At 33.8% G+C, this 72,089-nt stretch overlaps 3 protein-coding genes, 2 long non-coding RNA genes and 1 pseudogene across 7 annotated transcripts; 1 reads left to right on the top strand and 5 right to left on the bottom strand.

Annotated features, from left to right (window-relative positions):
• Nucleotides 1–27,580: 27,580 nt before the first annotated feature.
• LOC144553294 (uncharacterized) lies at nt 27,581–29,751 on the bottom strand. Its single transcript, XR_013511346.1, has 2 exons — nt 29,453–29,751; nt 27,581–27,827 (listed from the first exon to the last, which is right to left on the bottom strand). It is a non-coding gene; the product is annotated as an uncharacterized LOC144553294 (long non-coding RNA).
• Nucleotides 29,752–40,619: 10,868 nt separating this feature from the next.
• Nucleotides 40,620–42,074, bottom strand: LOC144553210 (uncharacterized). The gene is made up of 3 exons (XM_078301309.1): nt 41,428–42,074; nt 40,984–41,355; nt 40,620–40,908 (listed from the first exon to the last, which is right to left on the bottom strand). Exons 1-3 carry the CDS (start codon nt 42,072–42,074, stop codon nt 40,620–40,622), a joined length of 1,308 nt encoding a protein of 435 aa, XP_078157435.1.
• LOC144553209 (uncharacterized) lies at nt 41,746–45,177 on the bottom strand. Its single transcript, XM_078301308.1, has 3 exons — nt 44,954–45,177; nt 42,713–43,094; nt 41,746–42,629 (listed from the first exon to the last, which is right to left on the bottom strand). The coding sequence occupies exons 1-3, from the start codon at nt 45,175–45,177 to the stop codon at nt 42,231–42,233; spliced, it is 1,005 nt and encodes a 334-aa protein (XP_078157434.1). The 3' UTR covers nt 41,746–42,230.
• Nucleotides 45,178–48,098: 2,921 nt separating this feature from the next.
• Nucleotides 48,099–53,041, bottom strand: LOC144552933 (cysteine-rich receptor-like protein kinase 8). 2 transcript variants are annotated; one of them, XM_078300977.1, is made up of 7 exons: nt 52,157–53,041; nt 50,508–50,630; nt 50,053–50,183; nt 49,614–49,824; nt 49,276–49,513; nt 48,937–49,084; nt 48,099–48,615 (listed from the first exon to the last, which is right to left on the bottom strand). In XM_078300977.1, exons 1-7 carry the CDS (start codon nt 52,974–52,976, stop codon nt 48,283–48,285), a joined length of 2,004 nt encoding a protein of 667 aa, XP_078157103.1. In that variant the 5' UTR covers nt 52,977–53,041; the 3' UTR covers nt 48,099–48,282. The 2 variants fall into 2 exon arrangements, with proteins under 2 accessions (XP_078157103.1, XP_078157104.1); XM_078300978.1 differs by lacking the exon at nt 52,157–53,041 and adding an exon at nt 50,784–51,642 and having other exon boundaries at nt 48,101–48,615.
• A 7,063-nt stretch (nt 53,042–60,104) lies between these two features.
• LOC144552405 (uncharacterized) lies at nt 60,105–60,414 on the top strand. Its single transcript, XR_013511120.1, has 2 exons — nt 60,105–60,317; nt 60,365–60,414. It is a non-coding gene; the product is annotated as an uncharacterized LOC144552405 (long non-coding RNA).
• Nucleotides 60,415–61,714: 1,300 nt separating this feature from the next.
• LOC144552932 (cysteine-rich receptor-like protein kinase 6) lies at nt 61,715–70,564 on the bottom strand (annotated as a pseudogene). The gene is made up of 9 exons (XR_013511272.1): nt 70,184–70,564; nt 66,005–66,325; nt 65,392–65,572; nt 64,574–64,705; nt 64,323–64,456; nt 63,743–63,953; nt 63,273–63,510; nt 62,600–62,750; nt 61,715–62,055 (listed from the first exon to the last, which is right to left on the bottom strand). The product of XR_013511272.1 is annotated as a cysteine-rich receptor-like protein kinase 6 (transcript).
• Between the last annotated feature and the right edge of the window lie 1,525 nt (nt 70,565–72,089).

The following is a 72,089-nucleotide window of genomic DNA, read 5'->3' as shown; positions in this document are numbered from 1 at the left end:
AAAAAAAAAAAAAAAAAAAAAGGCGAACAGCTGGCCCCTAAACTCCCTGAACAGGTTGAACTACATTGGTGAGGATCATGCATTACGTCTATATTTTTCTTTGTTCCAATCAAATTCGTCATATGAGCATATTAATTTATCGTCTGGTTATATATAAAATCTAACTCAACTATTAGAACGGTTTTAATTGAAATAGGCCGTTTTGGTTTTGTTTTATCTCAGCCGAAATTTAGGTCATCATTCTGGGCTGCAGGCAAGCACAACCATAACGGTCGGAGATTGACATTTGTTTTGGGTCTTGTTTTTTAGTTGTGGCTTAAACTGAGAAATAAGTAGTTTATTTCTCAGGAGTTAAGTATGGATATATAAATTATGGTGAAATAAATTAGAGTAAGAAATGACTTGAGGAAGAAATTAACTTATTTAGAGATGAATCTTATTCTACATTATTGTTGTTATTATTATTATTATTATTATTATTATCATCATCATCATCATCATCATCATCATCATCATCATCATCATCATCATCATCATCATCATCATCATCATCATCTCTGGTATTATTATTATTTTCATTTGAAGTTGTCTATTGCTACTGAAATTGTTCCAGAGTAGTGTATTTATACTCGGGTGGGTACGGGTACGTCTCGGGTACGGGTATACTCGAGTACAAGGGTATACGGGTACGGGTATGGCGGGTATAATTTTCAAAAACCATACCCTACCCGTCCTATACCCTTACCCGTGTACCCTTGACGGGTAAGGCGGGTACGGGTATTTTTTTTTTTTTTTTTGGTTTTTTTGCTGGTTATTTTTTTGCTGTTTTTTTTTGCTGGTTTTTTTTTTCTGGTTTTTTTGTTTTTGTTTTTTTGTTGGTTTTTTTCTATTTTTTCTGGTTTTTTTTGTTGGTTTGGGGGGGGGGGGGGAAATCAAATTTTTTGAATTTTGAAATGGGATGAACAGTGGTCGGGTATACGGGTACGGGTACTCGAGTAGTCGGGTACGGGTAAACTCGGGTAGGGTATGGTCGGGTATTGATCCAAAATAACGGGTCCGGTCCGGTTTTTGCCCGTACCCGAGTACCCGACCCATACCCGGGCTCAGGAATGGGTACCCCGGGCGGCGGGTACGGGCGGGTATGGTCGGGTATACCCGACCCGGGTTTTATTCAAACTCTATTCCAGAGATATTATTTGAAATAACATTAAGAATGCTTTATGAAGACAGAGTCAGACATAGAATTTAAGATGCTAATTTAGTTGAGATTATTCGGGGAGCCGTCTTATGGATCATCTGGCTTGACCGAAACAGAATTTTATTTAACGCAGGTCATATTTACACTGTACAGGTTTTAGGAGCCAAGATTATAATTTTTGGGCTAGAAATCAAAAATCTAATCTTACATCTCAACTTAATCTAATCTTACCTTCTGATTTGAAGGACCTGATAGGTTCCACTATGGTTCCCATGGAGGTTATCCAGGATTCAACCCATATGCATGGACCAGGGATAGCTTTAGTAGCTGATGCGACCAACTTCAATTTATAGGCGTACAGGGTTTTTTGTGACTATTGGCGTGTTCATGGTTTTTTTTTTGGTGTTATAATCTGTTCTGTTTTCTTGTTGACTACTTGTTTTGGTTATGCTATGTTGTAATAGGTTTCTATATATTGTCTTGTTTTGTTGGTATATTGGCACCAGCCGATTGATACTAGTTGGATATTGTATGATTTTTTATTATATGAAAATCGGTGGCTAAGCCACTTCTTTCAAAAAAAAAAAAGAATTTAAAGTTACTTACAATGTAATCTACATTATCGATTTCCGCTCTAGTTTGGTATATTGTGTTCTAAATTATGTAGTGTTACTTTTTAAAAAAAAAAAAATTATGTACTTCTAATTTCTTAATATAGTACCGCTACTTTGTAATTTTAATTCAGTTGTACTATTATTTCTAAATATGTAATATTAATTTTATATTATGTAATATTATTACTTGTATATAATATTTTTATCATAGCAATAAAGGTCAAAATCACATACATATTTTTGACAAGAAAAAAAAATACAGCAACAATAAGTATAATTAATAAATATTTTATTATTGTATAAGAAAGAATAACAAATGAAAAATATTTAGGAAAGAAAAATGTTAGAGCTTTAACTAAAAATTACTATAAATAAACTTACAATAATAGCAGTAAATAAGAATCTGAAATATATTTTAATTAACAAAAAATATTTTATACAATACTTAAAAGTTACAAATAAGAAAAACAATAGAAAAAAATAACATTAGTACATTTCAATGATACACTAAGTTTTGATAAAAGTTGCAAAAGTTGGGGATATTTACTTAAGAGTGAGTCTATGGTACTATGCATATTACGATTTGGCACCGTATTACGGCTCTATATTCGAGTTTTCAAATTCTAACGGTCGATCCGAACCGTTCATCTTGTTGTCCATATTAATATGTGTTTGGAGACCAAATTTTACATTTTTTAAATTTTTTTTACTATTTTTTTAGATTTATTGAAACTCACTATTTTTGGATGGTCCAGAATTTTCAGATCAAGTGATTTTCTAAATATCTAAAAAAAATAGTAAAAAAATTTCAAAAAATGTAAAATTTGGTCTCCAAACACATGTTAATATGGAGAACAAGATGAACGGTTCAGATCGACCGTTAGGATTTGAAAACTTGAATATAGAGCCGTAGCACGGTAACAACCCGTGATATGCATAGTACCATAGACTCACTCTTTACTTAATATAAAAAATTAGAAGCGATACCACAAAGTGCAAAATGAAAATAATTCGGTAATATAAATAAAATGGGAAATTTATATAAATGTTTTACAAAATTTAGAAAATAAAGGAAGCAATCAAATAAACAAACTTTCAGCAAAATAAATTCATGAAATGGGAAAAAAATAATTGTAATATTTTCTAAAGCTGTATGATAAAACGAACAAACTCTGTATCTTAAAAATAATAAATAAAATTCCCTTCAAAAAACTATGCACTATCTAGCTTTTAAGTCAGACTTTTTGTTTGTTTGAAAAATGCTGTGTGCGTGTATTTAAATGATGTCCAAAAAATGGTACCCATATTTATAGAAACTAAAATGCTTAAAGTGCAAAAAAATTTTGGAATATTCATAATTAAAGTATTAAACACTAAATTGCTCAAATTCGGTATTTTTTTATGATCAATCTCAAAAAGAAATCAACAACTATTGAAATAGCTGTGAAATATATCTAATATTGGACTCATTTTATTCACCAAAATGAGATGGGCATTCTAAAATATTCACCTCAAACCAACATAAACACAAAGGAAAGTACATACATATTATGTATACAAATACTAGCTAATCTGATATAACCTTATGAAATTTATATTTTATATAGATTCAAGGGTCTCCGCAAGGGAAATTTTTTTTCATGGAAATTAATTAAAATTTAGAGAGAGAAATAAAAAGAGTACATGTGTTTTAATATGGATAGAAATATCGCTACATATTCTACCTATTCTAGCAATCAAAAGAGTTTAGATATGTACGAATTCCACCGGTCTAAACATATAATTTTTATTCCTCTTGTCTGTCTGCGGCAACATGAATTGTTACGGATCTAAACATTGAAAAAAATTTCATATTGGATTTTAAATAGGTAATAGTTTTACCGATCTAAACATTGAATTTTTTTTGTTATATTACAATATTGCTATAGTTTGTATCTTGGAGGTAATAGTTTGTTATATTAAAATATTGTTAAAGTTTGTTATATAAAAATTACCGATCTTTCTATTAATATTGAAACCCTGTACTTTTTCTGTTTCTCTCTCTACCTTTTCATTAGGAAGCGTCTAATTGTCCAGAGCCTTTTGTCCACCATTTGTCCACAGCTTTGACTTGCGCGAAAACTGTAAAATTACTTCTACATACTGTATAATTATACAATATATCACATAAAATATATTAGTTAATCACAAAACATCCAGCAACTATTTGAAGTGGTCCCATGATAGTTAGAAAAAGATTGCAACGAGAAAAGAAATATACTTTCAAACTGTACTTTCGGAAATTGTAATTATAGGAAGTTATTGGTAGTTAGAGTTAGTTATTAGCGTCTGCATTGGGTTGAATCTTGTATACTGTAAAATTGAATCTTGTATACAAGAAAATTTTCGATTGAATCTTGTATACTGTAAAATTGAATCTTGTATACTGTAAAATTGAATCTTATATACTGTAAAATTTTCAAATAATACTGTAAATTTTCAATTGAATCTTGTATACTGTAAAATTTCTAAATGTAAACCATAAAATAATACCATGTATACTGTAAGATAAAATGTAAAAAATACTACATTTCAGCTTAAACTACAACCTGCAAAAAATCATGTATATTGTAAAATTTCAAAATATAAACCATAAAATAATACCATGTATACTGTAAAATTTCTAAATCTATACATATATCCATCATCTGTTCAACAAAAATTTGTTCACCACACAAAAAATCTGTTCACCACAAACAAAATCTGTTCACTGGGTTAAATCTTGTATACAGTAAAATTGAATCTTGTATACTGTAAAACTACAAAATGAATACCGTAAAATAACCCAATTATGCTCCAGACTGTTCTTCTCTGAGCAAGTTAATGTCGTTGTCAAGGGCCCCTTCGTCCCTCTCTTCCTCTTGCTCCATTGTTGACCGAGTTAGCATCGATTCTTCATTGATTCTTCAGATTCGATCTTGCAATGGTGTTTTAGAGGCAGAAGTAAAGGTCGATGTGATGATTTGATGATCGGAAGAGAGATTTCGGAAAGAGCAGAAAGTATGTTTCTGTCGAGATCAGATCTGGATGCAAAAGAAACGGGGCAAAAGCTAGTGTGTAAACGGGGCGAGATCAAATCTGAATCCATAAGAATGGTGAGGGAAGAGAACGGGGAGAGATATTAGAAGAGAAAAGAGTCAGCGGAGAGATCGAAAATTTGTAAAAAGGAATTGCTGGTGAAGAAGGAAGGTTTGTTTAAGGAAATCGTTAGAAGAAGGTGGGGACCGACAGTTAGAACGGGAGTTGGATAAGATTGTGAACAGATGGTGGACAAAACCCAGTGGACAGAAACTTTTTCTTTTTTCATTAATTTCTTTGAAAAAAAAAATTTCCTCAGGAAGAATTTTCAGAATTATTCTTCATTTCAGAAACTGTAGTAAATTATGTTAGTCGCAAATCTAGCATGTTTTGTCTTGCACATACTTAATATTGAATTTCAACACAAAATACCACGGATAAATGTCCGTACTCGAATGACACCTCTTCATTTCCTCTGTTGAATTTTGATTGGACAGCTGAAAGTGTGTGCGTCCTGCATCTCTGAGATAACATTTTTTTAGTTACCACCTCTAATAAATCAAAATTAAATGAATACCACCCATTAATTTTGAATTCAGATTCCGCCACATTTGCAGATTGAATCTGCACTTAGATTCCGAACCTGTTCACGTACTAAGCCTGCAGACCGATTCGCTCGCATTCTGAATCTGCACACCGATGCATACGTGTGTGTATTGGATCAGTGCACTGACCCATTCGTACCCCTGATGTGAGCACTGATTTACGAAGCAATTTACCGTTTTCTACATTTGATGCATCACTGCTTGAATAAAAAAATGTTTATAGCATTTGTAAATTATGATCCTTATCCAGTTGACTGTCAGCCCACTTTCTCTTTTATCGAGAAACCCTATTTCTCTTTACGGTCTCCGCAGATCCGCTCTGTGTATAAAACACGGAACGGCCTCATCTAGCAACGCTGATTGGATGAATATTTGTTTGCTATTTGTAGAAGGGAAGGGGATGAACGAGAAAGTAGTCCACGTGGCTCCATGCGCAGCTCAAAGGATCATTTTAATTGCTTCGTAAATCAGTGCGCAGATTAGGGGTGCAAACGGGTCGGTGTCATATGCGAACGGGTCAGTACGCAGGCTCAAGTTATGAGCGAATCGGTCTGTAGGCTCAGTATGCGAATGGGTTCGGAATCTGTGCGCGAATTCAATCCGCGAATGTGACGGAATATGAATTCAGAATTAATGGGTGGTATTCATGTAATTCTAATTTATTAGGGTGGTAACTAAAAAAACGGTATGAGATATCTCACATTTTGCGTGACTTTCCATAAAATCCCAACTGTTCAATACCGTTATGCAACAATCTAATTTAAATTAATTGTTCCTCTTATGACTCGCTCGCTCATTAATGAACCGAGCTATTAACGAACTAGCTCGCTACTAGCTCTATCCAGAATTAACGAGTTCAAGCTGAGGCCTACCTTGCTCACCAGCTCGCGAGCTAGCTTGATTAGGCATCAATTTGTGAATTTGTCAAAATTTGTGTATATTTTATACTGTCTAGCTTGGTTCAAGTCGATTAAAAAAGTTTGTATAATTTATTTTCTTCTTAAAATAAGATCCAATCAGACTCAGAGAGCCAGCTCGTCAGCTCGCGAGCTAGTTTGAACTAGCTTGTTACGAGTTCAAGCTGAAGTTTTAGTTCAGATGCTCTAGATCCAGCTTACTCGACTGTAGCTTGATCCAAAATTAACAAGTTATGCTAGGGCCTAACTCGGACCCAGCTCGTTGACACCTCTACTCTTTATCGTTACGGTACCATGAGAATTATGTCCAAAAAATGTAAAATTTGGTCTCCAAGTAGATTATAATATAGATTAAACATCCAATGGTTTGGATTTGTTGTTTGGACATCACACGGCTAAATATAGCCCCGGCAGCACTTGGGTAGAACTGCTGCCAGCAGCAATTTAGCCGGACTCTATATATATATATAAGAATATCTTGCGGGGATTATCATATAAAAATAAGAATAATTATAATCATCCCCACACCTCTATTCCCCCATTTATCTCCACACTTCCATTAAAGAAAAATTGTATTATGATCGCCACTAATTACATGGTTCCCTTTTTTTCCAATTGCCACACTCGTCTTACGTTAACCTTCATAAGTATAAACTAGTATCGTACCCGTGCGTTGCAACGGAAACATATTATAAAATAAAGAGATTAAGAGTTTGATTGACAATTTAAATTTTCAAACTTTGATGCAAGTAAAGAGATTTGATAAATAATAAAAAATGGCTTGTAAAAGCCAAAAGGACAAAAAAAAATTAGTGAAAGTGAATTTGTATTAATAATTTAGTTGCTCAATTTTATGGCACTAATTATAGTTAATGTTACTAAAATATCTTCTCAATATACATTCTCCATATAATTAACAACTGAAACTAAGAACCTTACCATACTAATAAAAAAAAATTATCTTATCAAAATTGAAGAAGTAAAATTGTAAAAAGATTCACTATAGCTTAAATTGAGTAATATATTAAATTTGGAGATATCAAATGATAATAGAATATTTTTAAAAGATATCATCATTTGATATTCTTAAAAATAAATTAATCATCCATCATGATTCTTAAATAAGGAAATAAGGAATGAGACATAGATGAAGAAGAGAAATAAAAGAATGAATAAATTGATTTTCTTTTCAATTTTGCTCTATATTCAATTTTAATTGTAACATATTTTATGACAATATGTGCGGTGAGTATGTTTCTAACTAAATTTAGATTTCTACACGTAAAAAAGATACATTTAATCAAAAGAAGACAGATTATTTAATTGGAGGGGTGATATCGAATCCAAAATTTTGTCTTTCAATCATAGCCGTTGGTAGATCAGGACATCTACATGCATAATATAGGAATGGAGATACTAAAATATAAGAAATTAATACTTGTAAAATAAAATATTAATATTTGCATGCGTAACTTGATATGACCACCCTTTTTCAGTCCTCAATGGTCCTCACGTCAACCTTCATCAAATGAAGCAGTGGGGATCCTGCATCCCCGTATCAACCTTCCCTAATTGTCTCTGCGTTAACTTTTCTCTAACAAAAATAGTTGGCCACATATGTATAAATGAGTATAACTAGGGTGCTTTTAAGCTCACCAAAGTGTTTGGTGAGCTTAACTCTAAAACCCATCAAATCGATTTCAAATGATGAATCCGAACCGTTGAAACCCGCATACCTTACGTGTGATGCGTCTACATGTGAAATTTTTAAACATTCGAATTAATTTAGTCTAAAGTCAAGCGGTCAAAAAATGATCAAAAAATAAATGCACCAAAATTAATTTATTAACTTCTAATTTTGACCGATTGACTTTATACTAAACTAATTCGAATGTTTAAAAATTTCACATGTAGACGCATCACACGTAAGATAGGCGGGTTCCAACAGTTTGGATTCATAATTTGAAATCGATTTGATGGGTTTTGGAGTTAAGCTCACCAAACACTTTGGTGAGCTTAAGAACACCCTAGTTCTACTCTCTATAAATACTTGTAATACTTGATATTAATACCTTTATATGTCAGCTAGTGTCATATGTAAAAAAAATACTTGTAAGTATAGGTATAAATACTTGCATGACGAGGTATAAAATACTTGTGTGATGACGAGCCTGAAAGTATGTCATCATGTATCTCATTTGAAAGAGAGAGTTGAGTAGAAGACGTTTGTGGTTTTAGATTCACAAATTTCTCATAGATTGTCAGAAATGTGAACGAGATTGAATGAAGAAAAAAACTCACATCTAAAAATGTGTATGCCTCCTCCCCCCTCCCCCCTCCCATATAACTTGAGATTTGATTGAAGAGAATTATTTATGTAAAAATTATTCACTTTATAGGTATAAATACTTTCATGCATGGAGATTAATAATTTTAAAAAAAAAATAGTGCTGAAGTTTTTGTGTTCCAAGACAGTTATAAAAATTAAGTACGGAGATAAATGAAGAGATAGAGATGCGGAGACAATTATCAGGATCTTAAAAATAAATGAACTAGGAACTTAATTTTTAGTTTTACTTTCTTTGTTCACTTCTCCGTTTTAAAAGAACATATATAACACAGAGAGAGAAAAAAGAGAGAGGGGCAACAGAGTCTATATATATTTTTGTTTAATATATACTTCTTGTTGATAACTTTTTTCTTAATAATTTGCTTTGTTTATCTAGTTGAGAAAAATACTCGTAATAAAGATAGACTTTTAGTAAACGAAGAGAGGAGGGAGAATGCGTATCCTCCCAGGCATCTGACTCAAGCAAATTAAAACAGACGGTCCAAATTAATTAATTTCAGTCGGATCAAATTCAATTTGATATCTTTGACGATTATAGGAGATCGGTTTTGAAATTCATGCTAGGTTTAAAGAACCGTTCAATTGTAATTGTTTTTAATTAGGTAACCTATGGGGATGTGAATTCAGGGAGAATTTTTTGTCTATAGAAAATATTAAAAAGGAAGAAACAGAAAGAGTAACTCTATATTTTTATGAGTAGAAATATCAGTAGAAATTTTATCGATTTAAAAGTTTGCAAAAGTTTGAATCGGTAAAATACTTAACCGATCTAAACCATACTTTTTCATTTTTTTACTAAAATATAAATGTTTTTTTTTAAATAATTAAAATATCTTAGAATTTGAATACATTAAAAAGACTACATCTATTTTTCTAAAAACTTTTTATATTTTAACAAAGAAAATATAAAAAAAATGAATAACTTGTTGAATTATATCAATTCAAACTAATTTAAAGTTTAAACTCATAAAAATTAACATTTATTTTTTCTTCCTTTTTAATATTTTCTAAAGGCAAAAAATTCTCGAATTCGGGAGAATGACTCTAATCATCGCCTTTAATTTAAGAATGATTGACTTCGGCAAAGAATAAAATATAGTCTTTTTAATTTATTTTGAAAGCTTGGTAGGTGCTACCAAGTACCAACTACCAACTACCAAGTGGTTCGCATAAAGAATAAAATATAGTCAAGAGGCTGTACAATTAGTTCCGCACAACTTCTAGAAATTCGTAACACACACACACAGATATAGATATATATATATATAGGACTTGGCTACGGTGCTATGGGTAGCTAAGAGGCCTCCCGTGCTACGGCTCAATATTCGACTTTTCAAAATTCTAACGGTCGATTCGAACCGTTCATTTTGTTCTCCATATTAATATGTGCTTGGAGACCAAATTTTACATTTTTTGAAAATTTTTTACTATTTTTTTAGATTTATTGAAAATCGCTGTTTTTCAGACAAACCTGGACCATAAAAACAGCGATATTCAATAAATCTAAAAAAATAGTAAAAAATTTCCAAAAAATGTAAAATTTGGTCTCCAAACACATATTAATATGGAGAACAAGATGAATGGTTCGGATCGACCGTTATGATTTTAAAAAGTCGAATATTGAGCCGTAGCACGGGAGGCCTCTTAGCTACCCATAGCATATTAGCCAAATCCTATATATATATATATATATATATATATACATATGAATATGCTAGCATGTTATGCATAGCATAGAACCCCTCCATGCAACGGCTTGGATTTTGAGTTTTCAAAATCCTAATGGTCGATCCGAACCGTTCATCTTGTTCTCCATATTAATATGTGTTTGAAGGCCAAATTTTACATTTTTTGGAATTTTTTTACTATTTCTTTAGATTTATTGAAAATCACTGTTTTCAGCAAATCTGGACTATAAAAAAACAACGATTTTCAATAAATCTAAAGAAATAGTAAAAAAATTTCAAAAAATGTAAAATTTGGTCTCCAAACACATATTAATATGGAGAACAAGATGAACGGTTCAGATCGACCGTTAGGATTTTGAAAACTCGAAATCCAAGCCGTTAGGATTATGATATGCATAGCATGCTAGCATATTCCTATATATATATATATATATATATATATATATATAGAGTAAGGCTTGGGTGCTATGGATAGCATAGAAGCCTACGGTGCTACGGCTCAATATTCGAGTTTTTAAAATCCTAACGGTCGATCCGAACCGTTCATCTTGTTCTCCATATTAATATTTGTTTGGAGACCAAATTTTACATTTTTTTGAAATTTTTTACTATTTTTTTAGCTAGGTAGAAAATCACTCGATCTAAAAAATTCTGCACCATTCAGATATTTGATTTTCTACCTATCTAAAAAAATAGTAAAAAATTTCCAAAAAATGTAAAATTTGGTCTCCAAACACTTATTAATATGGAGAACAAGATGAACGGTTCGGATTGACCGTTAGGATTTTAAAAACTCTAATATTAAGCCGTAGCACCGTAGGCCGCTATGCTATCCATAGCACCCAAGCCTTACTCTATATATATATATATATATATATATATATATATATATATATATATATATATATAGATGGATTTGGGTGAGACGCAGAGCACCACGCGTTTGTACTTCACGCCATATTTTCATTTTGAAAGTCCAAACAACCGATCCGAACCGTTAGATGTGATCTCCATATTGAAATGTGCTTGGAGACCAAATTTTATATTTTTTGGAATTATTTTACTATTTATTAAGCCATTTTGAAAATCTGAAAATCCGGGTGAATAGTAAAAAACAGTAAAAATTTCTGGACCACCGGATCAGCGATTTTCAAAGTGGCTTAATAAATAGTCAAAAATTTTCAAAAAATGTAAAATTTGGTCTCCAAACACATTTCAATATGGAGATCGTGTTGAACGGTTCGGATCGGTTGTTTGGATTTTCAAAATGGCTAAAATGTACCATGGAGCACCAAACGCGTATACTCCGCGTCTCACCCAAGCCCATCTATATATATAGGGGGAATTTCACGTATACCCCTCAAAAACTTCAATATTACGTATTTCCCCCTCTAAATTTTAAAATTACATATTCCCCCCTCTAAACTCCAAAAACTCACATATTTACCCATTTTATTGTCTTTTATATTAAAACACATTCTAAATTTATAAAATACATATTTTACCCTTTTATTAAAAAAACATAATACGCTCATCTAACTCCAATTTGAATCTGAAGGTTCCGAATTGCTTTAAGATCCGTGCGCACTACATCAACACGAATCTTGAAGCGAACACACACGGATATTGAAGCAATGTACACAGATTTTAATGTGTTGCATGCGGATCAAAATTGCTTTGAGATCCGTGCAGACTAGATTAGCACAAATCTTGAAGCGAACACGCAATAATCTTATTGCGATGCGCTCGGATCGGACAGTATAGGAACCCTTCAGATTCAAATTTGAGTTTAATGGGGCATTTCACACTTTTAATGAAGGGTAAAGTAGGTATTTTATAAATTTAGAATTAATTTTAATATAAAAGACAATAAAATGGGTAAATATGTGAGTTTTTGAAGTTTAGAGGGGGAAATATGTAATTTTAAAATTTAGAGGGGGAAATACGTAATATTGAAGTTTTTGAGGGGTATACATGAAATTTCCCCATATATATAGAGAGAGAGAGATGGGCTATGGTGCATGGCAATGCATGGAGGGGTTTGTGCATTGGACCATAAATCTAAAATTCAAAATCCAAATGACCGATCCAAACCGTTCATCTTGTTCTCCATATTAATATGTACTTGGAGACCAAATTTTACATTTTTCTGAATTTTTTTTACTATTTATTAAGTATTTTACAAAATTGTTGATCCAAGAGTGGCTTAACAAAACAGTAAAATCAGCAGCCACCGTTGGATCAACAATTTTGTAAAATACTTAATAAATAGTAAAAAAATTCAGAAAAATGTAAAATTTGGTCTCCATGCACATATTAATATGGAGAACAAGATGAACGGTTTGGATCGGCCATTTGGATTTTGAATTTTAGATTTATGGTCCAATGCACAAACCCCTCCATGCATTGCAATGCACCATAGCCCATCTCTCTCTCTCTCTCTCTCTCTTTTCAAAGTCCGAATAGTCAATCCGAACCGTTAGATGCGATCTACATACTAATATGTGCTTGGAGACCAAATTTTACATTTTTTGGAATTTTTTTTACTATTTATTAAGCCACTTTGAAAATCGCTGATCCAATGGTCTAGAAAATGTAAAATCAGCGATTTTCAAAGTGGCTTAATAAATAGTAAAAAAATTTCAAAAAATGTAAAATTTGGTCTCCAAGCACATCTTAATATGTAGATCGCATCTAACGGTTCAGATTGACTATTCGGACTTTGAAAACAGAGAAAAAAAAATTGAAAGATAGAGTGCATTTGGATGCATTTGAACCCTCATATATATATATATATATATATATATATATATATATATATATATATATATATATATATATATATATATATATTGGCAAATGGCAACCAACCATATATCATTATTTTTAGAAAGCATCTACCATATATCATTATGAAGAATATAATATTTTTATTCTCATTAAATTTTTTTTTTTTTTTGAAAAAAAGGGATACCACCTAGTTTCATTGTGAAACGCGCATAAATGCACCAAGTTATTACAAAAGTATAGTCTAAAATATTAAACTATACACAGATAGGCTAAATTGGAAATAGAAACAACTAAGGAATATACAAAACCAATAATAGCTAAGAGTTATGCAAAACACATATTCAACTAAAGCAATTAAGAGGTATCACTTCGAACCACAATATTCATAGAACTAGAAACTTCATTAGGAGAATCATTGAGGAGACCAGCAGCTCCATCAATAGCATCATACTCGCCCTATCATGCAAATAGTCAGAGAGGTCTGACCCCTCTAAACCATGAAAAACGTCATTGTCTAAATCCCCCTTGGAGCTTCTCCTTTTCTGAGTGCTTGTATCCGAGAGTATAATCAGAGGACCTGCCTGATTCAAATAAGTTGTATCCGTAGGTAAAATGAGAGTTAATTTAAAGTATGAATCATTAAGTCTTGCCTTGCACCAATAAGAAGTTAAAGCTATAATAGCGGAACCTATAGAACTAATATTAGGAACTGGTACGTGTTGGAAACAGATCCTATTTCTGGTAAGCCACACCAACCATAAAGTGGCAGCACGAATTAATTATACAAGTAATGAATTCTTTAAAGGAATCCAGTTATCAAAAAGCCACAAATAAAAAATAGTACGACAATTGTAATGAAAGTTATTGTAACTCCCTATCCATGACTAAAGTAAAGAAATATAAGGGGGCAGGTCACAAAAAGATGGTCAACAGTCTCAGGTTCACCATAGAAATAACAATTAACACTACCTGCCATTCCCTTTTAGCTAAGTTATATTTAGTGAGTACTTTATCTTATCTAAGTAACCAAATATATATTTTTTTTATTTTTAGTGGAATTTTTGAATATCATAAAGTAGAATAAGATTTATTTGAAATATCAATAAAGGACACCACAAATAAATTAGTATGGTTATATATATATATACACACACATAGACACACACACACTTTAATATAAAGCCCGGAATATCTTTTCTCAATGCTTTATAATCATACAAGTTTACACTATTTTCAATCGATGTTGTAATTAATCAGGGTTTGTGTTAGTCTAATAGTTAAGCAAGGCTAGATTTTTATATAGACTAGTCTTCAAGAAATATACAATTCAAGAATATAAGCCACACGGTACAACCCAATTGAGTTGTAATTATGAAGATAGTCAACATAACCCATACCTGTAGAGTATGTCATGATCGATGGAGAATTAATGAAAAAAAAATGATTAAAGAAATACAAGACAAACTTAAGGATTCCCTCATCCAATTAAATAATATTTAGGAGAATTATTCAACCCTTACATTGTCTAAAACAATACTAAAACAAACGCGTATTTCCCTTGCTAGCATTGTCTTAGGAGAATAATCCAAATAATTAGTTTCATTACTCTTCTCATAAGCTCCTATAAACACTACAACAAATCGTATCTCTTCAAATCTAGTTGTTAACGCACTAATCTTCAATTTTCCTATATAAACACTAGATTCTCTATGATATCGTTTCTTATTCGAATAACTAAAATCAATTAGTCGTTAATTAGGAGCAAACGTTAATCAAGTGCAATACACAGGAACGAACTTTAAAAAAAAAATATATGTAGCACATATAAAATCAAATTCACCACAGCACTGAACTTGGTCAAACAATTTTTGATAAAACGTCCTCTGTTTAAAGAGTAGAACTAGGGTGCTCTTAAGCTTACCAAAGTTTTGGTGAGCTTAATTCTAAAACTCATCAAATCGATTCAAATGACGAATTCGAACCGTTGAAATCCGCCTACCTTACGTGTGATTTATCTACATGTGAAATTTTTAAACATTCGAATTAATTTAGTATAAAGTCAAGGGGTCAAAATTAGAAGGTTAATAAATTAATTTTAGTGTATTCATTTTTGAACGTTTTTTGACCGCTTGACTTTATACTAAATTAATTCGAATGTTTAAAAATTTTACATGTAGATGCATCACACGTAAGGTAGGCGGGTTTCAACGGTTCGGATTCATCATTTGAAATTGATTTGATGAGTTTTAGAGTTAAGCTCACCAAAACTTTGGTAAGCTTAAGAGCACCCTAGTTCTACTCCTGTTTAAATATTAATTTTCGTCGATCAATTTTGGTCAAATAATTTTTGGTCAAATATTAACCGAATTGACCAAATTAGAACATAAACATTTAATTATGGTCACATTCCAATTAATTTTAGTTCTAATCCTAAATTAAATTACCTAAACCCTAAATCTAAACCTAATTACTAAACTAAACTAAAAATTAAAAAAAAAAGAGAGAAGAAAAAAACTTACCCGAGCCCGAAGGGATTCGAAAACTTCAAATGAGACAAATGGGAGCTAGCGATGCGAGTGACCCCTTTTATATACCCCAGGGGCCGCAGATTGTCGATGCGGTTCACTAGGCCATAGAGTGGCTGTGCGGCCCCATGGATGGGGTCGCAGACTGTCTGTGAACCCTTCAAAAAGGGGGCCGCACAGCTAATTTGCAATCTGGGTAAATATCGAATTCTAGCCAAACGAGAGTGTTTTTGTTTTTTTTATTTTTCTTGGAATATGGTATAAATAAAAATTTCGAGGAAGAATGACGGTAATTATCGCCTTTAATTTAAGAATGAATGACTTCGGCAAAGAATAAAATATAGTCAAGAAATATACAATACTAGTCTTCAAGAAATATACAATACAAGAATATAAGCCGCACGTACAACCCAATATAATTGATTTGTAATTATGAAGATAGTCAATATAACCTATACCTGTAGAGTATGTCATGATGGAGAATTAATGAAAAAAAAAATGATTAAAGGAATACAAGACAAACTTAAGGATTCACTCATCCAATTAAATAATATTTAGGAGAATTATTCAACCCTTACATTGTCTAAAACAATACTAAAACAAACGCGTATTTCCCTTGCTAACATTGTCTAATTAGGAGCCGACATTTTTATTTTTACCCCATTAAAAAATTATTTTAATAATAATAACCAAAGTTTAGCAACAATTTTAAAAATATCCCACCCGTGGAAATTTTCCACGGGCTGGAATTTTAATTCCATTTTTTTTTTATAAAACAGAAATTTGTTTTTTTTTTTTGTATTGAAATATTAGAAATGTTGGATATATTTCTTTGAAAATAGATGGAATACAATATAATTTGATTTATTAGAAAGGCTGTAACAAATAACCCGGATCAATATTTTTCAGGTCGGATTTTTCGCGGCTGTAAGAAAAATTAATATATTTCTGTATGTGTTATTGGAAAAAAATAAAAATGCTTAGATTCTGAGTTATTGATCCCGGTTCAAAAGTCACTTCTATGTAATCTAGAAAATATTGTGATCCTTCTAGGACATTTAATTTATAAAAAGTTGTATCTATTTTGAGAATTCTTTTTAAATAATAATTATTAAATAACTTCAAGTCTTTATTTTTTTTCAAAAATAGATACAACTTTCCAAGTGGTTGGCATAAAGAATAAAATATAGTCAAGAGGCTGTACAATTATATTAGTTCCGCATAACTTCTAGAAATTCGTAACACACACTAGGGCTGGTAAAAAAATTCGAGGTTCGTGATTCGATTTGGGTTTGATTCGGGTTTGATTCGAGTTTAATTCGATTCGAAATGGGTTCGAATTGAAACGAACCAAACCAGGTTCGGTTCGGAATTAATTCAAACCAAACCCAAATCTAGTCTGGTTCGATCGAAATGGATTCGATCATTTTTATGGTTCGAATCTCATAATAACATCGGCCGTCCATTTACTTGATGAAATTAAAATCCAAGATAGAGAGTCATAATTTAACTTAGCCGACACTCCCTCGCTCTCAAATCTCAATAACCTAGTTCTCTCTGCACCTCTCCCTAACTCACTCCCCCTCTAGCTCTAAAATCTAGCTGATGCTCTTGGCGACTGGCTGTCTCTCCGGCCTAGATGACTGTCTCTCCTCTCTCTTCGGTCGTCTCTCATAGTTCATACCAGGAAAGCCGTCTCTGATGTATTTTTTCATGAATAATTTTTCAACTTAAAAACACTCATTTCATAGTTCATACCGGTAAAAGGAAGCCATGTGAATTGTCCCGCGAGAAAAAATTAATGTATAAACTACCGGTATAACTAGGATTGCTAAAAAATAATTTAGTTCGTGATTCGATTCGGGTTCGATTCGAAAAATGTGTAGTTCGAAATGGGTTCGGTTCGAAACGAATCAAACCAGGTTCGGTTCGAAATTAATTCAAACCAAACTCAAACCTAAGGTAAGTTCGGTTCGGTTCGTTGCCACCCCTAACACACACATAGAGAGAGATTTATTTATATATATTGGCAAATGGCAACCAACCATATATCATTATTTTAAGAAAGCATCTACCATATATCATAATGGTTGAAGAATATCATTTTTTATTCACATTAACTTTTTTTTTTTTTTGAAAAAGGGGATACCACCTTGTTTCATTACGAAACACACAAGTTATTATAAAATCATAGTCCGAAATATTAAACTACACAGATAGGCTAAACTGGAAATAGAAACAACTAAGGAATATACAAAACCAATAACAGCTAAGGGTTATGCAAAACACATATTCAACTAAAACAATTAAGATGTATCACTTCGAACCACAACACTCATAGAACTAGAAACTTCATTAGGAGAATCATTGAGGAGACCGACAGCTGCATCAATAACATTATACTCGCCCTATTTTTGTATAATTTTTGTATAATTTTTTAAATTTTTGTATAATTTACTACCAAATTTTTGTATAATTTTTTAAATTCTAGAGGTGTAACTCCAGCTATACCAGCCTTGATGTGGTGGACTTTACCAATTCTACCAAAAATAAGAGTATTCATGTGGTTGGTGACTCATAATTATATCCTCACTAAAGACAACTTGATTATTAGAGGTTGGGAAGGTCCTTTGAATTGTCAATTTTGTTCCCAAGATAAAACCATTGATCATTTGTTCTTGAATTGAACACTAGCTCAACAGGTGTGGTTTGGCTTGGCAAAAGCCAAGATTACATGCAGCAATAGCATACTCTAGATCATCTCATAACATTTGCATTATCAATGTCGTCCATCAAAAGACAAGGGTTCTTGTTAGTTGTTAGTGCAGTGTGTTTGACCCTTTGGAAACATAGAAATGAGAGATGTTTTGATAACTGTCATGTTAAAACAGCTAGATCCATTATTTTTCTAATCAAATATTTACTTTGTTATTGGGCAGAGATCACCTCCGAGGCAGTGCAATTGGAAGTGGGTGTTTGGATGCCAATTCTGGAGGATGTAATCCCTTTAAATCAGTTCATGCCTTTGGAGATGATGGTGTACCAACCACTTGAGTCTACTCAGCAGACATGAAAACACAGTGCCACTCAATTTTGAACTTAACTCTCCTTAGTCCCTTAAAGTGCGGCTTAGTAATAACTAATCTAAATTACTTTTGGTCACTAGACTCCTCTTTAGTTTGATATATGACTTGCTTGTTATGTTTCTTATGTTGCAATTGGCTAGTATCACTATATTGTTATTGTTTTGCTGTTATATTGCAAGGAATGGAGTACCCTTGTGGGTGCTTTGGTATTAAACTGATACTGTAATATATTTTCCTATTCAATGGACTGGGCCTTTGGCCTTTTTAAAAAAAAAAAATTATAAGAATTATTTTCCGAAAATATAATTATTTGATATTTAATGAAAATATATAGCCCGTCAAATAGAATCATACAAATGAAGAGATTGAACTTAACAATTAATTGCAGAAATAAACACATACAACGATTAATATAGTATAAGAATTAATTTTCCGAAAATACCATTATTTAATTAACAGGGGTCAAGTGCAACTAGTGACACAAATTGTATATTGGAGAACTTTTATCTGTGATACTAAAAGTCTAAATGTATGGGAAGACCCATGCATCTTTGTGCAGCCTCTCTTTGGGTTGATTTCACCGCACTTATATAACCATGAATTAATAATGTCTTTATTTTTTCTTTATTTTTCTCAAGCATAGATATTGTTTTGTTAATTTGGTGATATGAATGTATTTGTTCTTTTCACTTGTTGCAAACAATACTTGTATCGCATCAAACTCTGTAGTATTTTTTTTTTCTTTTTGCATATGTCGGACTTGAAAAATAACCTTAGCCCATTATAATCACATGCCGTTCCACCAGATTTGATAGATTTTTAAGAGCGAAGTACTGATTTTTTTTTTAAGATAAGAAAGACTGAAAGAGACAAAGCCTATATCTTATTTTTATTTCTTTTATAAAAATGAAAAGAAGATTTCTTAAACTGAAAAGGAAAAATAAGAAGCTCAAAAATACTTGAACTGAAAACAAGGTACAACAAAATAGAAGCGAAAAACTTTGACCAAATGAAAAACTGTTACAAGAAAGCAGAAAAGGTCGTAACACAAGTGAAAAGAAGAAGAAGAAAAACAACGGACTAAATGCAGTGACACGCGTAGAGTGACGCAAACTTAATTCTCGAGAATAATATACGCGGGACCTTTTAATACAAAAAATAAAAATAAAAATAAAACCAAAAGGATTTTAGGCCCAGAAAACGACCAAGCCCAAAAGGTGTTATCCGATTGTGTCAGTCCCTCCGTGCCCTGACTTCACATCCCTAAAATACATTATTGTAGCGCGCAGCATCTTGATTTTAAATCTCAAAATTGCCAGCTCTAATAAATCTATCTTTCCTTACTATGGGACAGTCTTAATTTTCTAAACTATCTGTTTGTTCCAAAAGAAAGGGTTGTCAACCAATCGAACTCGAGCGAGCTGCCTCAGTTTGAGTTTGATTCGCCATTTTATTGAATCAAATTGTTTTTTTTTTTTTTTGACAAGAAAAGTTGGAAGTCTAGCTTCCAATTTTCATTAATCATGACACAAGCTGTGTCTTTTTACATTTTTGAATAAAAGAGTAAAAGTAAAAGAAAAGACCAAAATAAAGAGTACAAATTAGCAGAAAAACAAAATAGAAACCTAAATAGAGTATTATATGGATTGCTGTTTTACTATCCTTGGGTACTTCCAGTGCCAGTGCCAGTGCCAGTATCTGCGGATGTTTATACTGCTCCCTAAAGATTCTTATACATCTCTCTCTTCATAGAACAAACCATGTTGTGACCTGTAATCTTGCCATCCTTTTTTGCAATTTATTCAGTATACAGCTCTTGTAATTTCCGCTCTCATAATCTGTTGTTGTTTATGGTCCCTCCAGATTGTAATATCTGTTGATTATTCTGATTGATGCTTTAGTATACTGGCATGTAGAGAAAAGATGTTTAACTGTTTCTTGATCTGCCTTATACAGAACACATCTGTTAGGCATATTCCAATCCCTCTTCATGAGATTATCCACTGTAAGAATTTTATTTTGTAGCATGAGCCAAATGAAGCTAGCTTGAGTTTGATTTGCTAATGATTCAAGCTAGCTTCTCTAAATCGAGCCAACTTCGATTAAAACAAAGAATCGGCCATATATATTTCAGTTGACTTGATTAGTTTATCAGTGATTGAGATTGTTTAGTTACCGTTTCGGATAATTATGTCCAACAACTTGACTAATTCTGAATTCCTTCCCGCAATTATGCTTTCACTTTAATTAATTTCAAATGTAGGGATAAAGATGAAGACACATGCATTCAATTAATTAGATATATCAGACTATAAAAGTATGTCTAAAGTCCTCACCGGGTGGAATTGTGTATTTAATCAAGTCAAATTAATTTAGGCTTGAAGAATTCAACACCTCTCAGCTAATATATTTACCTAATTAGTACTAAAGATGAGCAACAGAAAAATAATTGAAACAGACATGCGTTGCATTGCCTTTTTTTTTATAATGAAAAAGTGTACAGGGTGGAATTGGCGACTTCAATAAGTCAAAATGCTATCCAATGGAGTATATACTACAGTGGACAAGCAATAAGGGTCCGAAATCCGTTGGATTTAGTGGTAAATTTTACAAAAATTGTGCAGAATTTCTTATCCCGAATTTACACAAGGTATTCCAAGCAATTACTATACAGAATATTTCGCTAACTGCTCTCAACACTTCATACACTGTACTCATATCTAAGAAGAAGAATGATACCAGACTACATGAGTATAGCCGATTTTTTTATTAATATCCAAAAAATAAATAAAATTTTAAAAAATATTTAAATTCCGACTGAATTTCAAAAACTACCCAAACCGGTTATCCAATAACCGGATTTGGGACAAATTTCTGGTTAATGAATTCCCAGACTAAAAAATATATCCGGTTAACCATTAACCGGAAAGTTATATATTTAAAAAAAAAAAAAAAAACATATCCGGTTAATGGTTAACCGGAATATTTTCTATTTTTGAAAGTTGTATCTATTTTTGAAAAAAAAACAAAAACTTTAAGTTATTTAATTATTGTTATTAAAAAAAATTATTAAAACATATACAACTTTTTATAAATTAAATGTCCTAGAAGGATCACAATATTTTCTGGATTACATAGAAGTGACTTTTGAACCGGGATCAATAACTTAGAATCTAAGCATTTTTATTTTTTTCCCAATAACACATAAAGAAATATATTAATTTTTCTTACAGCCGCGAAAAATCCGGCCTGAAAAATATTGATCCGGATTATTTGTTGCAGTCTTTCTAATAAATCAAATTATATTGTATTTCATCTATTTTTAAATAAATATATTCAACATTTCTAATATTTTAATACAAAAAATTAAAAAATTTAAAATTTTCTGTTTTAAAAAAATAGAAGTTTCCGGTTAACCATTAACCGGATATGTTATTTTTTTTAAAAAAAAATATTAACTTTGCGGTTAATGGTTAACCGGATATATTGTTTTGAGTCCGGGAATCCATTAACCGGAAATTTGTCCCAAATCCGGTTATTGCATAACCGGTTTGGGTAGTTTTCGACATTCAGTCCGAATTTGGATATTTTTTAAAATTTTATTTATTTTTTGGATATTAATAAAAAAATCGGGACTAGTCAGCTTGATAAATGGAGTTCAGAGAAAAATTTTGCAAAAATTTTAAAGGATAAAATTATAAAATTTTAAAGGATAAAATTAAAATTTTAATTTTAATTTACATGTCTCAACTGATCGTACTCCAACAATTGCTCTATTTTATAAGCTAGATTCCAATAATGATGTACTCAATTGTGATAATAATATTACCACTTAATTTGAAATTATGCTTTGACAATGTCGGAAGAATAAGTTAATATTTTACTAGCTCAAAAAGATGAGTTGTGGTTTATGTCTGTATTTAAATTACCAGTTTGGGTCTGCAAGGTTAATAGACAGAATCAGGAAAAGTTTTCTATGGCAAGGGGTGTCTGCTGATACAAAGAAAATACACTTTACATAAAGATTTTTAACCATAGTAGGAAAAATCGGTATCGGTATCGGGATCGGTCCCGGCCGATACCGATACGGGATCGGAGTATCGGATCGGGATCGGCTCAGAATCGGGTTTTTTTTTCCTTTATGATTTGCTATGTGAGGATCGGCTCAGAATCGGATCGGGACCGGCCGATACCGATACGGGATCGGAGTATCGGATCGGAATCGGCCGATTTTTCCTACTATGTTTTTAACCTTGCCTTGTTGGCAAAATGGTATTGAATGTGGTTGAAACCAGAGGAAAATACGTGGAAAGGAATTTTTGGTTCTTTATACTCGCACTGTTTACCAAATGCGATAGAAAAAGTTCATATCTTTTATCAAAAACCACTTACAAGAGGCTATATTCTTCTGTAATTATTTTTTGAGAATAATAATATGGAAATAAAACAAGGTGCAAATTTGGTTGAAGACTGGGGTCAAGATTTCAAGATAAATCGTTTTCGATTATTGTACTTCTACACAACAAAACAACAAATATCATTTCAATATATCAATGAGAAATACATGAGACATTAATTACTTGATCGATAGCGTCAAACGATATACAGGAGAAGCTATTGAAATATAATCTCCTTTCGAAATAGTATATATATATTTGTATTTCGATTTTTATTTCTGATAGAAAATATAATATACATTGAAACATGGTAAATTATGTGGTAAATATTTATTAAATAATGCATATTGTTCCGGTCATGAACTAGCTGTGTAAGAAGTCATTCTTGTAATTTATTAAATATATTGATATTATGAAGAAGCATCAAGTGTATCAAAGCATGAGCTGTTGATGAATGCATTAATTACTAATGATTTCTATCCTCAAAACGTTGCTCTGTTGACAATTCCTGATCCTTTGACCAATCTTAATTAATCCGTTTCTTATTAAGTTATAGATTTAATTTGCTATTAAATTATAGAATTAATTAGTTGAGTGTTATACTAACGTTGTCCTAGGGAACAGTATACAGTGGGCTCATTCTCTCCATCAATCATTGTGCAGTACAGAAAAAAAAATTAATCTACTTAAAGTTAACCTATATTATACATGTATATTCTAATCCAATTGATTGAATTCATTCTCACCACATAATTGAGATCAAATTAATAATTTTCCCAATTACATTTATATATATAGAGTAAGGCTACCATACATTGCAATGCATATGCATCTTTGTGCATTGGACTATAAATCATCAGATTCAAAGTGCATATTAATGTGTTTAGAGACCAAATTTTACATTTTTTTGAAATTTTTACTATTTTTTTAGATTTATTGAAAATCATTGTTTTTCAAACAAATCTGGACCATAAAAAAACAACATTTTTCAATAAATCTAAAAAAATAGTAAAATATTTCCAAAAAATATAAAAATTTGGTCTCCAAACACATATTAATATGTAGAACAAGATGAACGGTTTGGATCGGTTATTTGAACTTTGAATCCGGTGATTTATAGTCCAATGTATAAAAATACTTATACATTGCAATGTATGGTAGCCTTACTATATATATATATATATATATATATATATATATATATATATATATAGAGAGAGAGAGAGAGAGAGAGAGTAAGGCTACGGTACTTCGCGAATTAAATGAGCTGTTTTAATTCGCGCTCATATTTCTAGTTTTGAAGTTCAAATAGCCGATCCAAACCGTTAGATGTTTAATCTATTAAAATGTGCTTGGAGACAAAATTTTACATTTTTTGGAATTTTTTTACTATTTATTAAGATGGTTTGAAAATTGCTGTTTTTATTAAAATTCTGCGCCATTAAAAAATAGCGATTTTCAAACCATCTTAATAAATAGTAAAAAAATTCCAAAAAATATAAAATTCTGTCTCCAAGCACATTTTAATATAGATTAAACACTTGGTCTCTAGGTTCTAAGCTTAGATTAGATTAAGATCTCTAGCAAGGTCTTTCTAATCCTTGTTTAGTTCAAGGTGAACACTATGAGGTCGTTTCGACAAACGAAGGTATCTAAAAGACCTAGAAGAGAATTCGACTTCTCTCTATTTACCAAATTGACATTTGGTAGAGGTATATCCAAATCACCTTTAGTAGATAGATTTGTGATAAATGAATGAGTAGATATCCATTTGCATACATTTGAATTGCTTAATAGAATTAGCATAATAAAGTAGATCCGTAGATGCTTGTAAGATGGTCAAAATTTTTGAATTTATCGCCTTGCCGCATAATGAAATCCTTCAAGGGGGGCAGAGCTCAGGCCGGACTGGCGGAGGCGGGATAGAGCTGTTCTGCTACAGTGCGCGATCGGGTACTGTAGTGCTAGAGTGCGGTTTTTTCCTGAAAAAACTAGGAAAAAGAAAAGAGAGAAAGAGGAGCTAGGGTTTCTGTTTTAAGCTCTGATATCAAAAATAAATGAATTGTTGTTCTATTCCTTAGAAAGTTGAGCCTATATAGGCATTACAAATTACATCCGTAACCCTACAATTCTCCATAATTCTTTTCTTACCAATATAACCTTATAGTTGTAATAATGCAATAAACATACATAAATCTCAACAATACAAATAATTGTCATTCTTGTTAGAATAATAATTAATTATTATTCCATTACAGCATCAAAATAATAATTAGAGGGTTCAAATGCCTTAGCTCTTTCACGCATTATCGTCTCTCACGTATTTTAATTATTTTCGTTTTTGGAGTCTAAATAGTCGGTTTAACATAATCTCCATATTAAAATAAGCTTGAGACCAAATTTTATATATTGTTTTAAATTGTACTATTTTCATGTAGGTACAAAATCATTGTTTTTGGTTTAATTATAGTTATTTTGTACCTATATAAAAAATGGTAAAAGTTTCTAAAAAGATATAATTAATATTATTCGAGTCCAAGCACATTTTAATATGGTTCAGATTAATTGTTTGGATTTAGAAAATATATGAAGCATTTTGATCCTCCAATTAACTAATTAATTCATTTGTAATATCAGTTTTAATTGATGCCACTTACATCCTTTAAGACAATCAAATTGATACGTATATCTAATAACTCAAACCCAGTATTAGTTTTAATTAATGTCACTTACATCATGTGGCCGTTTTGGTTGGTGCTGGAGATGATGTGCCGGCTCTCGTTTAAGATGTGGTGAATGCAAAAAAAAAAAAAAAAAAAAAAGCTTTCATTTTTCTCAAATTTAAGTAACCCCGTATGTTTTCTTTTGTATTCAACAAGAAAATCACAGAGCTCGTTTCTCTAAATTTTAGTTCTATCCTTGTTGTTCTCTTTTGGTTGATGAGTGACAGGAAGAAACATATTACTGGTACAAATACTTGTTGCCATTAACATATCCCTAATTGCAATTAATTAAAATGGAAAGGTCCTTGAGACCTTGATTCAATTAACTTGTAATTGTTTAGCATGCCTCACAGAACAAACATTATTTGGGTTATACGATTGTATTTTGGTATGCCTCACCTTAGCCCATGATAATCATTCACTGTTGATTTAGGCCCAGAAAACGATCAAACCCAAAAAGGTTTATACCATTTTCTGCGAGTGATCCGAAAAATAACATTATTGTAGCGAGCAGAATTTACACCGTTGATTTTAAATCTCAAAATTACCGGCTCTAATAAATTTATCTTTGCTCTCCAGTCTTAATTTTCTAAACTGCTTGACTGTTTCATACAAGATGCACACTCCTGACCAATAACGGATGTCAATGAATCGAACTCGAATTGTCCTCAGTTAAGAGTTCAATTCGTAATTTTATCAAATCGTTCTAGCTCGAATCAAATTGAATTTTCAAATTTGAGTTTGACTTATAAAAGACTTCAAGCTAATTTGTTCGAATCAAGCTAGCTTAATTTAAATAAATTAAGAACGAGCATTCAACACTTGAATCAGCCTAAGTTTCGAACTAGCTTGGATAGTTGAGTTTATAACCAACGGTTGAGATTGAAGTAGAAAAAAATTCAAAGACTGAAATTGAAGTTTTTGTTTTAAGTATAAAACATCCAGATTGTACCGGTACAAGGTCATATTTTGGGCCTAAAAATAGGCAGTATATTCCAAAATTTTATTTTTAGCAAACTCAACATAGGCAGTATATGGCAAAATTTCGTTAAAATAATATATTAACAAAATATTACAATGTATAGCAAAATTTCATTACAAATTCTCTCAAAACAGATCATACATACAACTTTACTAGCTTTTTTTTATTTGTTATTGCATATATAAAAGAATAATACATATTTAGTTCACATATAAATGTGGAAGGATTCAGGATGCAAGTCCATGCGCTTGTTTAATTCCTTTAGATATTTCTTTCATTGATGAAAATTTTTCATCATCTTCAGCAATTTGTTGACGAAGGAGTTGGAGCTGGAGCAGGGGCACCGGCCCTCTCTCGAATTTTATCTGAAAAATTAAACGGAAGCATAATTTTTTGTAATATATGTGGTTCTAATTGCTTAAAAAATTAAATCAGGTGGTCCTTTATTGTAATTGTTGTTAGTGTTTCATAAATGTAGAACTTTCCTTATGTTCTCAACTTCCTTTATTTCCTGATAAAAAAAATTCGAAATTTTTGTGGTATTGAATCTAAAAAGTAGCATCTTGTCAAGTTTGTAGGTCGAATGAAACAATCAACCCCAAAGTTTAGCGGACAAATAATTTGGAAACTAAAAAAAAAAAAAAAACATTATTGGGAGAGGACAAACAAGCTAAAATTGAAAGATATCATTATCGCAAGCAAGATACAAGATACAGAAAGACCAACCAGAACATATTACTGAAATAGGTATTTGTAGTGCATTATGTATAATATTGTTGTCAATTTTGATACACATTTCAGAAACAAAAATGTTCCCATAATTGTAGATTACTCGTCCATAGTTGTAGATTTGTAATGTATATCAATTTTGGTCAGACCGGTAACTTCTTTTTTCCTACAATATTCAAAGAATCAGGTAAGCAAAATCGTTCAAATTTTGAAACTGTACAAAGAATAACAAAAAAATTATTATTTTTTAAAAAATTATTATGTTTTAAAGTTTGATTTAAACATCCTGGAGCTCCTACAAATATTCAAAGCATGCATCTATAATTCTATATGAAAAAAATATTGAACCTAACCCAACTAATTAGAAAGGGTTAATTTTTTGTGTGCCCTTCAACTCTTTCTTAATTTCTTATTTACCCTTTAAGACTTCAATATATTATATTTACCTCTCAACTCTTCTCATTCTTTTTTATTTGAAGAAATGTTCAAATGCCTCCATTTTTGGTGCCTCCATCATGCCTCCGCTTTTAAAAACTTAAATAACTCAAAATTTAAATTATAAATGTCAAAATAAAATTGTCAGATGTGATCTATGTTATTTTTTATATATGCTCATAAAATATTAACACATTTTAATTTTGTTTTTATGTGAAATAATAAGTTGAAAAATCAACGTCTAGAAACTATCCACATTAGTACATTTTTTTTACAATCTATTGATGACTACCAAAATAAAGTTGAAATGTCATAATATTTTACATGTGCATAGATAAAATGATGTAGATCATATTCAATGGTTTTATTTTGACGTTTTTTCAAATTTTTAGTTATTAAAATTATGAAAATGGAGGCATGATAGAGGCACCAAAAATGGAGGCATTTGAACTCTCCTCTTCTTATTTACCTTTTACACTTATTCAACACACTTTAATTTTAATATTTCTGATTATACCCCTCATTTATTTCTTCTTCTTCAATTAAAGCAAATGAAAGACATGTGAGAGAGACAATGGTGAGCTTAGTCATTTTTGAGCTTCTCCTTCGCTTCTCTAGCGAAGCTTTTTTATTCGCCGCAATTCGAATTGGAGTGCAAGTTGTAGTGTACAACTTTTTTATTAGCAACAATTCGGATTGGAGCTTTTGCATCAATTCGGATTCAAACATACGCTACAACTCGCACTCCGATCCAAATTACCGCGAATAAAAAAGCTTTGCTAGAGAAGCAAAGGAGAAGCTCAAAAATGGCTAAGCTCACCATTGTCTCTCTCACATGACTTTCATTTGCTTTAATTGAAGGAGAAGAAATAAAAGAGGGGTATAATTGGAAATATTAAAATTAAAGTGTGTTGACTAAGTGTAAAGGATAAATAAGAAAGAATGAGAAGAGCTGAGAGATAAATAGAATATATTAAAATCTTGAAGGATAAATAAGAAATTAAGAAAGAGTTGAAGAATAAACAAGAAATTAACCCAATTATAAAATATACAACAGAGCAAAAATCAGAACTGAAACTAAGATTTTACAAAAACAACCATATAAAAGTCTCAACTTGTAACGCAGCGGTAATTAATCAACCCCGCCCTCTTAAATACTAATTTTCTCAACTAATCGCAGATATCTATAGAAATTAGAAAGAGAGGAGACTAAACTATCTTTGAATTGGATCAAATTTTATATACACCTTATCATGTGATGAAAAAATTTTCAATTTTCAATTTTTCACAATAACAATTACATTAAATATTAAAAACTTGTAAAAGAAAAATAAAAGATATATAGATGAAGTATACCTTCGTGTCCCCACAAAGGAATCCCTGGTGAGTCGCACTCGGGCGGGCAAAAAGCATTGCAGGTTATTGTCCAATGGCGCCTCCTAATACAATTGTTCCAGCACTTTCTGCCCTTGTCGCAATCCAGAATTCCTCCTACACAATTTGATGTAAAGACCCCCAGAAAAATAGCCAAGAGAAGAAACACGGCCAAAACACGTCGGGAATCCATGTCGGCCTAGAAGAAAGATTTTGTCTCGGGTGTTCTTCTCTCTTGTTGGTAAATAATATTGGGGATGAATGTACTTGCGTGATTACCGTCCTTTAAAAAGAATTGATAGTTAAAATTTAGACAGGTCGAAATAATCACCAATCGGTGGTTTTAATTAACAAGGATTGGTGGGTTGTGTTGGATTGCAGTGTAATCAGTCTAATTTTGGGTATTTTAATTTGCACTGATTATAGCATAATGAGAAATGAAATACAATAGCAGTAGAGTATTAACAATACCCTTAACGGGTATACCCTACCCTACCCGCCCGTGCCCGCTGCTCGGGGTACCCGTGCCCGAGCCCGGGTATGGGTCGGGTACGCGGGTACGCGGGTAGGGGCAAAAACCGGACCGGACTCACATTTTTGGACCCATACCCGACCTTACCCTACCGACCTTACCCGTACCTGACTATACCCGTACCCGACTATACCCGTACCCGACTACCCGACTACCCCTACCCGATACCCGAGTACTGTTCACTTTAATTCAAAATTCAAAAAACCGGTTCCCTCCCACCCGCCCACCCGGTGCCATCCCATCCGGACCCGACCCATACCCGGAAAAAAATACAGCAAAAAAAAATAAAAAAACCAACAAAAAAACCAGAAAAAAACTGCAAAAAAAAAAAAAAAAAATACCCGTACCCGCCTACCGGTCAAGGGTACACGGGTACGGGTATAGGACAGGTAGGGTATGGTTTTTGAAAAATATACCCGACCATACCCGTACCCGAATACCCTTGTACCCGTCCTACCCGTACCCGAGACGTACCCGTCCCGGGTATACCCGGGATACCCGTACCCGCCCGACCATTAATACCCTAAATAGCAGCATGTAACGATGGTCTGTGATGATACAGTTAAGAAAACAGTTTGACATGTACAAGCCAAGAGTTATCTAATAAAGAAGGGAAACCTATAGTTAATAAAGTTCTTAAAATATTGGGTGTATTGCTGTGGGTTCATAAGTTTGATCAGAAGTAAGCACAAAATATTAATAAGAGTATTTTTTTTTTCTCCTATCAAATCAGAGCGGAATAACGGATAGGAATTTTAAAAAGTCATGACATGACCGGATACATCACGGCACAACACAACACATGTGCCGGTAACATGCCCTAACTATTTTTTAAAAATTTAGCACAACACATTACATGGTTATAGGTAATTAGAATCGTTAGATGTTGATCGAATGGTGAATATTTAATAAACTAACCTAAATTACGAAAAAGATAATTAAACATTACCAAATGTCACGCTTGGACACGTCACATGTGGTCACAACATGATTAATGTGTTGTGACCATTCACATACCCTGACCATCCTTCCAAATTTGATCACTGTCACACCCCAAATCAGGAATTCTGGATTAAGGTGTGATCAACCTCGTCTCGTGCTTAATTAATCATCAAGCACGCAAGGCTAAACACAAACAAAATAAATATAAACAGTGAAAGCATAAAATAGCAATGTCAAGCATCAGTCACATAGCAAATAAATAAACATACACGTACATCATATAATTCGATCCGTCTCGGATCCAAAATAATATCAACTACTGAAAGAAAATACATGATCTATCGAGCCCGTATATATAACACAAGAAATACGAAACTCGTAAACCTAATCAAAACCTAGCTATAGCTAATCAAGTGGTGTGGCCCTCGGGGACAGCTCCTGACAACTCTTGCTGCGGATCGCCAGACTCTGTACCTAAAACTCATGAAACAACTTGTGGGTGAACGACTATTCGCCCAGTATGTGACCCAGAATTATCTCCTCAGGGATCCTCCACGGTCAAAGCACTTTTATTTATAAATCGCGTTCAGTTATGAATATAATTTAAAATATGCACAAGTGTAAACCCATATCAATATCTAATAGAATTTGCAATACTTTTAATTTATGCCATGAAGCAGTTAATCTATTATACCAGCATGCAAAAATAAACCCAAAGTCAAAATACAATATCATATAGAAATCAAGTCAGAATCCAGTACTCCTAGCACTGTGTGCCCCAAATATAATAATAATAATAATAATAATAATAATAATAATAATAATAATAATAATAATAATAATAACAGCAACAGCAGCAGCAACAACAACAATAATAATAATAATACGGATTAAGTAAATCACCCCGTGCCGTGCCAATAAGATCAAAAGATCCAATAAATATAATCCAAGAACTGTGATCAGAGGCACAATGATACACGTTGCCTAAGTGACATCGAGCAGTGCCCACAAGATATTAGCACACTAGCCGATAGTTATATCTAATCCAGTGTGTCATCTCGCCTAACGATTCATCACCCAAAGTAGTGGCATACCGAAGTACTGCAAGTGCTTGGTTTAAGATAGTCAATTGAATATCACTAATTAATTATCATTTTTTTTTTTTGTTCCTTAATTTTTTTCATTTAATTTTTTTATATGTATGATACATTGATTTACTTATTGATTGCAGGATGGCGGAGACATGCTAACTAGTGATAGGTTAAAGACTAAAGAATGATCTTTGTAAGCAATGTAATGATCTATAAATGAATGAATGAATGAATTAAATTTTTCCTTCAATTCAATCTCATTTTCTAATAGTGCCTATATATTGTGCATGATTATGAAAACTAGGCCTGCATGGATGGTATCTCTGTAGATGCGCAAAATATTGTTGTATTTATTAATTAGAATGTTATTTTATATTCTATCAAAGATCGTTAATTAAATATAACAGTGCAAAGGTAATTGTTTGATGGTAAACAAAAAGTTGCATCAGTTTCCATTATTTCCTGCCACGGCGGAGGCAGAAATTCAGATTTTGAGTGTCAAACTGTCAATAAACACACTAATTAATAATTGTTTTTGTTTTTGAAAAGTATATCAATTCAGTCTTAAAAATTCTTTTAAGAAATATGGGGTCAAATAAACATATTTGCAATATTTTAATCTAAAATAAAATACATAAATATAGAAATTCAGAAAAAAAAATAAGGTCAATTAACCCCAATTGACTCTTACTCCGTCCACTGATGTTTTCCGCATGTTAATTTGTATATATAGTAGTTTAAATAACTGTGTATTTAATAAAAATGAAACAACAAGTACAATCAAGATATCTGTAGTAGTTTTATGATTATTAGCAAGGAGAAGTTTTTGTTTGTTTAGGTTATCATTATTAATATAATAATTGTGTTCATGAAGTCATTCACAAAAAAAACAAACAATGTTTAAGTGTGCTGTAATTCTCTTCTTCTTTTTTAATCTTTTCGTTCAAAAAAATCATCAAACATCTAGTCCAGATATAACAAAACCACTGCCTGGGTGAAGTACTATGTTAGATTTGTTTTCTTTGAGGCTTTTCATCAAACATCTAGTGAATACCAAATTGGGTTGTCTGTTTCTGTAACCTTTTACCATATAACGAATTTTTTTGATAAACCATAATTAAAAAAATTATTTTTACTAATTCAACATGATTGCTTTTTTTTTTTCAAAAACCACAAAGACCGGACGACTCCTCCGGTCTAACTTTTTTCCTTTCCTAAAGACCGGAGGAGCCATCCGGTCTCAATATTATATTATATTATATATACATATATATACATATACATATATTATACATACACATACACATATATTATATATACATAAAAATAGAGATGCTACACAGATCGCCGCACGAGAAAAAGTGGAAAAAGTGGAAAAAGTAAAATATATATATATATATATATATATATATATATATATATATATTTTACTTTTTCCACTTTTTCTCGTGCGGCGATCTGTGTAGCATCTCTATTTTTATGTATGTATAATATATGTATATGTATATATATGTATATATAATATAATATAATATATGTATATAAGTATATAAGTATATATGTATATATGTGTGTATATATCAACATCGCTATATCCAGACTGTTGAATTTTGTACTCATCTTAAAAAATAGTAAACAAATTTCAAAAAATATAAAATTTTATCTACATGCATATTTTAGCATAAATATTATGTTGAACGGTTCGGATCGACAATTTGAACTTTGAAAGCGAAGATATAAAATATGAGGTATGAAAAAGATGAGTTATTAGAACCCTACTCATTATACATATATTATACATATATTATACATACACATATACATATATTATATATACATAAAATAAGAGATGCTACATGATACGTCCAAAGGGTATGGTAAAAAGCTTCAGTATAATTAGATGTACCTTTTAAACCATAAATACGTTTTTGGTTCATATTGCAAGTATACAATCCTATCAAAGTAATATATTGTCGGGTATCGATCCACAGGGAGTATGATAAATACTTAGTTTAAACTTTACTAATTAATTTCAGAAAATAAAAGAAAAGTAAAGTGCAATAAAAGTAAATTAGGGGTGTTTTGTTCTAATTAATCCTAAGTTTGGGTTCAATACCCTAAAGAGAGGAATTAAAAAACAATTAAAGTAAATAAAGGAAAGAAAGATTGGTTTGCTTTCAAGTAAAGGAGATCTAGGGGTCTTTGGTCTACAATCTCTTGTTAACTCTATTAATTGGGTATTTGTTTGAATTCATGTATGATTTGGCGAGGTTTCTAACCTAATATGTTATTAAGGGTTACTTTCGTAAATTAATAACGTGCCTAGGTAACTCGAACTTCTCGATTAAGTCCCCCACCCTAGTTACCTAGAACCATTGAGCTCTTGTTAGTCTCTCCTCTCCTCAAATATTGATACTTCACAATTAAGTCCATCATACCAATACCCGATTCGAATTGAGATGTCCTAATTAGGGTTTGGCTTCACGGTTAGGTCCTTCACCAAGTTCCTAACCTTAATTTCTATAGTTCCGGCTTAGATTAAATTGGTTACAATCTTAACCTAAACCTAGGGTATTTGCATTCATAGTTTGGTACTATCCTATTGATCACAGTCAATTTTGGTTCTTTTGAATCCAAAACGGGATACTACAATTCAAGTACTAACTATGTAATTAACACAAATTATTAAATCACATAAATTAACAATCAAATCCCATAAAACAATCATAATAAAAACAAATAACCGAATAAAATAGAATTAAACAAGTTCATGCAATGACCTAAACCCTTAGAGAGATCCATTACAAAAAGTTGGCAAAGTTAGAAGAAATGAAATAAAAGAAGTAATTACGCCATTTATCAAATCAAAAACCTCTATCTTGCCGAATCTTGCTCAGGAAATCATTCTTCTCCTTGCTTGAAAGTTTTCCTTACTTCATAATTTATCGCTAAGTATTGTGTGTTTGGAGAGAGAGAATGAGATAAAGGATGGGAAGAGATGTCTTGAATAGAGAATAAAGCCCATCTTTTATAGCCAATGACCATGCCCAATTAAGAGGCTAGAAAGTGGAGTTAGTGGGGGCTATATTTGGATTGTTTCTCAGGATGCTTTGTCCACATTTGGCTGTCAAAACGTGTCCATGATGCGCCAAAAATAGAAAAACTGTCAAAAACGTGCAATTTTGGTTTTCTACGGGTCCAGTGCGGGTGCTTCGGGCCGCACTGCGGGTGGTCTCATCCGCACTGGGAGAAATTTGATTTTTTTTTTTTAGTTTCTCATGTTATAGATCTTCTCGCTAGTTTTCCAAAAAGTGGTCACAAACCTTAATCGGAGTTACGAGTCAAAAGTTATGGCCGTTTTAAGTTCGGACTCCATTTTTGGCTGACTGCTACAGTGCGTCCGCACTGCTACAGTACCATCTGCTACATTGCTACAGTGCGTCCGCATCGCTACAGTACCATCCGCACTGCGTCCGCATTAGCTCGGATTTTTCCTGTGCGGCTGTATTGATATCCGTGCATCCGCACGGATTTTGATGTATAGCTTATTATACCTTTTTAAAATTGGCGCGCATCCATAAATTCATCTATGTACTTATTGCAGCCATATCGCAAACCGTGTGTCCGCACTGAGCATTTTTCTTCGGTTTTCTTCATTTTTCTTCATTTCCTGCAAGTTAAAACCAAACAAACACAGTAACTTGATTTCTAGATGTATTTTATTCACTTTATATTCAAAATACAAGATATTTGGTGTTATTTCGTGATAAAAATCAGATCGAATATGTATATAATTTAGGCCTATCACTGCACAGATAGCCGCACAGAAAAAAAGTGGAAAAAAGTGAAAAAAGTAAAAAAAAAAAAAAAATTGGGACCGGACCAAGGCTCCGGTCTTGAAGAATAAATTTTGTTGGGATATTAATGGGATCTTCTGTGGCTTCCGTTAAATTTTGAAATAAAAAGAGGGAGACCAGAGAAGTGAAAGGAAAAAAGTGAGACCGGAGGGCTCCTCCGGTCCTTCTGGTTTTTGTAAAAAAAAAAAAACAATCATGCTGGATTAATAAAAATGATTTTCTTAATTATGGTTTATCAAAAAAATTCCCATAACGGTAGTCTATTTCTTAAATAATTTCTACTCATAAAGGGCTTTTTGACTGATTGCAGCTTCTTTGATTATTGAGGTCTTATTAGTTGACTTCGAGGCTTCTGTTTGACTTGACTTGACATGTGAGCAATGCCGATTACTTCCATAAAATTCACGAATAACTTATAAAATTGAAAATATTTGGGGAAATTTCACGAATAACTTATAAAATTCGGAAAGAAATTGTAAATTTCGCAAATAATTTAGTTAAAGTTGAGTCAATTGAATAATTCAAGGTTACAGTTTGCTATTACCAAAAAAAAAGTTATTCACAAATAATTGACAAATTTGTGATTTTGATAGTAACTAGCAACTTACTAGTTACTACGAAAGTCACCAGTAGTAAGCACAATTACTGGACTTGTACCAGAACACCACACAGTATCAGTCACGGCCATACAAACTTTAGGTGCGAGCCCAAAATCCCAAAATATAAGAGCTAAACGGGCGGTACATATTATTGGATCCGGATCTGGCGGTGCAATCCAAGATGGATTTGAATAAAAAATCGGGTCTAAGGCTGCAGCACATAGTTTCAACTTTCAACTTTCAAGTTTCAAGCAGCCGCTGTAATAAGTAATGACTAGATAGTCTTTTGGGATCATTAATAAAGTGGAGAATTTAATTTGGAATTATGAATTATGATGAAGCAGCCGCCCGGCCCCACACAAAAGTAAAGGCCGAATTTTTGTGGGGTTTGATTTTCTGTGGAATGTACAACACAAAAGAAAGGCAAAATTAGATGTAGCGGGCCAGATCCAAGAACCTCCAGATACTCATTGAATCCGATCGAATGGTGAAGCCCTCCATTCGTTGAATTCACATCCTCTCCAATACCTGATAAGGGAATCTTTTACAATTACTAGATCTGAACCGTGCTTTTTAACTTGGCACAAATCTCAAAGCCCAAAAATGGGGCCCCCTACAGTGACCCGAATCCCAAGCCGGTTGAGATTTAATCTCAAACCGTAAAGTAAGTGATCCTCTGCAATAATTGTGCAATACCTGAGAGGATACGGGTTCCCATTCGTTGGGGGGCCTTTAGTTTTCAGTTCCGGTTGACCCGCTACAGTGTGTTCTACATGTTGTGCAAAGTACAGAATTTGGAGGAAACATTGGGATTGATCTGACAGATGGAATAAAATTCAATGGCTTTCTATCAATTTTTTGTCCCAATCAATCCATCTCAAAAAATCCCGTTTTTTTTTTGTACCACTCTGAAAAATCGGAATAAAATAAACACCATCCGAAAATTCCGAATTGAGATTCCGCCACATTTGCGTAGTGGATCTGCGAACGGATCGCCGACCCGTTCGCGTAACGGATCCGCGGACTGACCCGCCAGCGCCATGACCCGTCCGCGTGGTGGATCCGCGCACCGACCCGTGCGCACGGTGGATCTGCGCACGTGGTAGAAATGCATAAATCCGGCTCCGCATGCCATTTCCCTGTCCTTGTCCGTCCCCGTCCCTGTCTCCGCAAAACACAGGTATTTTTATTTTTTTTTTAATTAAAATTTGTTATTTAATTTTTTATTTAGTAGTAGTAATTGTATAAATGTTTGTGTAGTTTTAGTTTTAGTTTAGAATACTAAATATTTGTTTAGTTTTAATTTAGAATACCAAATATTTGTGTAGTTTTTAGTTGGTATATTTTTGTGTAATATTTGTATAGTTATTTTATTTAAGTAGTATATTTTTTAGTAGACAAAAATAGTAGAAATGGATCAATTTAGACAAAAATAATATTTGTGTAGTTTTTAGTTGGTACATTTTTTATTTAGTTTAATTTAGTTGTGTACCAATTTAGAAATGGATCAATTTAGGAATGTCCAAAAATGGTAATATATTATTAGACCAAAATTGTTATATTTAGACCAAAATTGTTATATTTAGACCAAAAATGGATCACATTGTTATATTTAGACCAAAAATGGATCACATTGTTATATTTAGACCAAAATTGAGTAGAAATGCATCAAATCATAAATTTATCGTTATGCACTATTGTATGGTTTTACCAATTCAACCAAGAATAGTGATATATTATTGGATTACCATAAATATTTGTATTATTGTTAGATTTGTACTGTTCCTGAAATTATTGATAGAGGCCAAAACTGACAAAATTGATAAATTTAATGTTAGTATGGCGTCAACCAGCGGTAGTAATGAAAACCGTACGCAAGATGATTTACAGCTGGATTTATCACTGGCCCATACCATATTTCCAAATATGACGAAAGAGAGTATCAGCCCTCTTTGCTGGTATAAATTCGATGAGCACAAGATGAGGAACGCATATGTAAGTTTACGTTTTGAGAAATGCAAATAATTTTCATTTTCATTTAGATAAAAATAAGTAAGTTATATATTTGTTTGTTTTGAAATTAAATGCAGACTCATACCTTGACGGGGACGCGGAACAATTAGATGAGTATCCTCTATGACGAGCGATACGCTCCTGCGTTGAAGAGTTTGGGTCTGTGGCATGTTTCACAGCTGACCCCCATTATTGCAGATGCCGCTCTTCTATCTGCGTTGGTCTAGAGGTGGAGAGATTACGGTGTCTCTTCAGGATGTCAGTTGTCTCTGGGGACTGCCTATTACTGGACAGGCTGTGACGGGTGTGGAGTACGGGGACTTCACAAAGGACGTTGAAGAACTGTTGGGACCCAACCTGATGAAAGAAAGGTCTCTCAAGAGGTCGAAGGTTGCATCAAAAAACAACATCAGTATCCCGCGTTTGCGGGCGGCATTCAAGTAAGTTGCATTTTTTTAATAGTAAGTATTTGATTGTGATGCTTCAGACTCTGTACTAAATTAGTTCGTATTTGTAGTGGAAAATTGAAAGAAGAGGCAGATGAGGAGAAGATAGATCGGTGGACACGGGCTTACATCATGGAGTTGTTCTCTTGCTGGTTGTTCCCAGATTCCTCTGGGAACACCGTCCCTGCTTGTATGCTGCAGTGGCTGAGGGACTTGGCAGACCCTCCACAGATGAATTGGGGTGCGGCGGTTTCGGCATGTCTATACTGAGCCTTATGCATTGCGTGCCGGGTATAAATTACTCTCTATTCTTTTTGTAAATTACATGTACAGCGACTGGAGGATATGGCTCAGGATGACATGGTTCCTGATATGTATCAGGTATATGCTTTCGAGGAGTGGGACCAGCAGTATCGACAGAAAATTGTGTATTTACAGTGTACATGTTCGGTCAGATGTCAGAGATCAACAAAAAGCCGCTTCATGTACCACGCGACTCGACATCTCCTCACTACGGTTTCATCCCTAGCGGTGGTCCGGCTGCACAGATTGTAAGTTTTTTATATTATTTTATATTATTTCACTACATGTACGGTAATCATCTTTTGAAATATTGATCAAATGGTTTATTCGCAGGTACTTATGAATATCAAGCAAGTGCTGAGAGCTGCAAGATATGGGATCACAAGAGGCTGGAAGAAGATAGGTAAGATTTTGTTGTGCACATCTGCACCTCTGGTAGTCGTCGCCGGGTACAAAGACCAACTAGACAAGATATTGAGGCTAGCGGATCTTCCAAAATACGAGGATTTGCACGAAATGGATGACAGAGATTCTGCAGAGCAGATGAGCACACCAGAGCCGGATTTTTCAGAGATCTTGTCCGCACCGACGCCTGAGGCAGCATTTGAGCAATTTGGAGATCGAGTGGTACGTGTTCTTCTAATAACTTACATATTGAGAAATGAGTCCCGGATTTTATTAACTATCTATTTTCAGGGATATGAGCCCCGGTTTGAGCAGACTCAGACATCGCAGGATTTTGAGCAGACTCAGACATCGCAGGATTTCGAGTTCAATTTTGGGACCCAGTACACTCAGGATTACCCATCTCCTCAGTTTTTCACACAGGATGAGCCACCACCACAGGACGATGCAGCAGTGTACCAGACAGAGACAGTTCCATCCTATGCAGAGACGTTCGCAGATTCTATTTTCGGTCCTGCCATTCCACCTTGCTCATCTGAGGAGCCTTTGTTTGGACATATACCAGAGGAGACCCCACCACAGCCATCGCGGCAGTATACGTCGCCTTTCAGTTTTCTAGGTTCAGAGATTGAGGAAGAAGAGGAAGACGGCTCGGAAGAAGAGGAGTTGGGGCGTGGTAAGAGGAAGAGGACCACAAAGGTGCCGTACACACCACCGACCAAGTAGTTGATTGTTACATGTGTTACTCAGACTTTTATGTATTCGTACTGTTTGGACTTTTATGCTATTCGTATTGTTTGGTTTATGCTTCTATTTTATGACCTTATCACGTCTGCTAAATTGCTGGTTAAAATCACCATATATCCAGCCCTATTGCTGGTTAAAATCACCACAAGATACAGAAGAGTTCTTATAAAACACAAGATACAAATTGCTGGTTAAAATCACCACATATCCAGCCCTATTGCGTATTTCCTCTCGCATCCCTTCTTCTTCTCCCATTCCTCTCGAGAGTTTCTCTACTGGTTCGGTGACCCATTCGCCGTCCTTCCAGTACATCCATCCACATTTGGATCCGGTTGTGCCGTCTCCTACCCAACTTCACTAATCGATGTTCTGGAACTAAGGGATCTCCTTCGTGCACTGGCCAATCACATTGATTGTCATACACATGAAATTCACCACTCCATGTGTCGATGAGTGTTTGAATGTTGTAATAATAATTGACGAAGTCATTTGGATTCAAGTTCCTGTAATGTCAATACACTAGTAAGTAATACTGTCCTTAATATGAAATTTCAAATTAAAAAAAAATATAATTTTACCTTAAACGACACACCGCCATTACATGAACACATGGTATTCCACCCATCCGAGGCTTCTGGCACGTACATTCCACCTCATGGTCGTTCTTCAGAATTACCTTGTACCTGCAGTCGCTTGACGTGTGCACCCATCTGCCATTCTCCATGTCAAAATTAATCTTTTCGCCATGTGAGGTCACCATAAACTCATTATGGCCGAATGGAAGCGTTGACATTTTCTTAGTCTTCTCAATGTGCTTATCCAGCTTCTTATGTACGCGAGTGGAAAAAAACTGACCTGCTGCCTGCAATTGCACAGCCGTCTCTCTTCTTTTCTCAAACCAGCTAACACACTTGTAGAATGTCTCATCAATGATTGCGGCAACTGGTAACCTACGATAATTAAAAATTACAATTAATTGAAGAAAATGTTAATAAAATATAGGAGGATTACAATATACAAACCTGCAAGAAGTTTGGAAGACATGGTTGAGCGATTCAGAACCATTGCTAGTCATTATTTCCCAACGAGATCCATCATCCATAGCTTGATACACCTTCCATGGCTTAGGCAGTTCTTTCTCGTCATTTTCATTATATTTGCCACATGTATCCAAATAAGCCAACCAAGCAGGATTTCGCCTCCCGATTGCATCAAGTCCTTCTTGCAATCTTGTATTCTTTTTCTTTTTAACCATGACCTTGAAAAAAGTGAAAGCTACCTTATCCTTAGTGTGCTTTCCAAAATTCTCAAACACATGTTGAGAGCAGTAGTGATGAGCACACTCCCCTTTCTCCTCACACCAACCCAAATCATCTTGAATAAACACCTTTTTAATGCCCTTGTGTCGGTCAGATACCACACACATGTATCTGTTTCGCCCAATTACAAACTCCCGCACCCACTTCATGAACCATCCCCAATTCTCAAAATCCTCATTCTCTACCAGTCCAAATGCTAACGGGATTAACTGGTTCTCTGCATCATATCCGGTTACAATTAACAGCTTACCCTTGTATCTGCCAGACAAGAAATAAGCATCGATACTGATGACGGGTCTGAGGTGACCGACTGCGGCAATACATGGTCCCCATGCCCATGCTGCTCTCATGAAAAAACGATACCCTGGCTTAGTGGTTGGCTTTGAAACAATTTTATATTGGGTTCCCGAATTTGCCCTTTTTATTGCCTCCAACAAAGGGACAATCAGCCCGTAAGACCCCTCCCAACTACCAAAGGCCCGGGAAATTGCTAACTCTCTACCACGTCATAATTTATTGTACTTTGGAACGATGCCCTCGTACCTTTCAGCGCATAAGTCAGCGACTGCCCGGATAGAAATATCAGCATTTTTTTCCAATGATAATTTTATACAGTTGGCGACCATAGCGGACGTCAACTGTGCATGATCTAACCTGGATGCCGATGCGTGACATGTGTGCTTAGCCACATTCTTCGTGATGGCCCAAGTATTACCAAAGCCTATAGCCCTCGCAACCAACGCCCACCTGCACCGGGTGCTAACACACTTGTACCTCAGCCTGGTGGTATCGTTGTGTGTATTTTTAATCTCCCTATTTTGTTTGATGTGCCAGTGGTTAATTGTATCTTTCATCTTATCCTTGCTGTCATATGTCATCCCCTCAGACAATTCATGTATTTCTCCCTTTTGATTTACAAAAGAAACAACAAAATTTAAACAACAATTTAATAATTATATTAAAATTAAATAAAAATTAACAAACATACCTCAGAAGTCGCAAAAAAAGAGCTATCGGCCTCTTCAAACCCTGATGTGTCATGAAATTGCTCAAACGGATGCCTTTCCCCACGACCCACTATAGGCCACTTCCGTCTACCAAGCATAGGAATACCAGTATCCTCATCACTGTGATCTGATACCCCACCATCCCCATTATCATCCCAATTAGCCTCTGCCTCCCTTTCTTCAGGATCCTCGTCCGTATTGTCAGCATAATAAAGTCGTTCATGGGTTTCAGATCGGTCCCTTTCAAATTGGACTCGGCTAGAGGACGAAGATAGAATCTGAGGTCGACCCCTGTCAGATTGAACTCTACTAGGACCCGCTACACATGGGGCCCGACTAGGACCCGCTACAGATGGGGTCCGGCTAGGATGTTGGAGTTATGTCCTAGAAGCCAATCAGTTTTTGATGGCTCATTTTGGTTTATGTTATTGATGATTTTATATCATTTGTTCCATGAGATTATTATTGATAGATCATTTGAGTTGATGACTTGAATTGTGGATCTCTGTGCTTCATTTATTTAAATGACAATAATAACTCTAAAAGTCCATAATCTTGATAATTAGCAAGGAACATTAATTATTCATATAAGATTAGTATGCAAGTTAAGCGATGATTAAGTTCTACAAGTCATGGGTATATGTTACCAACTTAATTGCATAAGTATATGTTATTTGAACATAGTACAGGACTTGACCCAATGAAATAATTATATGGATTGTGTTATGTGTCATTAATTATTTCATAAGTGTTTAATTCTAAAGTTTGAGATGTTTCACCTTTTTCACATGAGGAGTGTTTGTTATGAATAGTTTATAACGTTGTTCGTAACTGGCTACTATAAAGATTCTATTTTAACATTCATAAATTATGCGGGGAAAAGATGTTCATCAAGAAATCAGTATGTCCCTCACAATTTATTTGTTGAGCGATGATATCAACTGGGCCCCTTGATGGAGTTGGATTGTTTGCATGCAAATTTATTTATACAATCAACTCTATATCAAGAAATATATAATATGCAAGAATGACACATTCCAATCTTGGATTATATATTGATATCATGAGACATAAGAATTTAAACAATAGAAATTATATTTTCTATGTAGGATGAAATACTATATTTGTATAGTATTTAATTATGTTAATTGGGAGTCACAATGTGTTGCTAGATACCGCTTGTGATTATTAGAATTAAGTATACTAATTTAATTCTATGGCCAACATGACATAAATCCTCCAGGGTATTGCTAAACAAGCTCTTAACCATAGTTACATTATTTTAGTTTGTTGAATGAATTAATTATAAATGTCATTATAATTAATTATTTCAAACAATCTTATGAAACTAAAATAAATCTCTAATCAAGAAATAATTTTATTATATGATAAATAAAATTTATTTCAACTCAACATACTTAATATAATTATAGAATTATATTAATTTGATGTACAATTAATTGGTGCAACAATTGGGCCAACTAATTATGCATTAGGAGAAAGAATTATTATGGAGCAAAATAAGTTTAAATGCCCATAAATGGTCAGCCCAAAATTGATGAGAAAAGAGGCCCATTTTGATGGTTAAATGTGGATTATTTGTCCTAGACTTTATCTATATAAAGGGGGTCAAATTGGATGAGAAAAGATATCCAAAACCCTAGCCGCTATTGCCTCTTTTCTCTCATCTAATTTTTGGACGTTTTTTTTCCAATTTCTCTTGCTTATTTAGATAGGCTCATGTGTTGAGAATTCCATAAAAATCAATTCAAAAAGAGATTTGAAGAGTGGATTTGTTTGATTAGACTTGAGATCTACAAATACTAGCATATTTGATAAATCTCTTGGTTAATCTTGTGGCATAATCCATTGGAGAGGCACTCGACTTTGGGTGTAGGTGAAGAAGCAAGGAGAGAGTCTTTCGCAACCACCGCTGCCAAGGATTACCTTCTTGATACGATTCAAGAAGAGGTAAATCAATATTTATAACTCTATTGTTAATAGGTTCAATTTATAGCACAAGATCTTGGTATATTGCAAATGGTAGCTTAATTTAAATAAAAATTCGTGCTCTATGCATATACATGAAGATTAACATAGGACTCGTTACAGATTGCTCGAGCCCTAAACCCTGAGTCAAGTGCAACAATTGTCTGGTATTCTGTCTGGAGTTCTGTCTAGAATTTTGTCTGGGGTTGGCTACCACATATAACTCTAGAAACTTGAAAGGAGTGGCTATATTCATTGTCATTTGGAGATATAACTCCCAACTGCTATCGTCTTGTACCGGAAACTGTTGGAACCAGGTTTGGTTGCCTTGACCAATATTGATCCTTGCGTTAATTACCAGTTCATAATTACGGTGGTCAATACCGAGTTGTTGGTACACTTCCCTATTTATACTTCTAAAATCCAAACCTAAGCCGATATTGAACATTTTCGGCATTTGGTGGCTATAATAAGCGCCATTTGGTCCTTGTAATACTTCACCACCAAAATAACAAGCAATTCCAATCATAATTGGTTGAATGAACCTAATATTACAAAAAATATTATAAAATAATGCACTAAATTAAATAATTAAATAATACTACAGAAAATAAATTTTTTGAAAAAAATAATGGAAAAAACGCACCTTGGCGGCTGTCTTTGATGAACAATTGAAACAGAAGCGATCTGATCTGTATATAGCAAACCTAATGAGTGCGCAGATCCACCGTGCGCACGGGTCGGTGCGCGGATCCACCACGCGGACGGGTCAGTCTGGCGGGTCATGGCGTTGGCGGGTCAGTCCGCGGATCCGTTACGCGAACGGGTCGGCGATCCGTTCGCAGATCCACTACGCGAACGTGGCGGAATCTCAATTCGGAATTTTCGGATGTTGTTTATTTTATTCCGATTTTTCAGAGTGGTACAAAAAAAAACGGCAAAAAATAATATATGTAATTTTATTAAACCTAAATAATAAATCCATCTCAATTTTGTTTTATATTTGTTTCTGCCAAAAAAATGAGGTTATTATTTACCCGTAATATAGAATGTTACTGAGATTGAGGCATAGTTTGATCTCTTTGTGAGTGGGAATGGGACCCGACATAAATGCCATGGAATCCGAGGAAATTTTCTGTTCATTTGAACGAGTTTACGATTAAGAATCTTGGATTTAAATCGGTTGGATCAGTATTGCCAAACAATGCATCTAGAATTGTAGATAGTAATGATTACTGAATCCTTCCTGGTGGAAATAAATTGCAGGTTTGCATAATAGCCCCGCTATATTATTTTAATTACAGATAATTCTCATAAGTAACCTTAAAAGTATTTTTATTCTTTTACATGTATATCTTTTATTGAAGTTTTCTGTTTGAGATCATCTTGTTCTGTCTCTTGATAGCCTTGACAGCCTCTGTCAAGCTCTCAAAAAAAGAAAAAAAAAATGATGATCTTGTTCTGGACTTATCTCTGACGTCTTTACAAGCAGAATGAGCTTAATATCTAATATATTTTTGTGACAATATTGATACTCTTGTTGTGATCTTTCATTTCTTGGATTTCCTTATATTTCTTTAAATCATTTGATATTGAAATGAGGATCAACAAAAAAAAAAATACAAGATTATGTTTTTTGTTTTGTTTTGTAGATTGTAAATGTTTCTTACAGTTTAATGTTGATCATTTAGTTAAAAAAATAGCTTGTTTATTATGATTACGGTGCGACTAGGGGTGTAAACGGAGCAGATTCGGAGCGGATAATGCTAATACCATATATGTATTCGTTTTTCAATGAGCGGATACGGATACGGACACGGATAGTAAACGAATATCAAAATTTAAAACCATATCCACCTTAAATGGATACGGATACAGAGCGGATAATCAACGGATACAGATTCGAATATGTATATGAAACGAATAATTGTCAAATAATTGAGTTGTGCAGTTTAAGATACAAAAAAATAACTTGTTGTCTTGAAACAATGACTAAAATCAATTTAGCAGAGACTAAAAACATACTACATTTATGGACTAAATTAAGTCTTAAATGGAAAAGAATGGAGAATGAAGAGCACTAAAAACATACTACAACTTCTATCTAGAGCAGTAAAGTTAAAACTGGTTTGGAGTAGTTTTAGATCTGAATAATTGTGGATACGGACACAGATATTCACCTTCATGAAATTATCCGTATCTGTATCCACCATTTTTTTCACCATATGTAAAATTTATCCGTATCCATATCCGTATCCGTATCCGTATCCGTATCCGCAATTATCTGTATCCATTTAATCCGGATTCGGATAATCTCCGGATACGGAGCGAATACGGAGCAGATTACCGTATCCGTTTACACCCCTAGGTGCGACTAATAACAATGCCATTCATTCATTCATATATATATATTTTTTTTTTTTTTTTTTTTTTTTTTTTTTTTTTTGCCATATGAACTTTGTATAATTTGCCTTTCAGAACACAGATAGAGAGGAAAAATCAAATTTACACCATTATAACATAAATGTGGAATACATTATTGCTTTAATTATTCTAATAGAAGTATAACTAATCACTGACTGAAATGGAATTAAATCAATGGATAGTTGGATAAGGAAATTAATAACAGAGGGCAATTGTGTCCAAAAAAAAATGTAAGCGGTACTCTGTCCAAACCAAATAGTTCCCAGTACATGAGAGCAATCATCTTTCAAAAATTTTGTGTGCGCAAACATAATTGATCAGTTAATTTTTCCATATCCAAATTAGATAAGATCTACTGGACATATATAGATGTCAATATGATTGAAAATATCACTAAAAGATCTATTGTAAATACCTGTCACTATTGTCTTATTATATAGATCGAGTAAAACTAGGGTGTTCTTAAGCTCATCAAGATATTTGGTGAGCTTAACTTCAAAATATATTATATTAGTTTTAAACAACAAATTTAAGCCGTTAAAATCCATCTACTTCACAATTGATGAATTTACATACAAAGATTTCAAGTTATCAAATTATTTTAGTATAATTAAAGTCAAGCAGTCAAAATTAGATTTTTTATAAATTAATTTGAGTGCATTCATTTTTTAAACATTTTTTTGACCACTTAACTTTATACAAAATTAATTAAAAAAAAACATGTAAATTCATCACTCATGAAGTAAATCGGTTTCAACGATTTGAATTTATTATTTGAAGCCAATCTAATAGATTTTGGAGTCAAGCTTACCAAACACTTTGGTGAGCTTAAGAACACCTTAGTTCTACTCATATAGATCAATATGATCTATATAATAGTGTTGATTACTACAAACATTTCCTCTTTTTATTGCACAAAACACATTGTATCAGAACTTTTGAATAACGAGGAATATTTTGAATGTCTGCAAGGACTTGTTACAAGAATTAATTCAATACAAGATTTCCTATGATTTTAATTAATTGGCTATCAATTCCTCAAAACAAAAATGACCCCAAGGTGGTTAATATTTTGTAACAGGATAATTAAAATATTTTAATTCATTTATAAAGTAATAATTCACTAATTAATTTAAAATTACCGAGGATAAGGCCCGGTACATGTAACCTCATTATTTGAATACTTAACTGATGATCTTCTCGTAGAACTATCTGATATTTCAAAATCTCTGTCGTCGATACTAGAATCTCCAAAAACAAATGCTGGACTTGATGGAGGAGGGATTTGCATCCGTTTTCTCGTAAGCATGAGATTAACGGAAAATATGTTCGGCCTCTCATTCGGGGTCTTTTGCACGCAGAGTAAAGCAATGTTGATGCATCGCACTGCTTCATCATTCGACCAAGTTTCATCACCTAAATATGGATCAATCAGCTCTATTGCAGTTCCGTTTGTCCAGTGTTCCCACGTCTGATTCAAAATTTTATAAACCAAATAATAATAATATTAATAATCAGCATTAATTAGTAATGTTGATTAACAGTTAATTATCTGTATTTTTTGTTACAGAGGTGCAATATATACAGTCCTGTTTTTGGTCAATGCTGTTGGCATATGATAGCAGAACAGTATAAGATTTGTATTTCATTAAACAATAACAGGTTTTATAAATTTGATTGTTAGTAGTAATACAGACTATTCTTTTTGTTTTCGGGTTTATTTCAATTGTCACATTTTCAGGTTGATTTTAATTTTGACTTCCTGATAAATTAGTCTATTTTAATTACTTACATAATTTAGTAGATTTGCTGCACTGGTACCAGAAAAGCTGCTATTACTTCTTCCAGTTATGATCTCCAAAATCAGTACTCCAAAGCTGAAGACATCCACTTTTGTAGATATAGTTCCATGTACCGCATACTCTGGTGCCATATATCCACTAAAAATTCATAAAATGGAAATCATTAGTTCATAGGAAACATAGTAAAATTTTCAATTGATCTTATAATTAGGATACTGTTCAAGTTCTATTTAGAAACCAGTAAGGTGCATTTTTGTAAAATAGTATGGCAAATGTCTGTTGGATTAACATAGATAATAAAGAAATCTAATTAGTGTTAGTAAACCTACTATGTTCCGACAACTTTCGATGTCTTGCTTTGAGTATGGTCTCCTCCTAGAAGCCTTGCCAATCCGAAATCAGATATCTTTGGGTTCAAATTTTCATCTAATAGGATATTGCTGGCTTTCAAATCACGGTGTACTATTCGTATTGCCGAGTCTTGATGGAGGTACAACAACCCTCTAGATATCCCTTGAATGATTTTAAGCCTTTCTTCCCAATTTAGTTTTCTCCTGCTTTCGTCATCTTAAAAAAAAACAATTTAGAGTTTGCGCAAAAGACTATGCAACGTATGTATGTGGCAATCATCTGTAAAATAATTCTTTACTGAGTAAAAACTAAGTACCAAATATCAGAGTATCGAGACTTTTGTTGCAGATGTATTCATAAACAAGTAGCATTTCTTTTTTCTCCATGCAAACACCAAGCAATCTGACAAGATTTTTGTGTTGTAACTCAGCTAGAAATTGAACTTCATTCATTAACTCACTAAGTCCTTGATTAGATCCCTTTGAAAGCCTTTTCACAGCAATTTCTTGTCCATCTCGCAGCTTCCCCTATTGACAGAATATTAATAAAATACTAATTTTTACTTCCGGGTTGAGAATTCTTAAAGTTAAAGATATTCCATAGATTTGTGTAAATTAATATTAATGGAAAATTCATTATTGTCTTATGTTTAAATGGTACTTTTAAACAGACATCCCTTCATTTTTTTATTAAAAGAATTGGAGATTAAAATTAGCCTCGGATTTTTGAAGATATTCAAAAGGAGGTATCGGTACCTTATAGACAGGACCAAAACCACCTTCCCCTAGTTTATTTATATCTGAGAAATGTTCTGTAGCTTCTTGAAGTGTAGAAAATTCGAAAAGCGAAGATTTTCTACCTTTCAATTCCTGGATGTTTTTCTCTTCTACAAAGCCAAGAATTTAATATAGTTATTAAGTCAGAAAATTTCAGGATGATAGTGTCTACATTTAAACAACATGTGTGAAGCAATATCAAAACCATACAACAAGTACAGAGTCCTTACTCCTTAGCCTCTGAGATACCGCATTACACTAAGAGATCCTGACCGTTGATTAATTAACGAACAACTGCTTTTTAATGCATTTGTGCTGCTAAAACAAATGTCAGGATTCTACCTATTATAATCTGATACTGTGACTGATGCAAAGTTTGAAATACATAACAAGTGGGTTATGATTTAAATAAATTGAACTAAGGTGGAGCTTACTAATTCTATTTCTTGATCTCTTTCTTCTCTGTAAACAAATGAGAAGGAAAATTGCAAGAGCAGATGAAAGAACCAAAGGAATTCCAATACCCAGAGCAATTGGTACTGTTTTTTTACCTTTCCCTACAAAATAGAAAAATAAAAATTGGAAAAAAAGAAGAATAATAAATTAAATTAGCAGGTATTAGTTGGACAATTGGAACTCTCAAATAAATATATAGTATCCATGAGACTACACTATCAATTCTTAATAGAAACTCATATGTTCTGTTTTACCTTTTTTTGTGAAATTAATGAGTTGTGGTGCCTGAGATGGTGGACCCAAACCTGGACCCAAACTTGGAGGTGCAACCCAAGCCGGATTCGAACTAAAAAATTTATCCGACTCATATCTCAGCACACAGCTAGCCGTCAAAGACATTACTCCTTCAAACCCATAGCAACAGCTCAAAATGTTTGAAAGCGAATCATTGAGACAATTGAAACACTGTTCTGTGGACAAATCTCTAGTACACTGCACCATCCCATATATTTCCTCGTCTCCTGACACATTAGTTAGACCCGTAGAAAAATATCGATTTGAGGCATTTAATGCCGCAAGTTTAGAAATCGATTCAATCATCATGACCAGTCGATCTTTGAATTGCACCGGGTTCGATACGTTAGTAAGAAAATAGTGAATTTTCCTCTGTGAGACGTTGAAATCTGAAAAGAAGTCGTAGTTTTCATACCGTACCAAGCAGCTGTCGTACCAGACAGTACTTCCTTTGTTATATGGACAGAGGTTTGGCATATCAGTAGATGCGGTTTGGAGGCAATCACTACAGTCCTCAGAGCTGATGTCACCACGGCATAGAGCGAGGCCGTAAACTCGGTTGGGCACCAAACCTTGGGTATCATTGAAAAAACCGGTCCGTGGTGTTTTCATGATTAGAGATGACAATAAAAGATTAAGGTTGGTTGAGAAGGTGCTATTTATTGAGTAATTGCTTGAGGTATCACATAATAAGCTTAGAAGTTGAGATTTTGTTTTCGGTTGAAGAAGCATAAGGAGCAAAGAAGAAAAGAGGATTGATTGAGATATCATCATTTTTCGATCTCGTTTTAGTTTCTTTTGTTTGAGGGGTGTAAAAATTTTGTTTAATGATCATAAATTGTGTAAGAATGAAAAATAAAAGATGAAGCTTTGTGCTAAGATAATTATTGGCGTGGTTTAGCCGTTTAGACTTTAGACTTTAGAAGAAGTACTGAACAAATGAAGAAAAAGACAGCCAACTTTTTCATTAAGCGCTCCAGTAAATAAAAATAACAATTTTGTCCTTTACACTTTAATTTTTTTGCAAATTAGCCCCCCAATCAATTTTCTGATTCGACAATAGTCAATTCTTAATTTCTCTTATGGAGCAAAAATCTGTAAACTCATCAAAAGGGTACCCCAGAAATTCTATACAACTCTTTTTTTTATTGGATATATTCTTAATCCGAAATAACAACATGTGATGTGATTGATGAGCCTCTACAACACGGTTTCTTGATGTTAACCGGTACCAACTGTTCAAAAAGAATGATTGTTTTCTTTACTCACATTATTTAAATTAAATAAATATAATAAATAGAAGACCTCAATTAAGAATACTTTTCAAGTATACCTTTACTTGGTTCTTCGGGTGCTGCAGTTGCTTCTGGAGGGGGTGAGATCTTAACGGGCGGGAAGTTAACACGTGCCGGTGCCGACACAATCAAAAATGGATCTGAATTAAAAAATTTGTCGGTTTCGTACCGTAACATACAACTGCGCGCTTGGTAAATTCCTACCACATTTCCATAGTAATACTCCTCCAAAATCTGCATAGATGTATTAAGGCACTCAAGGCATTGATCTCTAGTCAGATCCCTTGTGCACTGCACCAATCCATAAATTGAGTCCGAAACCGTTAAATTCACCATCCCAGTCGAAAACATCTTATCGGATTGCATAGCGTCCCGGGAAATCAAACTCATTATCTCCACAACCGCCTGCTCGAATTGGTACGGGTCAGACCAATTTTGTGGATTGCCCACTCTGTATCCATCAATGTCCAAATCTGAGAAGAAATATTTGTTCGAGTACCGCAGCATGCACACCTCATACCAAACAATTGCACCTCGGTCGTATGGACAGAGTTGTATGAGATTCTGAGAAGCTGTGGTAATACAATTGGTACAGTTACTAGCACTGATGTCGCCACGGCAAAGAGATGATCCGTAAACCCGGTCTGGGATGTTGCCGAGAGTGTCATTAAAGAACCCAGTTTTTGACGTGTTTTGGATTAGCGAAGTGAACAAAAGTTTTAGGTTGGTTTCGAAAGCGCTTCCCTGGGCATAGGCGGTATTGTTTTCACATAAATTGTAGCTGATGAATTCAGATTTGGTATTGGATGGAAGTAGATACAGCACTATATAAGCAAGTAGAATTTGTCGGGGAAACATCGTTTCTTGTTTTTTGTGTTTGCTCCAATGTATATTTGAAGAAGAGATGTGAAGAAAGATTGAAGTTTCATGTTTTGGTCAAGTTCAATTTAATTTAATTGGAGTCTAGCTATATAAGTCAGAAAGTCAGAGAAATGTAGCCAATCTTCAAGTTAAGAGATCACACATGTGAGGCCCACCATAATTTGCTCTTGCATGCTTTTAAGATGTTATCTTTTTTATTTGATCTGCAATTAATTACACTCATCTTTATTTTATAAGTTGAGGGGAATGATTGCACTTTTATATCTATTTGGGTTGTTGACTTTTATGCATTTTCTTGACTTGACACAAATTTCCAAATACAACTTTGCTACATAAACGTAATTTAATTTGTAAACATAGACACGTATAATCACTAGCTTGGCAAATAAAAGAAGTAATTTTATTATTGTTTCGGAATTAGGTACAGGTACCGGTGCAAAAAGACATGTATTAAATGGTGTCATATTGTCATCTAACAGTACTGCTATTTTTTTTTTCTTCTTGTGCAGCAAAAATGGTAGACTCTTATATCATACTCAAAATAAAAGTTTAGTACACAAAAAGATTTAACACAGAACCATTGAATCTAGGGGTGTCAATGGTACCATTTTAGCCATTTATCCGACCCGTATCGTATTCGATAAGGCGGGTATGGTAAGGTTTTTATTTCGTTAGCTTATTAGATATGGGTATGGATAAAAAAAAAATTATTTAACCAAATGGATAAGAGTATGGATAATAACTATTTCGTACCCATTACCCTATAAGGTAATTATAAAATCTAAATATATATTCAATTCAATTTCTAACCCACCTAAATATATATTCATGGTTTTTAATTTTCTTCGTTTATAAAAATAATTTAGTTAGAATTAATTGCACATTTTCTTTATTTTTTTATTAGAAATACAATTATATATGTGTGAAATAAATGAGTTTTTAATGTTTAATTTGTAAATTATAATAAAATTAATTATTATAATAGTATTATCCGTTATTCACCCGCTACCGTTTTGTTACCCGATAATATTAACGGGTAAGGGTAGGGTAGGGTAAAGTTAATTTTTAATGGGTATGGGTAGGATATGGATAAAGTCAATTTAATGGGTATGGGTATGAAAATGCCTCCACCCGACCAGTACCGTACCCATTGACACCCCTAATCAGTGTTTTAAAATGCGGCCGCATGGGCCGCATATGCATATGCTCAGAATGCCCATGCGGTTTTTCCATGCGGCCGCATATGCGGTCCGAATATGCGGTCATGCGGATTAAAAATGCGGCCATGCAGTTTTTCCATGCGGTTTTGATAATTTGATTGTATTTTAATTAAAATTTATATTAAAAAAATCAAAAAATTATTGTTGGTTATGTTAATATGTGAAAATAAATTCAAATATATGAATATGAATATATATATACGTGAATTTTTATTTTAAAATCCGCATAAAAATTCGCATATGCAATATGCAGTGACCTTCCGCATGCATGAACAAAACCGCATTTTAAAACACTGCCCCTAATTGAACCACACGATGCTACAGTTAAAGAAGAATAATAGGATAAGAGAAAGACCCAATTTAACATCTAAAACCACACGAATTTAAAATGGCTGCAAAAGCTTCAAAGTTTACTAGCAACAAATAATGCTAATACACCCACAATTTAACATCATTTACAAGATTTCAGATCTGTTGAGGAAGAAAAGGGATCGAAGGAGCGGGCGACAACTCCATGCGATCTGAATTGTGATATATGTGGGAGGAGTATACCACTCTGCAACTCCATTTAACAGCAACAGCAAACGAAGAAGCGCTGCAAAATTCGAAAAGAGTATAAAAAGTCTGATTAAGGCACTTGAAACAATCGGACTCCGACAAATCCGTGGTACATTGTACCATTCCATATGCTCTTGCATTAACGCTGGTGACAAACATCTTTACAGATGCATTAAATGCTGCGATTTCAGAAATAGATTCCATCAAGGAGATGACGAGTTGCTTGAACTCGAATGGTTTTGATACAGCCTGTTGCTGGCAACTTGCAAAATGATCCTCAACACTAGGAAATATTGAAAAGAAATTATGGATTGAATACCGAATGCCACAGTTGTTGTACCATACAATACCACCATTAGGGTAAGGACAGAGTTGGACGATGCTTTGGGAAGCCGAATTGAGGCAACTGGTACAGGTGTCCTGATCGATGTCACCACGGCAGAGTGCAAGGCTGTAGACTTGGTATGGTGGTTCACCTTCAATAGCAGTAGAAAATCCACTTTTGGGTGTGTTTAGGGAGTAGAACTAGGGTGCTTTTAAGCTCACCAAAGTGTTTGGTGAGCTTGACTCTAAAACCCATCAAATCAATTTCAAATGATGAATCCGAACCGTTGAAACCCGTCTATCTTATGTGTGATGCGTCTACATGTGAAATTTTTAAACATTTGAATTAGTTTAGTATAAAGTCAAGCGGTCAAAAAACGTTCAAAAAATGAATGCACTAAAATTAATTTATTAACCTTCTAATTTTGACCGATTGACTTTATACTAAACTAATTCAAATGTTTAAAAATTTCACATGTAGACGCATCACACGTAAGGTAGGTGGGTTCTAACGGTTCGAATTCGTCATTTGAAATTGATTTGATGGGTTTTAGAGTCAAGCTCACCAAACACTTTGGTGAGCTTAATAACACCCTAGTTCTACTCATGTTTAGGATTAGAGAAGAGAAGAGGAGGTTGAGGTTGGTTTTGTAAGTACTGCTTGGTGTGTAGTAATTTGTGGCTTCACAAAAATTGTGAGTATTACTTGGGGTGTAGTAATTTGTGGGTTCACAAAAATTGTGAAAAAAATGAGGATTTGTTAGTGTTGTGAGAAGTGCAAGTGTGAGAAGAAAGAAATGGATGGGTGGGGAGCTCATGGTGCCAGGGAGTATTTTGCAAAAGTTTGTTTTGCAAGGCATCAATTTATGTTTGGTACTGTCGTTGACTTTATTTGTGAATTATTTCGGGTATTATCTCAAGTTTAGTTGAGGTTTATTCTACTCCTTTTAATTTCCTTCTAAATCACTAATAAATGGGTTTCATGAAATTTTGCTTGTTGGTGTGAATTTACTTGAATTGTTGATGCAACAATTTCATGCAATTATTGATGTGTTGCACCAACAATTCAAGTTAATTCACAAGTCAACGAGCAAAATTGATATTCATCTCCGTCAAACTATGATAAATTAATATTTTAAGGTAAATTTCTCTCTAAATAGGTCTGGAACGGGATTTTCGAGATGTACAATTGATAAAACTTTTATAGTTTATTAACTCAAATCAAACTAACTACTTCTGCTTCGGAATTAAAAAATAATTGTTTCTCCGGAAATCCCGACATAGTAACTTGACATCTCGAAAATATATATCTTTTATTAGTCAATGTGCTGAATATTTCTCTTTGCATTTTTGTAAATTTGTTTGGAAGAAACTAGTCAAAAATTGGCAGCACGCTTTTCTGGGAAACCTGGACCTTTCCTTTGTTTCCTCGGAATTTGGAAATTGGAAACAACGGGTGCTCATTTCATTAAAGTGCTCTGCAGGATCACCCGTCAAACGAGTCCGCATTCTCTGCACTAACGCACCGTTTGGAATTTGGAATTTGGAAACAACATGCCTCATTAAAGTGCTCCGCAGGATCACTAGTCAAACGAGTCAGCATTCTCTGCACTAACGCACCGTTTGAGTTTTAACTACGGAATGGAATGCACTGGGATCATTAATATTCGTGCGGGTTTAAATCGAACGGTCATGATCTACATTCAAAATTTGAGTTAACTCAGAGGATACGAATTCCAGTGAAAGAGCATGAGGTGTATTCTATTTAAGGCGAAATTGAGTTGGGCTATACTTAGCAAACCTCCTTCAATTAAGGGCATGTCTGACTACTAGACCGAAATGAAAATGAACTTAGATTCGTATCTGATTTGAATGACTAAAATACTGTATATGTGAAAAAAATAAAATAATTACTCACAGACACAGTAGCAGCCGAACAGAACCTAATTAATAAGGACTTGTATTTGTTGTACTTGTTTAGTAATGAAATATACTTTTAAATTAAATATTTACATTTATTAAAAAATATTTAAATAGTTAGTAAATTTGTTATCATTGGTACTTATCAAGGAATATACAACCGTCCATCATCTGTTAATTTTGTTGTACATTGTATTTATAATAGGACCCTTGATCAGCCAAACCTTAACATGGTATATTGGCATGAATTTCCAATTTTTTTACCTATCATATAAAAAAGAATTAAACATGAGACATTAAATTGATTTTTTTTTTTAATTTACCACAACTGTTATGACAGAAACAGCGTTTACCTTATAGGTCATTCCAGGGAATAGAAGGATTCCTAGGAATGTAATGCCAGGGAATGTCATTCCAAGACATGTGTTATTACCATATTTGGTTCGCGCATGACTATTGCTTCAACATTCTCTGGAATGAGTCATTCCCATGTTTGGTTTGCGCATAGCTATCGCTTTTGGCATTCCAGACAATGTGCCATATGCATGACTTTTTTGCTCATTATACAAATTCGTCAAACATGTTAGCAGAAAGTCATATAATTAGTGCTAACTTTTCTTTAGTTACAATTTAGAAATGTTGTAAATTATATTTGAATCCAAAATAAAAATTACGGACTAGAAGGCACTCTTGCATATCTTAGGTTGCTTTGCATTTTTTGCAATGACATTGAAAATTTCCACAATATACATAAATATAAAATTTTCATTTTTTATTATATAAAGAAATATACTATAAAAGATTCTAATATGTACAATGCTCTACACAACTCCTCACCCTGGTATTCTAATTATATCTTTAAAAGTACCAGTAGCTGCAACAGCTCAATCTTTTTACATAGTTTGTACCCCTAATTCCTAAAACCTCCTGATCGGCATTCATCTCTGAAAATTCTCCTGTTACGCTCGTTTCATAATGCCCAAATTCTCGCTGCTCAAAGCGTGTCCCAGAGCCTTTGTACCTGCACCCAGTTGAATTGAATGCTGATTGCTTCCAGTAACGTAATCGGCGTCCTAGAGCACATGATTGCAGCTAGGCCCCTCCAGAACTGCATCAGCCAGGGCAGGCAAAAAAAGAAGATTTCGCTGAAGCTGAGCTTGAAACCTGAAATTATGGAATTACCTGATTTGCATGGCAGGAAGAACTCTGAATTTCGAGTATGCAAATTACAAGGATAAATTACCAGTATACAAATTATAGAGGTAATAAGAAGAACTCCGAATTTTGAGTTGAAGGAAGAAGCAAGGCAATAGCAACCAACTCACAAATTTGAGAAATCAGGTCAAGGGTTACACAAGGTGACAAAAATTAAATAAATCAACAAATCCAGAAGTAACCAACTCAGGTTTCTAAGCACTCACTAAGGAAATTATAACTTGTATGTTTAGAAGTAATATTTGAGATTGTCGAGTGATCCTATCCATAAAAACGACAAATTATTAGAATATAGCTACATACCTTGCTAGGTGGTAGATGAGTTGTTACATCATTCATAAAGTCAAACATCATCAACATCCTCCTTATTGTTTCTTGCAATAAACTCATGCTCAAAAGTGTAAATATATATGAACTCTACCACTTCGTTTAATTTCAACTGGCTTTCAGCATGTCATAGACCTATAATTAAAAGAAGCCAATTTTTTATTATCCTTTGCCATTTTACCCCAACAAATAATACTTTAGAAAACATTATTTAATAATAACTCCAGCAAAGAGCAATGTAGAAAGCATTCTCTAAACTAATAATGAAGTAATTCAAAAGTAACCTCTACATTTACAAGACACGAGAAGGATCTGGTAGGAAAGTTAGACCCATACTTTATCTCTGCTATTCTAGGATGACTAGCTGAACCAGAATCTTTCTGCATGTTACAAAAACAACTAAATTAGTACCCTGTATTGGCCAGTCTTGTACCAGAACCAACCTTTTTGTTATACTCTGTAGTTTATATTTTTGCAAGAAGGAGGAGTTGACAACAAACAATTAAAAAAGAAAAGAACATCTGGCACCTTGGTTGCTCCTGCAATAATAAGAAATGATATGGTTTAAATTGGGGATTTTTTACTTAATTACCTGTTTCTTATTTGATAAAGAGGAGGCTTCGTGAGTGCAATCAGAGTCCTATGTACAGAGACAGATTTTGATTTCTCATGAGATCAAATTAAAATAAAGTTAAAGAGACACAAAGGTAAACAATTTCACCTTATTTTTCTAGAATCAAGAAAACAAATTTCTCATGAGATCAAAATTGAAATAAAGTTAAAGAGGCTAAACAATTGCAACTTATTTTTCTGGAATCAAGAAGACAATTTTACCTTATCCCCTTCTGTGAGTAATCCATACTCCCGCCTCCAGTTTGCTTAGCAACGGCTTGCGCCTCTAATTTGAGCACTCCCCTATACATCGCCTGGAAAGCAATCACCGGTGCGAAGGAGGTGATAGGGACTGGAGAGGGATTGGGGAGGAAAGGCAGAAAAATGGAGAGAAGAAAATGAATTAGCGATGGGTAGTGCGAACAGGGAGAAAAAAAGAGACGGAATGAAAAAATAAAAAGTCGCTCGCTTTGTCTAATTCCCGTCGGTCGGGAATGAAAAAATTCCGCATTTTTTTAGGCTATCGCGATAGCCATAAACGAGGGAATCGGAATGACAGGGAATGAAAGATTACCGCACTCATTCCCTTCATAATTTTACCAAACGCAGTAATCAATTTACCGGGAATCACAATGCCTGGGAATTACCTTTCAATAGCGCAAACCAAACGCCCCCATAGTGCGAACCAAACGCCCCCTTAGAATAAAACGCTATCAACTACAGCCCTCGAACTTTTTTTTTTACCGAATATAAGCAGCAGTTATATTTGGCTAATCATCCGTACGCATGCCTCAAGATTCGTGCTTTCTCTTAATTCGAGATTAATTAGTAGTGTTCTTTGCAAATCTACGGCATTCTGATCGAAAACAGAGAACGCCTCCTTTCACTTCATCTAAACTGAGCTCTGCTTCCTGAAACACAGCAGAGAACAAAGTCTTCTTCATAACCCATCAAATACAGTATCTGATCTCCTTCTTTGATTGTTGGTTGACCTATTCTCTCCATTACAAACGCCACTTCCGATGGAGAATTGCATCAGTTGAGTTGCGCGTTTGGACTTGGAGAGTTTTGCTGATGTAGGCAGTGACAAGCCCCGGCCGAGCGATCGAGAAGATACCACCAAATAAAGGGATGCCACGTGGTCCAGGGATCTTACTGGGACCTCTGCGTGAAGGATCATTGGCCCAGGAAGGGCCACCTGATGAGAGAGCCCAGGTGAGAAAGATGGCTGAAATGGAGGCAAATTAATGTTGAGAGAGATTATGAGAAGAAAGTGAGAAATGCCGCCTTCACTTCATCCAAAACAAAACAGAGAATGATCTAAAACAAAAACAGAGAATGGGCTAGATTAGAAGTGTTACTTAAAACAATTTATTCAATTATATGATTTATTTGTATGATAAACTCTACGTTATGATTTTTTTTTAATTGAGTTCCAACTTTTTTTTATCTATGCGAAATTTTAAATAGTTTGACATCAATATGCTTGTTCTGAAAATTTGATAACATTATATATATATTTTTTAGGGTTGACGTCAATGGCCGTCAATTTGATATTAATGCAAAAAAAGGTTATTTACAATGACTATATTTTGAAAATAAAATCGCTAATAGTACAGTAGGCACAACTAAAAAGGTACCAAATTAAATTATCTTAATACATACACTGGAAGCATATGTTTCGGCTCAATAGTGAACACATGTTTATATTACCTACATTTCACATACACTGAAAGCGTAGTTCAATTGTGAACACATGCGTTCACATTTAATTTTGAACACAAGCGTTCATAACTTTCATATTACCTGCGTTTAATATAAAAGCTTCCATACTTTTAGAATTTTTTTTTTATCATTTTAACTATATGAGGTATGAGTTCAGAATGACGCGCGAAATACATTCATTCAGAAAACTGATATTAAACTTCTAAAAACATGGATATTTGTGTTAAATATTTTAAAAATCAGGATAGACAAAAATATTCTTTAAGCTATTGTTTTCTTTCTTGACAACTAAGTAATTTCATTGTCATTATTTAAATTTAGATTTGAAAACGAACATTTTAGATATGATGTAATGGGATACAAATATATCAAGTGTTTAAAAATGATGAGCTTAATTAGCTGCACGTTTTACCGTTCACTAATAAATGACTAATAGAGGCATGAAGGCAGTTAGAGCTAATGAAAGTTGTTAGGCAGTTAGCAATAATCAGTGTTGTTAGACAATTAGCAATAGTTGTTAGATGTTCTGTTATGACATTTAACCAAGGTTAGAAGCATGTAATCATGATTAGATTAGTGAGGGTTAATCTGGAGTGTTTCTCTACATAAGCAGCAGTTGTAATCTGTACGAGATACATGAGAAAATACAAATACATTTGAATCTCTCTCTCTCTCTTTACTTCATGAAATCCATTAATGACCTCTTCGTCTGTTTGAAATTAACAACACTTAATTAATTAATTCAATATAAAACTACACTAAAAAATCACTATTCCTATATGTATATTATATATGCAAACTTATATTGTCAAAGTAGAGAGCAACGAAATTTTTTCTCGACCAGTCGTCTATCTCGGCTCAAGTTCTGAAACAGTTAACTCGTTCTTAGACACTGGCACCAAGTTTTTCTGTGACCCATCACTAGAATCACCACCTCATCTTCTTAGGTAAAATGCAGGCTTCGAAGGTACTTGGAGAGAGACAGTATTGCTAACAAGCATGATCACTACCTCTGACATGCGGGGTCTATCCATTAGGTCCTCTTGCACACAGAGAAGCCCTATATGTATGTACCGGATTATCTCATTTGTTGGGCAATCCATGAGTGGGTCGATTATGTTTGTTATTGTACCCGCTGTCCATTGCTCCCACGTCTGACATTCCAACATTAAAACTTTAAGATATAGGACTATAATAAAAAAAATTACATGTGCAAATAATAACTGCATATGAGGCCTCACATTTTTCACAAAAAAAAAAAGGTCTTAGGCCCTGATCTATGTTCAAAACAACAAAATATCATGCACAATTGCACATCATGGCAAAACATGAAATGTATCTTTGGCCCCCTGATACACTGACATCTTGTAAATAGCCAAATAACCCACTATATATTCTTCCATAATTGTAGATAAACAACAATAGAAGATTATTTAGGTTATCTATTAACGGGAAGCAAGTTAAATAGAGAATTTTGGTTTTTTGTAGGAGTAAACAGGATACTAAATGTAAAGGTTTTGATGATATTTATAACTTTGCAGGGTATTGATGATAATTTGGCGCTTGCAGTATCCATGAATTAAATTGGCCCTTGTGATCATTTCTGAGCTTACATGAATAATGAATTGCAACAATAAAAAAAAATAATGAATTGCATTTATTACATAAATTTAAGAGAAATGGATTAGAAATTCTTACAGAGCTCAGAAGGTCTTCACTCTGTTCAGTCTCAAATGAACCACAACATTGTTTCCCAGTAATGATCTCTAAAAGCAAAACACCAAAACTAAACACATCTGACTTGATTGAATAGCGTCCATGCAGTGCATACTCAGGTGCCATATAGCCACTGTACAGTTCACATAATATGACTAATTAAAAGGGATGCCTCATTGTTTCAAATTCCAATTGCAAAGTTTAAGCTTTTTTTCCCTTGAAACTTACACCCTGAAAAGGCTGAAATTCCTAAAATTGGCATTTAACATTCATTATTTGGGCTATTTTTAAACATTTATTGGACTAGAGTTGTACAAATAAAACAAGTACATTAACTGTTGCTAATGTTGTGCTTAAGTTTCTTCTTTAGCAGAAACTTGATGGAAATCAAGCCAAGTAAATTGCTGTTTATTTGGAAGTTCTGATCAGTCAAATCTGAAGGCGAGTTACAAGTCAAATTACAAAGGTTAAGGAGATTCAGTCAATTTGTACCTGATCTGATGTGAGAAGTTTGTTATTAGCCAGAAAATAAGAGGAACATTTGGTATTGGTAGCTTGGAATTTTTTTTCTAAGTTAAGAAAAAAAAATTTTCAAGTATGGAAACAAAAAATAAGTTAAGAAAAATCATGATATATATAGATCATGCGCACTTACAATGTACCTACGACCCGTCTTGTGACATGTACAGTCTTGTCTACTAGAAACAATCTAGCAAGACCAAAGTCTGAAATTTTAGGTTTCATATCAGAATCCAACAAAATATTGCTTGCTTTTAGATCTCTATGTATAATCTTCAGTTGTGATTCTTCATGCAAATACAGGAGTCCTCGAGCAATGCCATTTATTATTGCCAATCTTTTTATCCAGTCCAGTTCTTGCCTTCTTTCATTATCTGTCACATAACGGCACATGAATGCTAGGGAAAAAACTTGAGCAGTACTTGAATTGATACAGACCAGCGAATTTATCACCAAATCTCACATTTCATACCTTGAACCACTAATTTGCCAGTACTACTACTTATTTTATGTAGTTTGACTTTATTTTACTCTACCTTTTTCAATAAATATCAATGATTTATATGAAGAAAAAAATTGATGTAAACAGATTTGAATTTTGGTTACCAAAAAGAAAGGTGTCAAGGCTTCTATTTGGAAGAAACTCATAAACAAGAAGCTTCTCTTGTCCTTCCAAGCAAACACCTACGACTTGTACCAGATTCTTGTGTTTAAGCTTTGCAACTAAAGCTAGCTCATTTTTCAATTCTTCTAATCCTTGAGCAGAACTTTGAGAAAGCCTCTTAACTGCTACCTCTTGCCCATTTGGAAGTGTGCCCTGAATGATGCAGTTAGACATAGAATTACAAATGCGATGGCAATTACAAAAAGTTAATACTAATCAAAATTGCAAACAATGTACATTAAAAATGTAGTTAAATGTATTTCATTTATGTTTAAAGTTCAGAATTTCCAATTTATGTTCAATGACATTTTTAATATTTAATTATGTCTTTTTATATTTCTTGAGTGAAAAAAGAACTGAATTTGGGAAATATATATTGCTGCTAAGGTCATATTGAAGATAAAATGGTAATAACTAAAAATAGGAATTTTCTTCCTTCATGGAGTAAACATGAAAAAATGTTACTATATGGATAATTTCACAATTTTTAATGATGTTCAAAGATTGCTAGTGTAGAAGTACCTTATAAACAGCACCAAATCCACCTTCACCCAGTTTATTAGATTCGTCAAAGTTTGCTGTGGCAGCTTTCAGTGTAGAAAGACCAATAAAAAATGATTCAATGTTTTCTTTATTCATCTCAGAGTCGATCATTTCTGAAAACAACGAAAAACAGTTAATGAATTCAAGTTATGTAATAAAATCTAACAAGATAAAGGAGTGGTACAGTTATGTAATAATAAATGATTTTGTCAACTAAATTTATAACTTACCAGATAGAAATGTTTTTCTTCCATGAGATCGCTTCTTATATAAAAAAAAGCAAAATATTGCTAATAATAATACAGCAGCTACCACAGGAATAGTGATGGCAAGAGCTGTAACATTGCTTTTCTTATTACTACCTGCATATCATTAAATAATTGCTTCAAAAATTGAAAAGGAGAAGCATACTAACACCTCACTTATCAGGATTATAATTTAACAGGGCATTACACCTAATTTACAAATTACAAATACAAATCTAGTCAACATAAAAAGGAATTATATATTGAGTTAACTACATATTGATCCCTTTGAAGATAAAATAAATATTATGAACTTCAATTCATCTTAAAATCGGACAATCAGAGAAAATATATTTTGAAGTTGGAGTCAGTTCGAATTATATCAAAGAAAATTTGGTTTTCAAATCTAATTCAAGAAAAAATTGAGGAGCCTGTTTCTTGATACCACCAACTATTTTGATTTCAGTGTCAGATGAAGTTGATGCAACGAAATAGATAAAACTCATGGTTTTTGTGCTACAAATTAAAGTCTTGTTTTCTGTCAATACATGGCTTCACAAATTTCCATTTCTTTTGTCCATTTCAGTGTAAGTCATTACCTATCCAAATTGACCTGTAACTGATAAATATTACTTTTGTAGATCTTTATCAAGTAAATGGTCATTAAATTAACTTATATTGAAAAAAATGATGCATTAACATACTCATCTAAAATAACTGGTGGTGTAATGTTTGATGAAAACAAAAATAAACAGATGGTCCTTGGTTTAGGCATTATTACAAACACATGTTCGACCACTTACTTTTATTTATTACAGGTGACAATACTTGTGAGGATAATGTGCCGTCAATTCGTACCATGGGAGGACCTTCATAGAAAGTAGCCGACTCATACCTAATATTACAATATATACCAATTGTTCTTCCGCCAAGTCTTCCACTAACAAACTTAGGAAAGTCATCAATTAGGTTTTGAAGACAATCCTGGAAAGAATATATTGATATATTTTAGTTTCAATTTTTTTTCAGTTGTTCTGTGTCAGCGCAACAACCATGAGCAGAGCCACGTTCAACCTGGATTAGGCAACTCTAACCCTGAATTTGAACAAACCAGTATGAAACCCATTTGAATATGGGTTGTTGCCTACCTTTGTAAAAGAAACTGCCTACCTCTGGAAAAAATTATGTCTATGTTCTCGGCAACAACACTGATTTAATATATGGCCACAATAAATGCAACAGTGACTGCCCTTAGTGGCACCAATGTTGTCAGGTATGTCACATGGTAAATACTACTAGTAGGTTATATATAGTTACAGTATGAACCTTATTTGGACACACATGTACCAGACATGAGTAACAGAAACAAGACCAAAGATAATATCTTTACATATTACCATGCCTAACCAATCGTACCTGGCACTGGGACTTGGTCATGTCAGGGGTGCACTGTACAAGACCATAGATGATAGGACACTCAGTCGAGAAATTTGTAGCAATTCCTGTGGCGAATAATTTGGTTGAGTTGTTGACGGCCCATGATTTCATCTCTGACATAAGCTGGAGGACTGCCCCGTTAAACCGGGCGGGGTCCACAGTAACATTTTTTGTATAGACCAGGGTCTGGTATGGTGAGTTGTCTAATGAGGAGAGAAAATACTGGTTCGAGAAATACATGTAGCAACTATTGTACCACATCCACGCCGTCTTATAATATGGGCATAGATTCAATATATCCTGAAATTTTTATTTGAAGCCACATGTATTTTAGGAATGTTTACAAATAGCCCAATAAATGGAGGTATCCTGAAATTATGATTTTGAATTTACCAATGAACGGCTTAAGTATTTACTTTTTGTTCGAATTAGACTATTTTGAATGATTAAAGTTTACAAGAAAACTTACTGGTGTGTATTTGCAAGAATGGAATGACTTACAATCTAAATTTTTACACTTTACTCCTAATTTCTCTTTGGAGGACAAATTGCTTGGGAGATGGTCTCTGATACGGGCTATATGAGGTAGCAGGCCGTATGCTAAAATGGGGTTGAACTGGGCTCGTCCTGCTATAGGTCACAGGGCGCGAGATGATCAACTCAGAGAGATCGAGGGATGATCTCGGATCCCGAACTCGGAGGTCAATAGATTACCTCGGGGATAAGGGAATGGACCTCGGAGATGTCGTACTCTGTCCTATCTGATATCTCGGAGTATGAATATAAGAGAGCAGGTGTGTAAGAGAATAGGGGTGTCAGAAAGTAATGGTGTACCTCTACGTTCGCCCTTTTCCTGTGAAAGGGATGGCCTTATATAGTATTTTCTACGTACCGCCTTCCCTCTGCCAGGGTAAGGCAAAACGTGAATCAGTTATAAGGTTATGTGAGCGTGGCCACTTATGATCGTGTGATCGTGGCTGTTAGGAAGGCGAGGTCAGTAACCGACGTGGCTGCCAGTTATAAGTGGTTATTGATTCAAGGGAGACTTTGGGGCTTTATCCCCCGAGGCGTAGGCTGTCTAAGCCGTTTATTGGGCCGGCTTATTATGGGCCTCAATCGTGGACTTTGCATTGCATCTCGGGTTGGCCTCGCAGAACGAGGTCCTAATCCCGGTCTTGTTCATGGCCCAGATTGAAGCTACATGGGCCGCGGAACATGGCCCTATCAGTCTCATAAGCATGACTTTACTGTACATTCTTTCTATGGGTGGTTAGAGGATAGTGGTATACCTAATAAGGACTATGATACTATATGGCAGTCTAAAATTCCTTTAAAGGTTAAGATCTTTTTATGGTTAATTAGGAAAAATAAGGTGTTAACTAGGGTTAATTTAAGTAAGAGAGGATGGCAGTTGCAGGGATGTACTGACTGTGTCTTTTGCAGTCAGCCTGAAAGCACTAATCATTTATCTGTTCAATGTTCTTATATTAAGCAAATTTGGAATTGAATTGCTGCTTTTAATGGTTTCATTTATTCCTGTGACACTGTAGAGGATCTATTTTCCATTGATGCAGCAATTCCACTTAAGGACGGACTATTACTAGAATTAATTAGAGGAGCTGTTCTTTGGAACTTATGGTGGGTGAGAAATCAAGTTTGTTTTAATGGTATTGCTCCCTTACCGGCTAAGGTTCTAGGTAAAACAATTATCTCTTTAGCATCATTTTGGTGTCAATCCAAGAATGATGACTTACTCTAAATTGTGCCTTATCCTTCCCTCAGATGTCAAGGACATACCAGATGAGGTGGAAGAGGAGGAGGGCGGAGACCTGGCCATGGCACTGGAGATTCTTCTAGCTATGACAGAGGAGGAGGAATACCACGAGGACTTTTTGGACCTTACCATGGAGCATTTTAGGGCTGGCAATCTCCTCAATCCAATGTCTGGAAGAGACTTGGAAGATGATGCTTCAGTTGATTGGGACCAGCTTTAACAAGTTTCAAGTTGGTTTGGTCATGTGTTTACTTTGTGTTATGGGTTATACTTTGTTGTTTTATTGAATGAATTGATGTCCTTGGCAGTTATTTTTGTGCAGGTATTGCTAGTTAGTACTTAGGTTGATCCAGGTTTTAGTTTCTAAATGTAACTGTTGATGTTTTGGAACATATATACTGTAATACTTATTGCTCATGATTAGGTACCTATTTTTGGGTACTTGTTCAGGGTTTACTGATTTCAATAGAAATCGGTGGATTTATCCATGGTTTGGAAACTAGGCCGAGTTAGTCAGGTCCGATTCAAGTTTTACCTGAGTCTCAAGCCCATGCGAGTTTTTCATCAAAACTCGGTTGAACAGTGTATGACTCGACCGAGTTATCCAATTTTGAGGCCAAGTCAAGCTGAGTCAGACGAATTTCATCCGAGTCTCACCCGATTCTGCACTTTTTTTTTGCATCAATTTGGGTTTACATAGGAATAGTCACAAATTTGGGAAGAAAAAGAAGGGTAGTCTGATTTGGGAAGAAAACGATCGAAGCAATCCTCAGAGGAAGAAAGACAAATATATTTATATTTTTAAATATAATAATTATATGAAACATCCCACTCCCATCCCCTCATCATCCCCCATCTCTTAAACAAATTTTAACTTTCATAAACTAACTTAATTAACTAGTTTAATTAAATTTATTTAAAACAATGTGATCTCTCAAGTTTAATTAAATTCATAGATATAAATATTTGGAAGATAATAAATTAATACTTGCATGTCTAACTTGATATGACTATATGGGGGGACCACTCAAACTACATGGGGAGAAGAATCATACATGTTTTTTAGAGGTGGATTTTTTTTTTCTTTTTTCAATATCGTCCGCATTTCTCACAATCTATGAGGAATTTTGTGAATCTAAAACCACGAACGTATTCTACGCAATTTTATCTTTCAAATGAGATTTATGATGACATACTTTCGAGTTCATCGTCACACAAATATTTATACCTCATCGTGCAAGTATTTATACCTATACTTGTAAGTATTTATACCTATACTTGTAAGTATTTATCCCGAATCATGGACCCCGCATCTCCGCATCAACCTTCCTCAATCATCCTTGCGTCAACCTTTCTCTAACAAAAATAGTTGACCACATAGGTATAAATACTTCAGTGCATAGGTATAAATACTTGTAATACTTGATATTAATACTTTTAAATGTCAGCAGTGTCATATGTGGGAAATACTAGGTATAAATACTTAAATAACGAGGTATAAATGCTTGTGTGACGACGAGCTCGAAAATATGTTATCATGGATCTCATTTGAAAGATAAAATTGCGTAGAAGAGATTCATGGTTTTAGATTCGCAAAATTTCTTATAGATCGTGAAAAATGTGGACGAGATTGAACAAATAAAATTGGAGGATAATGGGGGATGAGAATAGAGGGACAATTATCAGGGTCCTTTTAAATAAACATGGTGTATTGTTTTATTGTGTATAGAAATAAAAAAACCATTTGGTCCATCGTGAACCAGGAGTAACGGGATCCATTGTGTATAGAAATAGAAGCATTTCCATTCGCTGCCTTTTTTTCTTATTTCTTTTCCCCTCCATTTCTTTTTTATGGATACCTCCATTTTAATTTTATAATTTTTTTATTTGTTTTCATTTTTTGTTATTTTTTAGGGATTAATATTAAGACTAGCAAATCATTTTTATTTTTCAGCACCTTTATTTTTTAACAAATTAATGTTTTACCTTTTTTTTCCTGTTATTTTAGTACAAAACAAACTTCTGGCAAAAAAACCGAGTTTCTGATCCGATTCCAGCCAATTGATCCGATTTCGATTCCGAGTTTCAAAACCATGGATTTATCCACTATTTAAAAAAAAATACTATTTTGAATGAAATACCCATATGAAGCCTTTTGCTAATTCTTATTATAGACAGCAAACATATATTTGCTTGATTTACCAAATATGAATAATAAGGACAATTTGATTTACCTGATATCCAAATTATTCTATTGTTGAAAGAACAGACTGAAATATAAGAAATTAGAATTTACTATGTGATTGTAAACAACCTCATCATTATAAAATAGCAAAGAGAAATAGTATCCTTAGGAACGAAACGAATGGTTAAATGAAATTTACCAGTGTTCCGGAGAGGCAAGTGGAGCAAGTGGAGTTATTGAGGTCACCACGACAGAGGGCAATACCTGTCACCTTATCTGGCACTGTACCAACGCTACCAGCCGCGAAACCATTACCAGTAGAATTGGAGCGCAAAGCTGAGAAGAGAAGGTTAAGGTTGGACTGGTACGTGCTGTTGTTCGTGTAGTTACCTGTACTGGTACCGTAACTGCCACAAACGTAATAAAAATATTCTGCGTTGGCTGCTACGGGGAGGTAAAAGATGAGCAGACAGAGAAAATCTAAGAAATGCATCAGAGAGGATATATGAAGTGTGTGTTCTTTCTTATTTTGGTTTAAAATCTAGATAAAGAGAGAAATAGCTGATCGATAGAGTGTGTTCTTTCTTTTTCTGGATTTAGGAGACCCCTCTCTGTTTCTCTCTTGCAGGTGAATAGAATGCTCAAGAACCAGCAAAGCAATTGGCAAATATATAGCACAAGGTGAGTAGTGGTCAACAGATCAAGTCGTCAAAAACACTTTTTTTATATACATACACGCAAGAGCGCGGAGTCAACTTTCAAATTATGGAGTCAAAAACATATGAAAGTTAATCATAAATAATTTTTCTACAGGGAATGAAATCAATTATATAATATCGTGACACTTTATTCTAAATTATATAAAAAATTATATATAAATATAAAAAAAAATTAAAATTAATGACATCAATTGACCTATTAGGCCTTCTTCAATCCGCCCCCGTATACACGTCAAGATAACTTTCCTAAAAAAATAAAGGTTGTCAAAAGCACGTGGGAAATTCGGATTTTGTGATGCATATAATCCTAATCGCTTTCGTGTAGCTCCGACCCCGCAGACAGACTTAGGCTGCGAAGTATTTCAAGATTAAGAAAAGGGTTGTCCAATGTGGCAGTACTTTGACACAGGGTAGCATACATAAGTAACATAACACCTTTTTCACTGGAAAAGACTAGTGCGTATAGTGGGTTCTTTGTTTGATCTGAGTGCCAAGGGAAAAAAGAATGCGTATCCTCTGCATTAACTCAAAAAGGAATCTTTTGAGTTAATGAATCTCAACCGTTTGATTTTAAACGGAGCCAATCCGGCCACTGCTTATGATATAGGAGGCTCTTTAATATTAGTGCGGATTTAGTCTACACGAATCTCAAAACAGATGGGATGGTCAAGATTCATTATCTCAAAAGATTCCCTTTTGAGTTAATGCAGAGGATACGAATTTGGGAAACAATTGGTCATTCATTGGTTTCGCGACTTCGCGGGAATTACTTCTCTGCCACCGAATCACCGATTAAGCCTCGGAAAAAGGATATCCTGAAATAAGTTGTAGATTTGTAGTCATATTCAAATAATTGAAGGAAGATATGAGGTTGCCATTTTTTTTTTTTGGTAGCATTTCAAAAAATAATGAAATTAATGTACTTGCAGAATTTTTTGGGAAGTCAGTTTATATCAGATATGCTATCAACGTAGTATTTTTTTAAGGAAAACCACGCTAGCAAAATCAACAGTTTGAGAGGGAAAAAAAATAGCGGTTTTTTTTAGTAAAGTTTAGAAATCAAATCAGTAAATTATTTAATATTCAAAAAAAATTTATATGAGTTTTAAACATGTAATTTTTCACGCACAGAACATTATCTTTGTTACTAATATGATCTCTGAATTTCGGCCCTACCTCATAGGGCCGAAATTTTTATTAATACCCAAAATTATTATAAAATTACGCAATCTATCCATTTTTTTCGTGAGATTTCAAAAATTGTTCCTTCCAGTTACTAAATAACCGAACCAAGGCATGCTTTCCAGTGATTAAATCACCGGACCAATTTTCTTGATCCAGTGACTAAATAATCGGAAAGCAAGCCTTGATCTGATTATTTAATTA

This window comes from Carex rostrata, chromosome 4 (genome assembly GCF_964058835.1).
Source record: "Carex rostrata chromosome 4, lpCarRost1.2, whole genome shotgun sequence".
NCBI lineage: Eukaryota > Viridiplantae > Streptophyta > Magnoliopsida > Poales > Cyperaceae > Carex > Carex rostrata.
Note: the sequence above shows the minus strand (reverse complement) of the source record. Positions and strands in the feature narration are given on the sequence as shown.

Bases quoted from the DNA above. Each gene is read 5' to 3' on its own strand.
- LOC144552933 (XM_078300977.1), bottom strand. From the start codon at position 52,976: ATGTTTCCCCGACAAATTCTACTTGCTTATATAGTGCTGTATCTACTT. The intron at 49,514-49,613 runs GTACTTAGTTTT...TTTTTTTTTAAG, and splicing joins TCTCGATACTCTGATATTTG to ATGACGAAAGCAGGAGAAAA. The intron at 48,616-48,936 runs GTAAGTAATTAA...ATTTTGAATCAG, and splicing joins CAGCAAATCTACTAAATTAT to ACGTGGGAACACTGGACAAA.
- LOC144553210 (XM_078301309.1), bottom strand. From the start codon at position 42,074: ATGAGAGCAGCATGGGCATGGGGACCATGTATTGCCGCAGTCGGTCAC. The intron at 41,356-41,427 runs GTTTGTATATTG...TAATTATCGTAG, and splicing joins GTCTTCCAAACTTCTTGCAG to GTTACCAGTTGCCGCAATCA. The intron at 40,909-40,983 runs GTAAAATTATAT...TTGACATTACAG, and splicing joins ATGGCGGTGTGTCGTTTAAG to GAACTTGAATCCAAATGACT.
- LOC144553209 (XM_078301308.1), bottom strand. From the start codon at position 45,177: ATGCCGAAAATGTTCAATATCGGCTTAGGTTTGGATTTTAGAAGTATA. The intron at 43,095-44,953 runs GTTTCTAGAGTT...CCAACATCCTAG, and splicing joins AATATAGCCACTCCTTTCAA to CCGGACCCCATCTGTAGCGG. The intron at 42,630-42,712 runs GTATGTTTGTTA...GTAAATCAAAAG, and splicing joins CTTTTTTTGCGACTTCTGAG to GGAGAAATACATGAATTGTC.